Here is a 72,089-nt window from a genome sequence, read left to right on the forward strand (position 1 = left end):
CGTGTTCCTGGTAATCTCCTGAGTCCTCTGGAAGTCTCGCCTTGCCCGATTCATCGCCGTAGCCTAGCCGCATCATCCATCCCGTAACTGCCGCCGCCGCACCTCACCGTCGAGTGAACTCCGGCGACCCAAAGACAGAGGCGCCACCACCAAACTGACCACCACATCACCCTGAGTCTATCCCGCTTAGCCTTCTGCCCGCGCAAGCCCGCAAACGTCGGCGATTGCCGGAATCCTGCCGACCATCGTGAGACCTTGGCATGCTCTCGATTTGGACTTGGTCCACGCTGACGTGGCCACCACCGTGGCCAATGGCCCACCAGTCATTAGCTACGGGTATAATCTGTCTGGGTGTGTTTAGTCAATTCATTTCAAATTTAAATTCCAGAAAATGCTTGCAACTTCGAAATAATTCAGAAAATTCATTATAAAACAGAAAAATATAATTAAGATATCAAAATTCTTAGAAAATTAATCTCTATCCCATAAAAATATAATATGGAATTTTTATTATTAATAAAAATTCAATTATTTAATACTTATGAATTAAGCCTTTTCTTTTAATTCTAAATTCAATTAAAATTCAATAATTAGGAAACTTTCCAAATTAAATAAAAAACCAGTAACATAAATAAAGAAAACACTAAAACTAATTTTCTTTATTTATTGTTTGTTAAATCATTATTTAAACCCTGATTAATAATTACCCTAATTCTTAATTATTTAAAAATGATAAATGCCAAATTCAATATTATTTTTATTTAGAAGTTATTAATAACTTCAAATTCAAAATGAAGTTATTAATTATAGAACCATAGGGTAATTAGTAAACCCTAGTCCCATTATAAACCAAGTGATAACATCATAATTTAATGTGGAACCCTAAAACCCTAATTCAATTATGCACCAAACCCTAGCTCCATTAATCAATTGGAACCTTAATTTGTTTCTCACCTAACCCTAGGTTAGAACATGGGATCATGTTACTCAATTATCATAGAGCCATGACTAGCAACTAAAGACATATCTATGTCCACATAAAATATAGAACCCTATCAATAGCAATTTAGCATTCCATGTATGCATTCCATTAAACCAAGTTGATCAAATAGGACCAACCCTAGTTCCTATCTTCGGAGACACCAAACTTAGTTACTCATATTTAATTAGCATCACACCATTGTGATGAACTCCAATAGCATCCATGCCCAATATTTATCAATACATGATCATAGTCCACTAAACCCTACAAGTACTTCATAATTATAAACCATCCTATTCAGGAGCCAATGATTCTTTACTTAGTGGATCCAATAACAAACCCTAGTCAACCCCAACTCTAATTGAGATACTTCTTATTACTTAAGAAGTATGTTCTTCAAAAGTTATTCTTTCGAAGAAAATAAAGAATAGCCATCAACCCTGCTTATAAGGACCTATAAACCCTAGCTAGCTATCACCAGCAAGGTGTACCAACCATGATAGCAACCATGAATAATTAATTGCTTAAGTTGCTTATGCTTAAGTAAAACCAATCAAGCCTAGTTACTGATGAATCCAACTATGTTGTGATCCATCTTATACTTACTTCAGAACTAGTTGAAACCATGGTAAACCATAGAACTCCACAACTTTAATTATCATACTTGTTCTTTATCAAATAACATGTTCTTCAAAAGTTATTCTTTTGAAGTATATGATAATTAATCATTAACCATGCCATATAGTGCTAAAACCAACCACTATTCAATACATGTTAGGATTATACCAAATGTTATTGTTATGTGCTATTAGTGTTATTATTATGATATATTGAAACACCTGTTTATGATACCAAGTAATCACACCTGAATAAGAATCTTGTTTGTGAATCACTCTAAAAGTACAACACACCCTGAGCCAATTATTACAACTCACTGATCCTAAATCATCGGGGTTAGGTCACGCTTAGAGCGATTGCATCTCATACTTATGCATTATTGCATCCTTGCCAATCTTTTAAACATCGTCCTTACCGAACGATGATGCTATTTCAGAATTTGGAGTTATTGCGTACCGAAGACCTTGTCCGCATAATCTTGCGAGTCAAGAAAGGCAAGTTCATCACTTGCTCATGTCATTTGAGTATCTTTATCAAATTACTTGCAAAGTACTATGATTATCACTATTGCATAAAAACCAAAACCACTATTTTCATAACTATGAATATGACTATGTGGTGGGCAATGGAACCATGGATTGTGTTGATATGGTGGAGGTTCCATTGCAAGGGTTTATATCCATCTAGGATTAAACAACAAATGTCGTCTAGTGATTCTTGTGCCGTAATACCCGTGTTAACCATAAGATCCGGAGTGGGACGGAGTAGTCAAAAGTGTTTCCACCTCTCGTACATCAACGGATGCGCTCTACCGTAGACACTTGTATCAGTCGGGGGCGAGCGGTTGGGTGGGGAAGCCTTAAGTCCCCACGGCATAGTCCGTAGACACTTGTCGCCCGAAGAACAAGCGGTTGGTCGGGGAAGCCTTAAGTCCTTACGGTATTGCGGTCTATGATGGGTTGCAGCTACCGGCGAAGGAGTTTGGTTAACGAGTCCCAAACTGTTGTCGTGGTCGGGGTCCACCCGTGAGTGGGAATAATGGGACCGGCGAGGACCCAGGGTCGGGGTTTGCAACAAAGAGTGGGTGTGCGAGGTAGCGGAGGAACATGATTGGCTAGACCTTATACCGGGCCCCACACCATAGGAAGTGTGGACAAGCCTGTAGCTTGGTTGGCACCAAGGTTAAGATCTCTTATGGGTAAAGCAACACACCTCTGCAGAGTGTAATGAATCGTGACCTGTCACTCCTACGTTCCGGGATTTGGAACTGCGAACGCTGCCGGAAAGGAGCTCCATGAAGTTCTAGTAAACCGGTGAAGCCTGACGGACATAGTTCTTCTAAATAAAAGCAACCTTTTGAAGAAATGGTTATGAAAATTTGCATTGGTATTAGACTTTCTGGTCTAATGTTGTAGCTATTGCATTAAACACCTCTTTCCTATAATGAACTTGTTGAGTACGCTCGTACTCATCCCACTCTTAAATCCCCTGCTTAGATATGTAGGCATCAAGAGAGGATCTACAGTGCAACTCGAAGGCCGAGGAGTCAACAACTACCTCAAAAGACAAGGCCCTGTCAGAGGAGTCAGATACCACATCCAACAAGGAGAAAACCTAGTATAGCCATAGAAGGGAACTAGCTTCCTAAACCTAGCTCCTATTTAGCTAGAATCTATTCATAGCCTCTATAGCTAGTTAAATACCCTACAAGTAGAGTTCGTGATAAGACTAGACTACGAGTCGTTCTTCTGGAGTTATTTGCAGTTTTACCTCATTGTAAAGTAGGAGGCTGTGCTGATCTTATGTAACAGAGTCAATGTTGTAATTCTATAGACATGCCTTGGACCCGCATATGTTTCTTTTGTACCACTCTGAGCGATATAATACTAGTGGAACGGTGTTTCATTGGTGTTATATCAGACTTGCATACTACACCATGCAGTGGTATGCCGGGTCACCACACATAAGGACCTACAATAAACATGGTATGTAAGAGAAGAAGTATGTTGGTAAGCAAGCACATGCATTAATTGTAAATGCCCAACATCAATGTTTCTTTAGTTCTTCCATGTGCCTTTTAGCGAATATTTCAGTGAGAAGAACCTAAATTTTCTAGGGAAAATCTACCGAGAGGCGCCGCTTGGATGGCTGCCTCGTGCGGCGGATGCATCACGATTCGTGAAACAGAATCGAGCCCCCACAACCTCTCAGCCTTATCTCTTAGCCCCTCACGGTGTCTCCTGTCCACTAATTTTTCTCTCTCTCTCCGAAATCGCCATGGGAGCGCAGGGAGGAGACGCATCGCAGAGGGCTCCGTCAGGTCGCCGCCGGCAAGCGCGCGGAGGAGGCGCCTCGTGGTGAGGGCTCCGTTAGGCCACCGCCGGCAAGCGTTGGAGGAGGCGCCTCGTGAAGAGGCCTCCGCCGACGACGACGAGCGCGAGGAGGCCTCCGCCGCCGACGACGAGCACGAGGAGGAGCCACGAGCACGGAGCAAGGAGAGCTCCGCCAGGACACCGTCGACAGCCGGGAGAACCACGCCACCGCTGACGAGCGTGAGGAGGCAGAGGACCACGCAGCGGCAAGCAGGACACCGACGATGAGCACGCCGGCGAGTCCGCCGCAGAGTGCGCATCAAGGGAGACCGCGACGCCTAGCACAAAGCAGCGAGGCTTCCGTCGCCGCTGTGAGCGCAAGGAGGAGGCGCGACGAGCATGCAGTGGCAAGCAAGACACCGACGACGAGCACAGCGCGTCGAGGAAGTCGCGGATCGCACATCAAGGGAGGTCTCCGCGTGACGCGGGAGCACGCAGAGGAGGCTGCCGCCGCCGTCGAGCACATGGAGACATGCTCGCGATGAAGAGACATTCACCGTCTAGCACGGGGATGCAACCGACGAGCACGAGGAGGACACCGCCGGCAAGTGCTAGCAGGCCACCACCGATGGGCAGATGGAGCCGTCACAAGTCCGGCGACTAGTGCCACAGCTTGCCAGATTTTTTCCCTCTCCTACTACATCTTGGTCTGCTGATTTCTTTCGGTGAAGATTCTCGTGGTCTCTTTAGCACGTGAACTATTTCATCGCAATCTTCAATAAATGATCTGTGTAACTAGTCATTCGAACTTTGTAGCTACACTAGGAATTTGGAAGCTACGCACTTGAGATTTGGCAGCCATCAACATAATGCTTAGTACTCTGACTAGTTACTGACAGTTTGGCGAGTAGGTGTTAAAACTTGGCAGCCATCAACAAAGTACATGGCAGCTAGGCACTTGGAATTTGGCAATTAGAGTAGACGCTAGAATTTCATATGTTTAGTTTTTTTTGCTAAATAACCTGATAATTATTGCTATAATCCTGATAGTTAGTACTAAATAATCTGGTAACTGTAGAGAACTTCACATTTTTGTTTCTTAAAATGGTAGCTGCTCTCAAAATAATCTGGTCACTGTTGTCAAAATATAAACGGTATTTGTCTCAATTCAAAAGTCTGTATTTACGCAGAAAGTTATGTGAGAGCTAATCCTAAAATTTTAGGTTGATAGCAAAGATAATGCAAAAAAAGACACTGTAGTGCTAATATTAGGTTAGTTGTCAGCAAATTGCATGCACGATGCGTACATGGACACGGGACATGTGCTAGCTGACAAACTGCATGCAAACACATGCGCACTCGTTCAGAGCCAGCTGCCGCCGCACGGATCAGCAAATGTGCGGCGCCGCTGGGTAGCACGGTCCAATTTTCTATTAGCAAACACTCAAAGAAAAGGAAATGTTCTGCTAATGTGCCACCTCCTTCTCATGACACCGACATAAGTGGTGATCAACATAAACTAACTTTGCTACTTGTGGTCTAGTAACCGCCATTCTGTACCAACTGTTCATCCATTCCTACAAACAATATTTATGAATCAACCCACAGGTTTAAGCGCCGGGAGAAACCATTATGATTTTGCTGCTCTATTTTCGTGTATCACCTAATTCATCTGGCTGAATTGTTCAAAAAAAAAATCTGGCTGAATAATCATGCCTTCTCATACATGAAACCCAAAGGCATTAGACTGGGACATAGTAGTCAGCAGTACAATATATTGTTTGCTCACTTGACACTGATAGTGCCATTTGTAAGATCACCAAATGTTTATTTCTTTGAGAGACGACATGGCATTTTCGAACTTAGTCGAAGGAAGGATGGGTTACAGACATGTAAACAATGAATGGCCTCTTTTCAAGTGGTTTGTACTGGATATTAGATGGGTTGGGTTACGTTAGGAAATTTGGTCCATACGTTTTCTGACAGCACTGTCGACCATTTCTTCCCTTCTGAACCTTCTAAAGGTGAAAGCAACAAAAAGAAAAGAGGACAAAGCAGAGTGAGGCAAGCGACCCAGGTCGGCAGAGTACCCTCGGCCGCCGCGCCGGAGCGGAGGAGCGGAGCAGGAGGAGCCGTGGCTGTCGCGTGGGAGCAAAGGAGCGGAGCAGGAGGAGCCGTGGCCGGAGCGAAGGAGCGGAGCAGGAGAAAATCCTGAGCACGGAGGCTGCGAGGGGCCTGGCGCGGTCACCACTGGATCTATGGCGGGCGGTGCTTGGCGGAAGATGGCGGAGGAGAAAGAAGCAGAGAACACGGGGAGGATGGAGATCGGGAGTGCTCAGTTGGCGATCCAGCGCTAGCCATGGCGGGTGTCGCAGCGGGCATACCAACTCGCTCGCTGGCAAAAGGATGACCAAGCATGAAGCGTGGGAAAGGATGGCGGCGACTGGGCGTGGGCGGCGCTTCGGTGCTCTGCTCTTGCAACGATCTGTCAAAGTGGAGCTCCACTCAAGGAGTGGAATCGAATCGTGGGCCTGGTACGCTACTTCTTGCTAGAGTACTATATTTTCCCTAAGACCATATACTGTAAGCATTTTGGTGGTCCATTCCTCTCTTTAGGGGATATGAATTTTGGAAAGAAGAGAAGATATACTTCTTTTTTCTGTTCTGCTGGGGCTTTGATTTAGTTTCATATTCAGTTAGCTCCATTCGTTTAAGCACACCATTTAGTGATTGGTAGACCAATAACTAAACGAAATACCGGAGGTGAGAAAAGATATAACTATGGAGACTGTATATTCATACTAAGTAAATCAATAGAACCAAATATAGACAATTTGAAGAGGTTATTGTTCTGCCAAGGCTTTGGCAGAATATTGGAGACTGGAGGTAAGAAAAGATAGCATCACATGGAGCTGTAGATTAATGCTGAGTAAACCAATGGAACCAAAAGTAGGTAATTATAGAAATAGTCTTCCGCAATTAAGAACATAGATAACAGAAAATAAAACATTGGAAGTGCCACAAAGAACTACCGGCTGGCAGAAGCATAGCACTATCTACATCTGACTAAGCCTCTATCCATGACTGCATCAACTGCTGTAGCTAAGTTAAGCATCAAATACTTGCAGTTGACATCTATAGACAGGTTAATTCCTTGAGCAAAGTCTTGCTCCCGCGATGGAGCTCAAATAAGCAGCTCCTATTTTCTGCAAAACATTAAAAATCAAACATTGAGAATTTTTTAAAAATCACTTTAGAACATCTATGTAGGAAACACTACGTCTAGGATTGCATCAGTATGCACAAACACATTAAGCAATGGGCATTTACATTTTCCATCCGGAGAGATCTGGGTCGTGGGCACTTTGGAGAAAAAGAAAATATGCAGAACAGCTCAACATGTGGTTACAGACTCAAATCTAGATCCTTTTGTTTTTTTAATCCTTCTTATACATACTTGTAACTTAGTAACTTTATTAATTATTAATAAAACTGCAGAGGTAAACTCTCCCACTGTTTACCCTTAAAAAAGGGGGTGGAGGGAAGAGAATCAGAGATAACATTGCAGTATCAGCAATGCACTAACCGTGAATAACTATATATTCTCTGGTACTACAGACCTATGATCTGATTGCAATGTGAAGAAAACAAATCTATATGGTACATCAGCACTCAACAAATATGAGGTAATGCACTTCCAGTAGAAGAATGTGAGACTGCAAGCAGAACAAAAGCAATCGGCACACCAGAACGAATAATCCTCAAAGCACTAACTTATTTTTTATGAAGGTGTGCTAACACATTGTTACAGTTACATCAGAACTAAAATGTCTTCAACCTGAGCCTTCTTCTATGGCATACGCCTAGTCGCAACGATACTGAACTGATGATGAAAAGGTATCTATTATGGAAATTTTTTATTAGGCTTGTCCCGAGGGTAGCCTACCCCAACTTGGTTGGGAAAGAGACTTTGATGTTGTTTGATGTTGTTGCTTGCCCTGAGGGTAATCTGCAGGTAGGCTACAGAAATATCGAACTGGTGGTGGAACCTTCATGTATGGTACTATACCGAATTACAAAGGGAAAAATAAATCTACGTTGCTGCATTGATATATGACGACAGAGAATTATAATACCCCATTTCACATGCATTTTTTGCTCAAGGAAGACACCACTCTAAATACAGTTCATTCTGTAAGCTAGTAAAGTGGCAGCTATTGAGTTGTACATGACAACGACGACTAAGTAAGATCCATTTCAGTGTGTGTGCATGTTGTGTTACCCGTGCAACTTTTGTTGTCCTTGATCCAGAAGTAAGCCAACATACCCTGAGATAAAAACACTGCTATCAACAAAACTCGCTCACAGATAACTAGCTGTGAGAAAAATATTGGCAGCAGCATTCGAGATTGCAGGGCAGAGTAACAAATCTAAATCAGTCATGAGTATTAACCTTCTGTTGCGGTGAGAGTCAACAAAAAAATTTGCAAGCATTCTCTTGATATCCATAATGGGGTAGCCACCTCGGAGTACTCAACATCATGGAGCACCCAAAATTTGGCTTGTCTGTATTGTTGATGGCGATGAATGAACCTAGACACTAGCCTATACAGACCTGACCACCTGAGTGGAAGGAGCCTTTCCTACCTCTCCCTAGACCTGAAACCACCAAACATACTTCAAATTGGTTGAATATAAACACCCAATTTCTATACAGATTACAGAAAGCTCAAAAAAATTCAGCGGACCAACCTGTAACATAGCTCGGGATAGATCAAGTTTATAGCTCTGGATAGATCAAGTTCATTTGACAATGTTTCAAGGAAACATCATAATGTCCTCAGTGCTTCCCAGAACCAGGTGCTGAAGTACATTCTATCCATACAATATTTGAAAATAGTGTGTAAACTATCTTTTTGCCACCTCTACACTCAGCAGCACTTCATCCAAAACAATGTTGAAGTACTAAAATGCAACCATCGGGATTGCAGTCTGTTAACTGAAACATGAAAAGAAAAACAAATCAGGATAGATATAATCCAGAAATCAGGTGGACCTGTATTCCATGTTATCTTGTGGTGGCAGAACCAGTTGTCATTAATCCTTTACCAGATTGTTATCAGCTCTAATTTTCAGTAGCTTACAAAGATGGAGTAAACATTTTTTGATCTGTGCATACCTGAATGAGAATAAGGTTAAGTACTTATGGAAGTGTAGCATTATAATGGTGGAAGGAAGTCTGTCATGTGTGAAGTTCAATTACAACAAATGGAGATAATGAGGTAACAATATATTTGTTGGGGAAAGGAGGCTACATATTGGTTCCAACAATTCAAATGGTCTATAACAGAGGGCGAGTAAACAAATTGTTTAAATTTTTGAGGGATACCTCATGTCGACAACTATAAAATCCAACTTGTATAAGTGGTGGTATGTGGGTCCTTACAATTATTCTTTCCTGGCGATCTTGAATGTAGCAGGGCAATTGTGTTCCTGTGAATCTTGTTCTTTCCACTGCCCAAATAATTGTGGTCTGGAAATGACATGCTAGGTCGACAACACATTCCCATCTGAGATCATTAGTTAGGGTGGCACACTAAAAGTTCTCACATAAGCACTAAATCTAAGAAATGCCAATCATTGATGTGGTGATACTTTGTGAACACAAAATTCAGTTGTTGCAGCCTGTCATGACATGTGCAAATCGAAAATTTTAACTAACCTGAAGTTGCTATTTGATGATATTAGAGATCTGGAACCTCTTTAATGCACCTTGACTATTCCTTCCTGGTGATCTTAAATTAGTAGGGCAATTGTGTCACAAAAATGGATCAGCTTAGGCGAAGCAATGAATTGGTAAAAAATATCTATAATCAACATAAAACAGCCACAACTCGTTGAGAATTGTTGCATTGATGCAGGTCTAGCTGGAACATGGCGGATGGATGTAGAGGCGAGGAGCTAGAGGTTCCAGAGCAGGTTACCAGTGTCTCGGTGGTCGGCTGAGATTGACGTAGGGCCTGTTTGGTTCCTAGCCACACTTTGCCAAGCCAAAGTTTGGCAATTTGGCATGTGTTTGGTTCTTGCCACACTTTAGAGCTACCACACTTCACTAATCATATGGCCCACTTGTCATAGAGTGAATTTTTTGCCAACTTTTGCCACACTTTGTGGCTTCCAAAATCATAGCCACACTTTTGTGGCTGCCACACTTGCCAAAGTTAGGCTTGGCAAACTGTGGCTGGGAACCAAACAGACCCGTAGTGCCCGAACGCGCCGAGCATGTAGTACTTCAGGTGGGTGATGTGCCCACGCCTCATCTCCAAGGGCTAGTCAGTAGCAGCAGCAACCGGTACTGACTGGTGCTGTTTCTTAAAGCTCCAATCAATGGACAACAAATCTAACATATGGATCTGACAAATTTTTTTGCAGAATCGGAGAGGAGGATCGAGCCTTGGTGAGGGTACCTGGTATTATGGCCGTGTCTCTCATTTGCCGCTGCCAGATCTCCCTCGTATTCCACATCCACCTCATCAAAGCCATCGCAACGCAACTCTGCCGCTCAGCCGGTGGCATGGCCTCGGCGGCGCCGGCCACCGGCCACATAGGAGTCCAGCCCTGGGCCACCCCATGGCTACCAGCCACCGGTAAAATAGGAGCTCTTCCCAGGGACGTGCGACCCTGATGGATGCCTGAGCGCACGCAGCCAAAGAGGGAGAGAAGACCGCCGTTTCTTGGCGTAGTGGTGAGCGGCAGCCATGGAATTTTATTTGGCCGGAGCGGAGGGGGATTGGGTGGGGCGGAGGAGTCAATTCCTCTTTTTTGGAAGTCGCTGGAAACTCGGTGGTGGGACATCCTCACCGCTTTGACTGGAAACGGTGGCAACCGGAAAACGGGAGACTAAGGGAAGAATAGAAAAAAAAACGTCTGAAAGAGGCAAGGTAGCCGGATGGACCAGAGAAAACTATGGGATGCTGCCGGTAATCCAGGGATTTGCACACAAAAAAAAAGAGAATGAAACTAACTTTTCCTAGATCTGCAGGTACCGGTTCACCCATCTACAGGGGAAAAGACTAACGTGGTAAAATTTGATTGGAGAGGAATGGACCATGAATAGTACCCAAACTGATTATGTTAAAGCAAATGGGGTTAGCCTTTTCCTAGATCTGCAGGTACCGGTTCACCCATCTACAGGGGAAAAGACTAACGTGGTAAAATTTGATTGGAGAGGAATGGACCATGAATAGTACCCAAACTGATTATGTTAAAGCAAATGGGGTTAGCTTTTATATAGTGTATAATGTATAATAAAGTGTACTGCACCTACACAACTGGAGTGGCTAAAAACAGAGCAAACAACCCAGATCAACATCGGGCAAACAAAACAGATCAACAGAGCAGTATGGATTTAGAAGTCGTTACAGAGAGGATTGCAAATGAATGGGCAACATTTCAAAGAGATCCATACAGAGAGCAGACAACATGCACTAGCTATAAAGCGTTCACAGACTTCAAATTTCAATTAGCCTTCAAAAACATTAGCCCAACCAGGCAGCATATGTAAGATAAATAAGCAAAAAGATAGTTGGTCCAGTGTTCTACTACCATATCCAACAGATAGCTAAGCAAAAGGCAACCATGTAAAGCCGTTTTATATTATGGAACGGAGGGAGTAAGAACATAAAAGGGACATCATTTGATTATCAAGAGCTTCTAGTTACCTCATTATTTGAGGTAATTGGAGAAGACAGCTGCATGTAGAGGCACGTTAGAAAAACTGTTTCTGCAAGCTTCCACGTCATTTTCATTGACATATCGAGTACATGACTGCAACTTTTGGCCATTCTTCGTGTCAACCATGATCATCCACGCCGTGCCATCAAATTCCTTCTCCTTAACAGGCAGTAGAGGAAATCCGGGTCATCCACGCTGATGATTGGGAACTCTGGGAGAAGGGGAGTTATACGAAGATTCTTGTATTTAGGTTGCTTCCAAAGAGAAGCGAGTTTGATCACACGATGGTTCTCCCAGTTGAAGTCAGCATTCAGAGTCCAAACGGTGATTTCCGAATCAGATTGGGCTCCCTAGTAGGAGTCATAATGAACATCATGCAATTCATCGTCCATGGAAACTGCCTCATGCCAGTCATTGTCGATGTGGACGAAGTACATCCTGCCTTGGCTGATGGACACACTTCGGAATCTGTCAGGGTAGCACTTTGAGATCCGTACCTTAACAGAGTACTTCTTTTCTCCAAGGAAAACAGAACGACCCGTCCTCTCCCTCGCGTCGCCCCTCCAGGCGACCGGGGGGGAAACCCTAATCCCGCCGCCGCCGCCTCCCCCCTCCCTCTCCCCTCCCCTCGTCGCCCCCGGAGGCGGCCGCCGGCAAGGCCGCGCGACGCCGGTGATGGGGGTGGCGGGGATCTCTCCTCCGGCCCCCGTGTGCTCTGCCGTAGGGAGGACGACGGCCGCGCGGGGGTGGCCTCCGCCGGCCGGGCGAGGTCGGCCCGACTCCCCCCGTCCCCCTCTCCGGCGTGGCCTCGCCGGCGCTGGGAAGTGGTGGCCGGGGGCTTGGTGCCCTCCGTCGACCGGGCTGGGGCCAGGACTCCAGGGCGGCGGCCTTGGACACAGGGTGGGGCACCGCCGGCCTGGCGGCGGGCGGCGGGTGCCGATGCTGCGGTCGGCTCTCTTCGGCTGCGCGGGCGGTGAAGGGGGCGGCGGGTGTGGGCATGGTGTGGAGGTCGCCCCGATGGGCCTCTGTGACCAGATCTGATGACGGAGGCTCCTCCTCTCAGCGGTGCTCGTCGCACCTCCCTGGCCCCGGACTCCCTCCGGTGGCTGCGGGGTGTGGTTGGATGTGGGCTCTAGACCGGGGGAAACCCTTGGCCGACGGTGGCGGCCGCGACGTCGACGACGCTGATGGCGCCGTTCTCCTTCCTGAAGGCGACATCGAGGTGATATCCCCTCCCTCCCCGCCATATCTATCTCGGGTGAAAACCCAAAGCTTTGGTTTGGACGGTGGCGGCGCCCGGGTGGCGCCGTTCCCTCGTTGGAGGCGCCGTTTTGAGATAGTGGGTTTGGGTGGATGAGCTCGGCGGAGGTTGGTATGCATCGTCTTCGCTTACTCCTGGCAGCTTGGTCCGGTTTGGTGGTTTGTGCTGCGGGTGGCTGTGATGTTCGTGGGTGGCGGCGCGGCGAGGCGAGGCGAGTGCTCGGAGTCTTTCTCCATGGCGGTAACTTCCATTGTCCATGCGTGCTCAGGGAGAGCGATCTACCTCCGACAGGTACGGTGCCCTCCGATCCGGGGCAAGAAAGCAGGGAGCTTTCTTTGGAGGTGGAAACGGATGGTGCCCGGGCTTTGCTTGGCCTCCGGAGGTTGACGATGGTGCGAGTCCCTCTATGGCGGCCTTCTTCACCGGCTTCGACGCCTCTCTAGTTGGATCACAAGACTGGACAATGGTCTCGGAGCTCAAGCTGTGTTTCACTCTTTTTTCTTGTTTTGCTTGTAGTTTTCGGTTCCTGTTAGCTGGTTTTCAGCATCTTGTATCATCTTGCCGGCAACGGCCTTATTAATTTAAGGCAGGGCTACGGCCTAATGTTTAAAAAAAAGGCGCAAAGTGGAGCATCGGAGATCTTCGGTTGGAGAAATCGCATAGCAGGACGCCGCTGAAGTAGTCAACCCAGCAAAGGAAGCGGCCGTCAAAGGGGAACACATTGTCAGTTGACCAGAAGATGGAGAACTTCTCCTCAGGATGCCTATAAAGCGTGGTCATCCACCAAGAACTTTCTCGTATCGGCCAAGCCACGGGCACTCCTAGTGTACACAGGGAGCCGCAGCAACGATGGGGCAGGACCGGCCTCGTAGACGAACAGATCTGCGGGGACTCTGTAGTAGTTAGGCTCGCTAGGGATGGCGATGCGGAGGAGGACGAGGTTGTTGTCGGCTGCCAGGACGGAGGGATATGCGAGCGGGAACACCGACTTCCAGTGGAGATCGAGGTAAGAGATTTTTGGAGGATCCGCGAGGTTGAAGGAGAAATACCCTGAGTGGCCGCTAGTAGTGTGGACTTCAACGGCGGTGCTCTTGTTCTTTAGAGCCTCAAGAGCAGCGGCATCCTCGTCGTGGCAGATCGTGCGGCCGTGGCGATCCAGCATAACCCAATCAGGGAAGACGACAGTTCCCTTCGGCTCTGACGCCCTGGTGCAAGAGCGGATGTAGGCCATGGCGCTATTCGTCTTCTCAATGGGGAATCGGGGAAGGGATCGGCCAGCAAAAAAAAAGCCGCCGCCGCCGCCCTAACCCTAGTATCGATAGTTTTGTGTGTGTGTGTGTGTGTGTGTGTGTGTGTGTGTGTGTGTGTGTGTGTGTGTGTGTGTGTGTGTGTGTGTGGAGGGGGTCACCGCCTCACCGGTTGACATAGGCATACCCAATGGGCCTGCCGAATATGGTACCCGGGGTTTACTGAAGGCCCATCACCCGAAGAATAAGAAGATTCGGAAGTCCAAGATACTATTAAGGAAAGCTAGAGTTGTAATAGGAGTTATCGTTTTTAATCTTGCGGGATGGGTTGGAAACCCTCCCGAACTCTGTAAACTTGTGTATTACGAATCCCTCGGCTCCGCCTCCTATATAAGGGGGAGTCGAGGGACAAAGAGAGGATCGAATTTACTGTAAACACAACCCTAGTTTTATATTCGTCGAGTACTTTTCGGCTGAAACCTTCGAGATCTACTTGCCCTCTACATCTAAATAAACCCTAGTCTACAATCCGTAGGCATTGACAAGTTAATCCCTTGTCAATTGGTGCCGTCTGTGGGATCTAGAGGCGACAAGGAGCTTATCTCGATGGCACGTTCAAGATCGTCGACTTCATCGGTAGCAAGCAACATCATGGACAGAGGTAAACAGATCGAAACTGGTCTCGTTGATTTTGTTCCTCACCCGCCCTCCCGTTTGGATGCATATGCGTATCTGGAGGAGCCCATGGAGATGACGTTTGGAAAGTTCCACTTCCGCGTCGAGAAAGAGGGAACGTATCGTCTCGAAATTCCGATTTCGTCGGGATTGTCGGCGGTCGATTCCGATTTTTCGAACTCAACATCGTCAATCGAGTCAGGCGAAGAAGAGACTTCATCGCCACGCTTCATCAGCACCGAGGCAAGCGAAAAGCTCGCCAAGATCTTCGCCGACATGTCCTTCGAGTCATCCACGGACTCCTATATAAGCGATGACTCGAGCAGCGTCGACGACTTCGATTTCATCGACAAATCCACTACAGTGGGCAAGGTCTTCGCCAATCTTTATGATGGTGTCACCAAACATAGCACAGATCTGAATACAAAGTACCATCAGATTTATGCCATCGGAGAGCCAAGTCGCGATCAAGAGGAAACATCTGAGGCTTTTGACGATCTGGGAAATCCATACGTCGATCCCTCTAATCTACGACAAGGTCTAGGCAGTAAATACGTCGGACCTGAGCCTCGCGATAGAGTTCAACTCCCGCAGGCAGCATGGGATAGAGCCGCAAGAGCTATGGATGGCTCAGAACCAATGGCTACAACAGCCACGCCAGCAGAGTTGCAAGCATAATGGCCGTTTGAAAAAAAGTCGGTGTCCATCCGAAGAAGGTCATCAACTATTTCCTCAGCTACTGGGGTGATCCGCGCATGGATTTTATCAACACCTCTCCGCCGTTGCCTCAGCTTTGTATGAACAGTCTCTACCACCTTTGTCATATCAAGTTTCGGGTGATAGATCTGAAGCATAATGAGGGTCACCTTGGCACCAGCTATCAGTTGAGCTCTTACAAAGCCATGGATTTTCTGCACATCCTTAAATTTCTCCATCAGTTCGAGGAGAGATTTTGGCTGAACATTCCGAGGAAACACAGCATTGAAAATCTTGGATAGAGTGCTGGAACAAAACTCAAGAAATCCTCGAACTTGGCTCGAGCTATCTTGGAATCTTACAATCTGTCGGGTACGTTCAGGCGTAGCCCAGAAGAGGACACCATGATCAAGACCCAAGTTAACAAGAAAGTTTGATTTTTTATCCACTCTTTGATCCTCGGCCTCAGCATCTAAAAAGGGACCTGCTTGGTAACAATACATCAGTTAAAGGTAGAACACAGGCAAAGTAGAAAAAGGGAGAGAAGGATTCAGTCCAAGAAATATACCCGCCATTTCTGAGCTTGCCTCAATCATTAATTCAAGCAGGGAGTTTTCTCGAGAAGCAGCTTTCGCGGCTTCATCTAAGGCGGTTTCCTTAGCAGCTATGGCATCTCGAGCCCGTTGAAGTGCCACTTTTTCTCTCTCGGATGATTTTCGAGATTGCTCCATTATCATAAGGGATTGTTTCTTTAGAGACTGGAGCTGTTGGCGAAGTTCTTCTAGGTCTTCTGTCGAATGTTTATTCGACGAGTCTTCAAATTGCTCGACAGCCACAAGTTTCTTTAAACAGGACGCAGGAAAAGGTTCGGAAGGAGGGGTCGTAGTATAGTTGTCAGAAATCAACTGAAAAATAAAGATTCTCGACATCAATCATCAAGCAAAGATAGATTTCCATTCATTCTTCAAATATATACATAGCCATTACAAATCTAGAAAGGCAACATCGCCAAAAGAGAGTTAAAAACTAGAAGCAAAGGTAAGATGGTCTACTTGACCTCCGGCTTCGACGAGCTAGGCGCAGGCGTTGGATTATATCCAAGATAGACAAGGATCTTCTTCGAGTTAGGCTTGGCAGCCTTAATCAGCGCCTGCCACTTCTTCGTCTCCATCTCCTCGGTGTCGCCGACTTTTGCCCAGTCGACGTCTTGTTGGCTGTCAGCAACCAAGGCAATTGTACCCTCAACTCCTACTTTTAACCCCTCTTGGCGAAGTTGGAGTCCAAGGTCATCTCGAGAACTGAAGCACTTGGCGAGAGCGACAAAAGTTGTGGGCACTTCTTTCTTCTTGAAAAAATATGGAAAAAGCCGCGACAGCCCAACCTTCGCTTCAGTAAGGCCATCGCGGGCCTCATCACAATGAATTTCAAGAAGAGAGAAGGCATCAAGGAGTTGATCACCTTCGGCACCCTCTAACTCATACTCTTGACCGGTTCTTCCTGAGCAAAAGTGAAAACAAAAGTTGGCCAAATGAAAAAGGGAAAAAACACGACACAAGGAAACAGCAAGGATCTGAATACTTACTAACAAAACGTCGACATTGCGACTCTAGGCGAGTAAGGATCTCCTGCTCACGCGCAGATTGTTGAGTTATGTTTTCACTCAGAGAAGTTTCTGCGTCATGAAGTCCTTTTCGGAGTTCTCCGACAGTGGCGGCATCCTCCTTGGCCTTCTTGGCATCTTCTTCAGCTTTCTCGCGAGCCTTTTCGCTTTGCTCTAACCTAGTAGCAAGAGCGTCAGCACGCTTGTTGGCCTCCGCAAGATCTCCTGGAAAAATGAACGACAATCAGACATTATGACAAGAAATAATGGTACACATGCCACAGAGGAGGAAAATAAAAGTAATACCTTCCAGCTTTTTGGTATGGTCACGGTACCCGATGAATTGAGTACCGAGACGAATAAATTCCTTCATCAAAGGCTGAAGAGGCAACCAAGGGAGAACAGGAGTCAATATAATCAGAATAAATTTGACAACACCTAGCAAAAAAATAAAGAGGAGACGGAAGCATTAAAAGGCTTGGAACTTACATCACTGAATGAAGGTGTCGACGAACTACCAGGGAATTGGATAACTTCCTTGGATGGCTCGACCCTAGCTCTTTTTGGAGAAGAAGCTCGGGGGCTTTCAACTGGTGGTGGCTGCTCGACATTTTGTTGAGGAGGCGAAGTTTCGTCCCCATCGGGTCGAGATTCAGAAACAACTAAAGTACGGGACGTGCTCGTTCGAGCAGTCGCATCAATAGGTGTATCTTCATCTTCCTCGCCACTACAAAAATAAAGCGCCAAGATAAGAAACATAGGAAAGCATTATCAAAAAATAAACAAGTTCAAGTGCATAAATACTTACGAGCTGATAAGAGCAGCCTCGTAAGGATCAAAGGTTCTCTTTCCAGCATCAAGTGCAGGCCCTTTGCCATGAGCAGCACCGGCTTCGGAGGTGCCGGAATCAACAACGTTCTCCCTTTTTCTCTTATTCTTCGGGGAAGCAGCTGGGAGAGAAGAGCGTGTCGATTCGGTGGCTTCAGTTTCAATCTCCTTTTCAGAGGATGCCGCAGATTTTCGAGAACCTGCGACATCACTCTCAAGGCGAGAAGTACCTTGGTTGTCGTCGGTGACAACGGCCCGTTCTTCGACATCTCCACCTTCAGGAAGGGGAGGAAGAGGTGATGAAGTGTCGTGGTTCAAAAACTAGCAGTACCAAAGAGGAAAAAAGAAGGAGTCTGCAATTAAACATATGACAAAGATATATCACCTGAGGAAGTGCGTTGGTAGCGCTGAAGGGCGTCACACGGCAAGTCGAAGGAACGGTGTCTTTCTTGTTCAATGACGAGATTTTTCGGACAAGTTTCTCTAAGTCCTTGACTGATAAATCTGTCGACAAGCGGTCTGTATCTTCGGCGCCAGCATACATCCAAAGGGGATTTCTTCGGGCTTGCAGAGGCTACACCCTGATCCTAAGGAAGTATGCCGTGATTTGGACACCCGATAATTCTTGACCTCGGGTGTTCTGGAGTTGATGGATGCGTGTCATCAAGGCCTCCGTCGCCGTTCTTTCTTCGTCGGTAACCTCTGCATCCCAGGAAGGACGGCGACAAATTTTCTCGGTACCATCAAAGGGAGGAATGTTATCTTCGACAGAGCCATGATTCTCCTCATGAATGTACAACCACTTTTTGCGCCACCCTTGTATTGATTCTGGGAACTTGACATCAAAGTACTCAACGTCGGGGCGGATGCAGATAACAACGCCACCAATGTTATAAGAAACATTGGCAGAGCCATTGCGGCGACAGAAGAAAATGCGTTTCCAAAGAGTCCAGTTAGGCTGGACTCCCAGGAAAGCCTCGCAAAGTGTGACAAAGATGGAGATATGGAGGATGGAATTGGGAGTAAGGTGGTGAAGTTGCAGTCCATACATGAAAAGCAACCCCCGTAAGAAATTGTGGATGGGGGCAGAGAGACCGCGGATGAGATGATCGACAAAACTAACCCGGTACTCCATTGGAGGGGTTGGATAACTTTCCTCACTAGGGAAGCGAAGTGCGTCCTGCTTCTTGCTAATCCCCAGTTTCTTCAGCAGGTTGATGTCTTGTGAGGAGATTTTGGATCTCTCCCACTCTGTGTTCGCCAGATCTTCAGTCGCCATCTTCGATTCAGGCGTGCTGTGCCTAGTGAGTTTGCGCGGAGGCATCAACAATGGCGTTGGAGTAAGGTGCGAGTATAGTTGAGCTCAAGAGCTTTGCGGCGCAAAGGAGGATTGTGACAGAGGAGAACAGAGGTGCGGCGCGAGCGAAAGGACTAGAGGAGGAAGACGACACCCTTATATAGAGGTGCGATGAACCATCACGCCGTTGGATTGATAAATTATGCCGCAGATGGTGTACACGTGGACAAGGGGAAAACGGTAATTTCATATAGACGAGAAAGTGCAGCAACTACAGTACGTGCACCAGGAAAAGCGGAGGACATGTGTCCCCCACTTGCGCGACGTGTCAAAATGGTGCGAACTTTTGGCCCACAAGCAAGAGAGAGAGAAAGGCTCTCGTGATTTCCCGATATATTGATCGTGGCTATCGTAAGCAATGATGTCACCTTGACAAGGGAAATTTTCGACAGCAAAAGATTATTGATTATTTCGAGTGCTTTTGATCAAGTACAAGTTTTTGCCCAAATGCTCGGGGGCTACTCTGGAAAAATGAAAAATTCGAGAAAGACAAAATAGAAATGGTGTGAGCCTATGATCAAATACAAATATTTGCTCATAGCCTCGGGGGCTACTCCCATCGGGAGCGCTGTTCGCGCACCCGAGAGATTTGGAAGTTTCGGGAGAGAAAAAATATAGCGACATAAGGCGTGGAGCCTACACCCAAGCACAAGTCCTTGGCTGTAGCCTCGGGGGCTACTCCCATCGGGAACGCTGTTCGCGTGCCCGATGAAATTATAAAAAAAAGAAGAGAGGAAGAAGAACAAGAGAGTATATTTCGAGTTATAAAATAACTCTGCATATACACCCATCGGGAGAGCAATATAAGTCATCCGTTGACTCAATAAAATGTGCCATTCCAACAGCCGAATAAAGCACTCGACAATATATTCTCAGAACGCCAAAGTTGCGAATAATTTCTGAATGCCGCAAAACTTTGCGAAGGTAAGACCCCAGATCCATTCTGAGTGGCGTGGCGCCGTCTCTGACGTCGGTTTGATACTTTTATCCGTATCAACAGATACGAAGAAAAATCCTAACGGACGCGTTAGGTACCCGATAAATATAACTGGGACTCGACAGAATGGTAAGACCTTAAGCGGCACTCGTCGAAGTTTACACCAGTATCCCGAGGTCATGTCCGGGGACGTGATCTTGAAGTAGGTTTTTGCGGATTGCCACTAGAGCGAGTTAACTAGTACCCGATCCGTCGGATGAACTAGCCCCAATTACCATTATCCCTCGTACAATATAGAAATTCATATGAAGAAATACAGAGAAGTTTAAAGTTGTCGAGTAAATATAAAGGTGGAGATTTTCCCCGACTACGCAATTCAAGCAAAATCTCGGGGCTACCGACATAGGCATACCCAATGGGCCTGCCGAATATGGTACCCGGGGTTTCATCGAAGGCCCATCACCCGAAGAATAAGAAGATTCGGAAGTCCAAGATACTATTAAGGAAAGCTAGAGTTGTAATAGGAGTTATCGTTTGTAATCTTGCGGGATGGGTTGGAAACCCTCCCGAACTCTGTAAACTTGTGTATTACGAATCCCTCGGCTCCGCCTCCTATATAAGGGGGAGTCGAGGGACAAAGAGAGGATCGAATTTACTGTAAATACAACCCTAGTTTTATATTCGTCGAGTACTTTTCGGCTAAAACCTTCGAGATCTACTTGCCCTCTACATCTAACTAAACCCTAGTCTACAATCCGTAGGCATTGACAAGTTAATCCCTTGTCACCGGTTCAGAACTCACAAATTTTTTTTTGACAATCAATATCACTATATTCATATTCATAACAATAAATAGTAGTACACGGTAGATGATAGAGATACACGGGCTGTCTTCAACGATTACAAAATAAAATCTTAAATATATACTAGCAAATCTTTGAGGTATTCAAACTATTTCTTCTTCTAAACACAATCTTGTACTTTCCTGAAGGCAACCAATCATAGACTTGTAAATACCAACGAAGGTTCTCTCATAATTTTAATTTTAGCCGGAATGTCAAGGCTGCGTCCACGCGCGCAACCATTCAAGTAGTCAATCAACATCGGCAAAAGTATCAATACGAGTATGTTAGGAAATAACAACCGATCAGCCTTGTCGACGTCGTTGGAGAGCCGAGAGTACGAATCCCCATTGTCGAGGACGTAACAACCGGGACAAAAACTACTAAGAACTATGAAATTAATATACAAGGCTAGACCATTTTCCACCGCTCAATGTGCATGGCAACGGCGGCCCATATATATAGAGCCCAGGTACTTGAACTTGAGCATCCTGCCGCCAAGGTGAGCTCCTATACACCGACCGGGTCAGTGCAGATGGAGTTGTAAGGGTACATTGCCCCTATGTGTGGTTTTGGTAATTAATGACAACCCCTATGGACTAATGTTTTCATTGAGTTTATATGAAGGAATATTCCATAGGTACTTCTTGTATTCCATGTGTTGGATTCAAGTATGGATGCCATGAAGATAAAGATACACCTTGTGTATTGGCATCAAGATCATCGATTTGAAGACATATATGTGATATGATCAAGAAGAAGAAATGAAGATGGAGTTCTTATGTGGAACTCAATATTAGCCATGCTCTATCTTATGAGAATATGAGAAGGTACAAGGTTGAGTTGGGCAAGTTCAAGATAAGCATCTTGAGTGGATCACATGCTTGAAGCTTGTCATCCATTTGGTGATAATGGACATGTGAAGATGTGCATCAATGGAGCTTTCCCATCATAGTGTATGGGGGAGCATTTGTGAGTATTCACGAAGCAACATTGATCAAGTGTGGCATTCCGGCTTGAGTGAAGCTTGAAGAGTTATCATCAAGATCAAGCGGGATGCGCAAGGCAAAGGTATGGCCTTGCTAGGTTTTCCTTTTACCGGTCTCAAGGTGGATGTTGGGAGACCGGATTATAGGATAGATAGCCGCACTATTAAGAGGGGCTTTCGGTTGAGTAACTTGATCACATCGTCTTAGGGAGCTCAATCCTTTGCATACTTTGCATATCTTTATTGCTTCTTGGTGTTTCTCTATGTGAGGTTCTTGAGCTTGTTGCTAGCTTTACAACAAGCCCAAGTTCATCGAAAGCGGAATCCGCATGCATCTTCTATTGCGTTTTCGAGTTTGGACGTCTTCACCGTTTCTAGACGGTGGGAGACTCCCTCTCTAAAATCATATAAAATATTCTGTGAGGAGTCTCCATATTTCCAACAAAATTGGTTTCATGCGAATCGGAGTTCGGGAGCATTAGTTATTAAAGAAAAAGGAAAGAGGTGAAAAGAATAAAAAGAAAAAGAGAAAAAGGGGAGAGGCCAGCCGGCCGACCGGCCCAGCCACCGGCCCACCCGGGTCCGGCGCTGGTGCCATCCGGGCTGCCTCCAGTGGCCTCTGGCCCATGACTGGCCGCTGGCCCGGTCCACGACCGGCCCGCCCGGCGTCCCCCCCCCGGCCCGACAGGATCCTCCCCTGCCCCGCGCGCTTACGCGCCGCCCACGTGCGGTGGGCGCAGCCGACTCGCCCCGCCTGGGCCAGACTCCTCCGCTCGGCCCATGCGCCCCGCCCGGCTGGCAGGCCGGCCCGACCGGACTGGCCACCGGCCTCCTCAGCGCCATTTCCGGTCGACCGGCTGGGGCGATTTTTTAGCCCGATTTTCTTGCCTTTTTCTCTGTCTTTTCCCCCAACGGGTATATTTGCTCCTTAGCTATAAATAGCCCTTTCTTCCACCTTGAGCAAGTTAGTTCTTCCCCTTCTTCACCTCCATTGTTGCTATTTGAAGAACTTGCTTCCCCCCTTGATTCCTCCCATGATTCTTGCTCATTCTTGAGGATTTGAGAGAGGAGATCTAGATCTACAATCCCCACCAATCAATTTCTCCTCTAAGTGAGGGGAACCCTTTGGGTCTAGATCTTGGAGTCTTTTGTTGACTTTCCCCATTGTTCTTCCTCTCCAATCTCATCTTAGCATTTGTTGCTTGGGTGGGATTTGAGAGTGAAGGACTTGAACACCTCTAGTGTTTTTGCTTTGCATCATTGCATAGTGTTGAGCTCTCCACCACGATTAGTTCGAGTGAGAGACCGTGAGCTTGTTACTCTTGGAGGGAGACCTCCTAGTTGGCTTGGCGGTTGGTGCTCGGGTGATCTCTTCAAGAAGATTGTGAAGAGGCCCGGGATTCTCCTTCGTGGAGCTTGTGAAGTGGTTGTGGAGCTTGCCATCTCCGGAGCGGAGGAAAAACTAACCATAAGGAAAGGGCCATTATCCTTCGTGGGTGTGGTTCGGAGAATAGGGTGAGCCTTCGTGGCGCGGGGAATCCTTCGTGGGACCTCCACTGCTCCAAACGTGATGTACCTTCTTGCAAAGGAAGGGAACACGGGAATACATCCTCGTCTCCGCGTGCCTCGGTTATTTCTATACCCGAGCTCTCTTTCCTTGTGATAGCCATCGTGCTTGAAGTACATATATCTTGCTATCACTTGTGCTACATATATCTTGTGCCTATCTTGCTTAGCTCTAGTTGCCATTGTTACACTTAGTTGGGCTTAGCATATTTAGGGTTTGTGCTTGTAAAGTAAACATTAGTTTAATTCCGCATTCTTACAAGACAAATCCGCAAGAGTTTGTAATTGCCTTTCAGGAGTGTTGCACCCCCCCCCCCCCCCGACGTGGCGGCTGTATAGTGGGCCTCGGCCCATCAGGTAAGCTAGTTTTTTTTACTTATTTTGTTTTATCTTCTTTTCTATTTATATATTTTCGTTTTTTGTCTCCAAAAAATAGTTTCTAAAAGTTGAAATATTTTAAGCCAATTTTTAAAAATCTGGAAGTTTAAATTTTTTTTACTTCTAATTTTTATCAAAAAAAATTGAACATTTTTTTAGATTGAACATTTTTCAAAATTTCGATTTTTTTCCAAAATTTGAACATTTTTTAAAATTAACATATTTTCAACTTGATCATTTTCCGAATATGAACGTTTTTTTAGTACGGACAATTTTTAACTTTGAACAATTTTCAAATTTGAATGATTTCCGAATTTGAACTATTTTCAAATTTGAACTTTTTCGATTTTGTACAAAAAGAAAATAAAAATAAACAAAAAAAAGGCAAAAAAAAAGAAAATGGGCCAAGCTCAATGCGCGATCAGGGTGCGGTGCTGGTACGCACCGACCTGATCGATGTATAGGATTGGTCGCCGCCGAGTGTCACTCCGGAGTCCGGACCTCCTACCCATGACGCTTGGGCTGAGCCCATTTACTGTTTCGTCATCTGTCCAGGTTTCGCTGAAGGAATTCACCGGTTGGGCTTGAACTTTATCAGGCCCATTAATGTTTCTACATTTTTTTGTCTGGGTCTCGTGTTCTTTCAATTTTCAGGTCTTTTAACATTGTTACGGTTGCTCGTACCAGATGAGGCACCCATCACGTCCTAAACAAGTGAAAAACTCTGCTACCTAGTCGGTCTTTTTTTAAACGCAGTACAGATCTACACACTCACACATATGCACATGCACTCATTCATATGAATGCACGCACACCCTATCTCTATAAGCATCTTCAAAAGACTAAGCCAAAAAAAATTAATCCGACGGATCTTAAGATTGACAAAGTCACCAGGCTATCAATGGTAATGTCACCTCCTACTAAAGAATATTCCACCTTTTTATGAGTTACCAAAGTGTTAAACTAGAAGTTTGAACTCTGGTGTATTGTGGGTGTCAGTGCACTCCTATCCACCAAACTAAGGGTTGGTTAGTCCTAGTAGCTAGAACATATGCACAGGTCCACCTCTAGATGGGTGGAGTATATCTATACACGTCTAGCATAAGTACATGTATTTATACACATTACGAATACAAGAAAAGAACAAAATTTGCACAAAGTGGAATAAAATTTAAGTGTCACACTAAAAGAATCTTACTACTTTCTCTTGCCCCCAAAAGATTCTTAACTTTATCTAAATTTAGATGCACTTGATAAATTGAAATTTATACAAATATGAGAAAACTTTTATGGGACAAAGGGAATAATAAGAAACAAATTTTTAGACCAAGTATGGAACAAAAAAAATTACAGTACAATAAAAACCATGGATGGAACAAAATTGAAGACCATACATGGAACATACTTTAGAGTTTGAGGAACAAACCTCGTCGGAACACATCTGTATACCAAACCAAACGGAACACGATCATGACTGTAATTGAGATACGAATTTAAGCGTAAGAGGAAACCGAAATCACATTTACAAGGAACAATTTTTTTAGATCGGGAAACCTATTTATAATGGCGAGAAACATGTCGGCGACGTCCTCATCGATGGCGGCGTGGAGATGGTTGAGGATGGTGTAGTCGTCGGCCAGCCAGGGACCGTCCGTCGATGTTGTTGCGGTGGTGCCATCGATGTGGCCGATGAGGCCAGCCCGGCCGAGGGAGGCGCGAACGTAGATCACCCACTCTGTGTAGTTTCCCGCGTCGAAGGAGAGGAGGGCAGGGGTGGTGGTGCGGAGCGCGCTAGCCGGGAGCATGGTGGAGGTGGCGGCGTTGGCGGTGGCGGAGACGAGAGCGTCGAAGGTGGGGCTCATGGTGGAGGTGAGCGAAAGCGAGATTGGATCGTGGCTGGCAGCTAGGTTTAATTGACGGCGATAAGGTTTAGTAGACGATAGCTAGGGTTTAGTCTGATACCATGCAGAACTGTAGCTAGGGTTTGGGGAAGCTTCTCACACGCAATACGTGGGGGTTCCGGTGTTATATATATATAAGCGCCAAGACCAAAAGTCATAGTACAATACATGAAGGGGTACAATAGATATATACACCTAATGCATACGATGGGAGAACCGTGTGACAACTATGGACAATAACCGGCTCTAAGTGTCGGTTCGGTACTAGTGGCTTCTCGGCATTGTGACACCCTCCATGGCGCTAGAGACACTCCTAGGTCGCTCCACTTTGTTGCCATGACGGTGGTGTTCAAGTTTATTTTTTCTCTTGTGTGTTCCTTGTTCTCATCTTCAACATCTATAAACTTAATTTATGTAAGGTTGCACCTTGACGGTGAGGCCTTTCGAGAGCGAACCCCATCCCGATTTTCACCTTGAAGTGATGGAAACTTCAGCCCGTACAACCTCCGAAGACTACCAAAATTCGCCGGAGTCGAGCTCAAATTTGCCGGAATTTGGAGTGGGCGACCTGCGGGGGCGGGGGGCGGAGCGTCTGCTGGGCGTGGGCGGCCGTGGGGCGTGGCCTAGCTGGAGGAAGAAGAAAGCAAAAAAAATAAAGACTGTGAGAGAATATAAAGGAATATGCTCTTTTGGCGTTTCTTTTTGCGGTGTCTGGACTGCGAGTCTTTTTTAGCCTTCAAAACACGTTTGAGGTGCAATCCATCAACGGTTTTGGGGTTTAGGGTTTGGGGATTTGCTAGAGATGCTCTTAGTCGATATTCCAACTAGCAAAAAAGCATAACTAGCAAGCATATGCTTCAAGGTACATAGTATATTAATACTCCTATATTACAACTGAACTCACGTAAATTCGACATAGTACAAGTACAATGTTTGTTTGTGAGGAACACGTGCTACACGAATTTAAATAGTGGGATAGTTAAACTGCATACATATAGCTCGCAACTCAATTTCAAAAGGAAAGGAAAATGCAGATGTAAAGTGGCAGGGAAAGACTTCCAGTTCCATCGGCATCATCATTTCGAGCCCGCACGTCCTGAAATAGTATTCGATCCTCACTCACCGAGGGCAAAGGCAGCGGCATCAAAGGTCTCGGACAAGCCTGCAGCGCCGGTCTTGAAGGTGACCTTCCCGGGAGACTCCTTCTCAACGTACACCTCCACCACGCTGAGCCACAGGAACAGCTCCTTGGTCTTGACGCCGACGATCTTCTTCAGCTTCCCCGGGTCGACAAAGGCCGTCACCTCGCCGGCGTAGGACACGGTCTGCTTGACCTTCTTGAAGGTGTGCTCCTTCTTCTTCTTCTGCACGAGCCAAATGAAGCCGGCATCGCGGTTGTACCCGAACTCCTCGAGGTCATCCAGGGGCAGCAGGCCCGTGGGGAGGCCCAGCTCCTCCAGCACCTCCACCGACTTCTTCTTGCAGATTTTGTCGTCCCCCTTCACGATCTCTGCACCGGCACGGTGGCTCTCCACAGCTTGGGACGCCATCAGGTAGAGTCGCCTAGGCAGGATTGGTCTCCCACGAAATGGTGTTGACTGTTGAGGGAGCTTAAAAAACAACTGAAGAGCTAAGCTGATATTGTTGTGATGGGGTGTGATATGCAGAGGGCTTCTTTTGTAGCTGAAGATTATGCAAAGCTTCGATCACCGATCGCTGTAACGTTGCCAACCTTTAGGAGATAGAGAGTCCACATATGTGGACTTATTTTTGGAGCTCATCAGTATAGGTTCCTGAAAGAACAGAAACATGACCAAGTCAACATAAGCACACCTGCTTGAAAGTCTCTAGAGTCTGCGTTGCATTGCACACAGTTCGTCAGCCGCACGACATGACCATTTCAACTTTCAAGAGAGATAGCCAGTCAGCCGGCCAATCAGTGCAGGTCTGATCTACCAACGCACGCGATTAACTTCAGAAGTTAACGAACGGACAGGATTATTACCGAGCTGCAGAAGGTAATGGGGCCGCATTAATTGGGCAGCATCATGGTTTGACAGAACTGACGAAATGACACCGCCGTCCTGTTTCCCCCTCTGGCTAGCCGGCTCTCCAGTCTCCACCTCACACCGGCCGGAGACGAGATGAAGGACTCACAAATTTGGAGCACTCCTAAGTGCTAATTCAGGTCTTAAATTCGTTGAAAATCACCAAATTTCTGTGATATGTTTTTGCTATGTAACCCACATATGGGATGGTAGACAAAGAAAAAAAAGGGTCTGTGAGCATCTGTCTAGCAGAAATGTCGGGTTTAGGTCTTAATCGAGCAAGTACTCCAGTTACTTACCCGCAAAAAAAGTACTCCAGTTACTGTCGGTGTAGCATATGCCACAGTTTAAGATTTCTGGCAAATGGGATCGAAAACTATAACTTACACTATATAAATGGTGGAACCAAAATTAATACCAAATGGGGATGTAGCTCAGATGGTAGAGCGCTCGCTTAGCATGCGAGAGGTACGGGGATCGATACCCCGCATCTCCACTATGTTATTATCTTTTTCTTTGGCTTTCTGTTTTCCTTTTTTTTAATCATTTGTTGTAATACGCGGCAACAAAAGGAAATGAAAAAGAAGCTCAGATTCGCACTGCTCAATCCTGATTAAACAGGAGAACGCACCGGACCCTACCGGCGCTGGCAGCTGTCCTCACCGCTTCATGCTAGACTTTCCAAAGATTGCTATATAAAGCGGTTAGAGTCTTCCTAGTTGGGCGATGTGGTACTAAAATTGCTGGTACTTGTAATTGGACAGGTTGACTGCTAAAAAAGCATGGGCTGGCCCTCTGATCAATAGGCCGGGAAGTGGACGATACGGCCTGTTGCTACTTCGCGAGCCTAAAATTTAATTGTTTTCTTTCGCTAAAAGAACAATCAATAGTCTACTGAATCGAAACAAAATGTTCCTGTACCGTCAAAGACTAGTTGTTTCCTTGTCACAGTCAGTGTCATGCTGCACAGCGCATCTACAAGGGATAGAAACTGGTGGTGGATATTTTGTATTATCCGACTTTTGTACTGGAGAGATTGAAAATAAAAGTGGTGTGGTAATATCTGAATTTGGATGTTCGTGAAAATAGATATGGTAAATATCCGTATTTGTTTTACAAAAACAAATATAAATATGGCATTGAATTTAAATTAAATGTGGATATATTTGTATCCGAATAAAATTATGTTAGCCAATTTCAAATTTGACCCCAATATGGCAATTACCTAATCTAGAGAAACTAATAAATCGTTCAAATGTTCTTTTATGTGATTGAACTTGAAACAACTATACGTTATATCAGTATATTTATCCCTCTAGCATTCTTTAGTAGTTGGCACATTATAAGACATGAGCCATTCCGTTTGATGAGAAAACATTCAATTCATATTCATATTCGAGTAACATCCGCTTTGAAATTATATTCGGCAACATCTTTATTTATTTTAAAAATATGGAAACGGATATGAGAATGGCACTATCTGATTTGTTTCCACCCCAATCTACAATCCAATTTCTATAGGCCAACTATACTCGACAATAAAACAACTCATATAGATCTATTAAATGAACTCGACACATGGTTACCAAAAACACATACTAGCAACCTTAATATGTTTTTATTCTGGGTTTGTGACTTCAACAAGATATTGTTTCTCTTTCCATTATTTTCTCATTCTTTTATGCGGTAACAAAAGAAAGAAAAAAAGCTCAGATCGCACCAGCTTATCCTAGATATACAGGAAAATACACCGGACCCAACCGGCTCTGGCATCTGTCCTCATCGCTTCGTGGTAGTGCGGCCAAAGGTTGCTATATAAAGCGGTTGTAGTCTTCTCAGTTCGGCAGTATGATACTAAAAATATCTTTTTGTGTAGGTCACATTTTGACATTTTTGTGGATGAAATTTCACAGATGCACAAGATACAATACAATGTATGTCTAGATTTTTAGTTTGTATTTTTTGAAAACTTAAAAGTGTGCCAACAAAAAATAGGGTGCGGGCGCAACTAGTTGCGGAATATCCACTCTCAGTACTGGTGCGTTCCCACACAAGCTGACAGCGACTCATCTGCATGGGCTGGTGCTCTGATCAAATGGGCCGGGAAATGCACGATGCGGCCTCCTGCTACTTGGCTACTTCTGGCGGCTAATGGAGTTGTCCTCTTTGCCCTCTTTTTTTTTTAATTGTCCTCTTTTGCTAAAAGAAAATTAATCATTTATATAAGTTCGGTCAAAATTCAACATCATTTCGGTTTGAAAAAGTTTATACAGAAGAATATTAACATCTACAATGCAAAATCAACATCAGTAGATTCACCATGGAGTATATTTTCTTAGTGTGTCCATTCAATATTGTAGATGTAGATATGTTTTCATAAACATTTGGTTAAGGTTACTAGAACTTGAATTCTAATTAAGTTTATACGACTTATATTTTAGTACGGGTGGGAGTAAACAAAATGTTTCTATACCATCAAAGACCAATTATTTTCTTGTGAAAGTATCAAGCTGCTGAGGGTATCTAAAATCCGCCTTTCGGTTTCTCTAGGCCAACTATGCTTTAGCACTCACATTTTTCTTAAAGGATGTTGAAATCTCTTTCTTTCATCAAAATGCATACAAGCTTTTCAACAATAAGATAACTGACATATATTACCTCTATTTCAAAATGAAAGACGTATTGGTAGGCTACTTTAGCATACGAAAACACGTTACATTTGGATCGGAGGTACTATCTTTTAAATGAACTCATTATAGAGAAATTAGTTGAACTCTTGATATTGTTGTTTTGTTCTCAACATCCGATTCTTCACAAAAAAGACAATTGTATTCGCTCAACAACTTGACATCAACAACTATCATCCATGAATGAAACAAAGGTCTAGCTACTGTCAAGTGGATGTGGCTATACAATGATCACTGGCGGCGAACCCCACATATTTCTAAGTGAATATTTACCGCGTGTGACAAATATTCATGATTCATTTTGATATGATGCCATAGTTCAGTGTCCACTACCTTCTTAGAGGAAAGGTAGGCTTTCAACATGATTTTTGTGCAGAGTATTTTGACAACTGGCATTATAACGTTTTTCAAACTTGATAGGCAGAAAAAGGCATTAAGATTTTCTTAGCTAGGTAATCTCTATATTCCATTTCCATTTACTCAATGTCTTCTAGATTTCTATAAAAGTTTTGATATAGCACCTGATTTTTTCAAAATAAGGCAACACCATATGTGTTCTTGTGCAGCGTATGTGCCTTTTACAATCGAGTAAAATAAGAGCATAAAATACTTGAGCTTTGATCGTCGCAAAAGAGCTCTCACGTTTTTATTTGTGTTTCCACTAACTTTCCTTGTCCCTAAAGGTCTCTTTGGCATTGGAAGGCCATGATGAACCATGGACCGCCATTGAAATTCAACTTTAGTTTCTACCATGATGGATTTTGTGTTCTCAGCAACAATGTCTCGACGGTGAAGACTAATTAGTACGGCATGAGAGTTTCACCACTCTAGTCTCTTCCTGGTACGACTAGGGTGGGCCTACCTCATGTCTAGTGTATTTAGTGTAATACCTTTATTTTGCCAAAAACCATAACAACACATAGTATGTACTATGTATATGCAGAAAAATATATAAAATAACACGAAAAAGCATTTAATTCAAGTGTTCCACCCAAAATAAGGACTAGCATGTTCTCTCTCCCTACTCTGAGTGCCCATTTATCCATCAGCCTAGTATCTCCAAAAATGACATATCCTAGCCAAAAATAAAGATTTAAGATGTCAAAAATATTAGCGTAATCCTTTTGAATACCTATTCAAACTTGGGCCCACCGCTGGGTATGACCATCACGACCTCTATCATGTGTTGTTTTGGTATCGTGGATCCACGACTCTCGATCATGGTTCCAAATGTGGTATGGTTTGGTGTTCTCGATAGTACGACATCAAAGCAATGGTTCGCCTGCTTGGCTTGCAAGTGTTGTACCCCAATCACACCTCGTTCAAGGATATTATGGTCTCACCTATTGCAGTGTGCGCCTTATGCAGTTATTACATGTGAGAAATTCCAGTTTGTAGAAGTTAGGTGTTCTATACCTTTTCCACCCGAGGTATGATGTAATCTCGAGATTTAAAAGGACCAACGCGAGATGAAGACTTCGAAACATATTGATGTAACTTTTTGTTTAATCATTGATTTTCGTTCTTTTTTGTGTTAATTGTATCATCTGATCCTTACTTAATTGATGAAGTGAAATTGTTTTCGTGGAATTCCGTAAAAAATATTACTCCCTTCATTCACTAACGTAAAAAGATTTCGATTTCTTTTCATAAATGCACATATTTAGATATGTTTTAGTGTGTAAACTCACTCATTTTGATATGTAACTTTTTTTAGATAAAATGCAATCATTTCCCGACTTTAAATTAATAAAACCGTAGAGATCAAAATTACAACCCACACACATGTTGCGACATACATCTTAGCCAAGTTAAGATAACAACTATCAAGCTAGAAAGCAACTGGGGTCGACGTCGCCAAGACACGCCGATAAGTAAGAGACTAGACACAAATCGGCGCTAGGTCTTCAGGTTCTTGGCTTCATGGACACGTTCAACTTTTTTAGCTCGTGTTCCATCCAACCACGTCCCTCGACTTGATACATCAAAGCTGTAAGAAAATGACATGTAACTTCAATTTAACATATATATTCCCTTCGTCCATAAAATCGTATCGAAGATTTGTCAAAAATTAGATGTATCTGTACATTAAAGAGTGTCTAGATACATTTAAATTTTAATAAACTAACATCAATTTTTATAGATAGGGGTAGTATAAAAGTCTTATGGTGGGTGAAGAGAGGAGGTAGGATGAAACATCGCCGAGCGAGTGTTCGTGCTCACGTCTCAACGCGGCGCGTTGGAGCCACCACGACCTGGGCCACGTGGAACGGCCTGCGATGTGCCACCGCCGGCACCAAAGCGGAAGCTGTCAATTGATCCGTCTACGCGTCCGAACGTGTGCCACTCCTCTTCGCGGCCAAGTGGGCAGCTCAGTCGTCCACCACAAAAAATTCCACGGCGCAAATATCTCCCCACCGTGCTGCTAGTATTTTCCTTGAGAACACAACAGCAGCTTCGCGTGCTCGTCTCTGATCTCTCGCAGGTTGACCTTTGCTATGATATAATTGCCCGATTGGAGGTTGTTGTAGTTTCCTCGTCGCTCTGCTCGATTGGTTTGCTTGCTTGAGCTCAGCACGGGACCCTCGCCCATGGCAGCGCCGTCGTGGTCATCTTGCTGCGCCTCTACCTCCACTCGTCCTCTGCTTAGTCATACTGCGGGCAGCAAGAGCAGGAAGCTATGGTGGACAAGCGGTGGTGGTAGGGGCGGTAGCGGAGGGAAGACACAGCAGCTGTCCATCTGCGCGGTGGCGGCACCGGCGGCCGTGGACTACGCGGACACCGGCGCCGACGACGTGCCCTCGCTTAAATTCAAGCTGCTGGTGAGTGGTCCATAAGCATTCAGTCCCTGTCTCCCTTGCCAGACATTTCTTGGCCGCTATAGTTTGATGGATTCTTGATTTCTTGGCCTGATTTTGTGGATGCAGATCGCGGTGTCCGGGCTCAACCGGGGCCTTGTAGCTAGCCAGGAGGACCTGGAGCGAGCGGATGCGGCGGCGAGACAGCTCGAGGCGGCCGCACCGGCTCCCGTGGACCTTGCCAAGGACCTCGACAAGCTGCAGGGGCGGTGGAGGCTGGTCTACAGCAGCGCCTTTTCGTCGCGGACCCTCGGTGGCAGCCGCCCTGGCCCGCCCACCGGCCGTCTCCTCCCAATCACCCTCGGACAGGTCAGTACTCGGGAGTCGGGAGCAATCTTGAACTGAACCGAAAACTGTTTCAAAATTGTGACACTGAATTCCATCCCAATTGCGTTTTGCGCGTCCCAGGTGTTCCAGAGGATCGACGTGGTCAGCGAGGACTTCGATAACATTGTGGAGCTCGAGCTCGGCGCGCCATGGCCGCTGCCGCCGGTCGAGGCCACGGCCACCCTGGCGCACAAGTTTGAGATCACCGGTGAGCCACCATGCCTGCTAAGCTCTTCGACTCTGCCAGCGCACTTCTTTGCTTGACAGATGCTGGATGTCTGAATTCTTCTGATGCCTGCATTGCCACTGCCAGGAACCGCGAGCATTAAGATCAACTTCGACAAGACGACGGTGAAGACGAAAGGGAACCTGGCCCAGTTGCCTCTGCTGGAGGTGCCCCGCCTCCCGGACAACCTCAGGCCGCCGACGTCCAACACCGGGAGCGGCGAGTTCGAAGTGACCTACCTCGACGACGACACCCGCGTCACCCGGGGGGACAGGGGGGAGCTCAGGGTGTTCGTCATCTCATAAGACGATCTGCTGTTGAAATCTCTCCTCGATCTCCCTGCTCCGACTTATTTTTTCGCCCCTAACTTGATACAACTATCTTGTAGCATTCTCTGCCAAGAGTTCTGGTATTGCTAAAAGTTTGCAAATGTTTCCATGTTACTCAAAATTCTGTGTTATTTATTATTGGGTTCGGCAAAAAAATACGATCTTCTGTTGGAATTGTTCATGTGAAAAAAGTGCGTCCCCTATGGTCTCCCACGAAAGCATTGCCTTAGCATACCATGGAAATAATTAAGAACAAAACATAACAACAAAAATAGGGGCATTCCGAGAATCGAACTCGGGACCTCTCGCACCCAAAGCGAGAATCATACCACTAGACCAAATGCCCTGTGTGTTAAATATGTGCTTAGAGGTAAATTACATTAATCTTTTCTTCGGGCTCACAAAACCCAAGAGGTTCTTAATACTCAAAATACAATCAAAATATGAATTCTATGTAAAATATATGCCTTTAAATTAATTTATGTTCAATTGTATATGTTTGTTATGGCAGGTGACTCACAAATCGAAAGGCTAAAAACAGAAAATATTATATTCATAAGCTGGAAGAAAGAGATACTCCCTCCGTTCCTGTATATAAGGGCAATAATAGTAATCGAGAAAAACTGATTAGAATTCTAATTTGTATGATATTCCTCATTAATAAAAATGCAGTCAACCAATCATAGAGAAAAAACCTCCACGTGTAGCATGTTTAATTAGTTGGAACACAACAGCATTTCAACATAAATAATCGCAATATTTATTCGTTAGATTTGTTCTCTTGGTACCTTAATTATGAGTTTGTGGTCTTGTATACAAAAAACAGAGAAAGTAGTGTTGAGTCTCGGGCAACTTTCTGTAATCTCCTCTGGTGGACCTTTCAAATCCTTAGAAAACTCATAAGGAACAATTGAATCTCTCACAGGTAGGCACATATTGGCTTCATAATTTTAGGGTCCTCACTCAAACACAAAAGGCACATTTAAGATATTTAATTTTATTTATAACATCTATTTGTCAGTTAGACAAAGCAGATTATGCTGAACACTAGAAAGGCAAGAGCATATAATACCGAACAACCCTCAGCTCAAAATCTTAAACTATAAAAAAAGGGGCAAATGAACTAAAAAAACACCTTGCTACCTCAACAATTGAACACCAGCTATACATCTTCCACGAGTTCTAGATTTCCTTATTTCATTTTGAGTGTTACAACTCTTACATCCTCTCACACGGTACTAGGCCCGACACTATTTTGTTTAAAGTAATTGATAAATTCAAATGAATAATCAGTACTTTGATTGACACTATTCATCTTCATCAGACTTCAGCCCAAGAAATTCCTTAACTCGAAGGAACATTTAGCCAACCATGGAAAAGTGTGTGTTCCACAAACCTAAGTATATTCATCCTCCTTTTCCCATCGATTTCGACCTTGTAGAGCCGTAGTTCAGTCATGTTCAACTCCACCAAAGTGTCGAAAAAATCGGGATCGTCTGTCTCCCCATATGTGGGCATGTCAAGACAATGATTTAATCTCCACTCCTGCGAGAGGTTTTTTCCTCACGGGTACATGTTTAAGACAGACGATCCTTTTGCAGTACTCCTTTTTTTTGTTGACATCTTTCCCAAAATGTTGGTTAAAAGAACTGATAGTGGTCTAATTAGAGGGCGTTGCCCAAAACTTATCCCTGGGGTGTGGTTAGTCTGCATGAGAGTGGATCAATTAATTTGAAATGGATTCTGACTTGTTTTGAACGGATTTTGGTATGAAAATTAACTATCACAAAAGTGATTTAATGTATATTAATATGGAACGGGAGGAATGTCTCCCTTTCCTTGAAATTTTCAAGTGTGTTGATGTCTCTTTACGAGTGAAATACTTAGGCTTACCTTCGCATTTTAATAAGTTAAGGAGAGAGGATCTACAACCTTTAGTCGATAGCCTTTGAAGTAGAATGACATGATGGAGAGGAAAACTTCCATCTACACAAGCTAAGATGATTCTTATTCAGAACATGTCTTGCTAGTATTCTCATTTATATTCTTTCCTTTTTCAAATATCCTAAGTGGCCTTTGACAATATGGGGGTGGGTGGGGGGTGGGGGGGGGGGTTCCTAATCTCCAAGATTTGAATGTTTGTTTGATAGGTTCATGGACTATTAAATATGCATCCAAGGAGAAGGTACTTTGCGGAAAAGATAGTTACATGCTAAGTACAATACGAACATCCTTAACATTTTGTATTGCCAAGGCATGCATCCATCCATTTATAAGTGGAAAGTGGAGAATGGTAGGTCTATTAGATTTTAGAAGGACATATGGTTTGGGAATACCCCTAGCCACCCTGGCCAACCAATATTGGGAAATTTACTTTGTTGTAAACCGACAAACTAAGACTATAGCTGATCTATGGGATGGAACACAACTTAGGTGCACCTTCAGGAGAACCTCTTTATTAGTCCTATGATTGAATAGTGGTTGGAAATCTTAAAAATTGCTAATAACATTAGTTTAACTGAGCTAGAGGATCAACTAATTTGGAGGTAAATCCAATGGCGTTTACTCTTCCAAATAATTGCTGAATTTTCACCTCAAGATAGATCAGGCTCGGTAATTCTTGAATTGATATTAAGAAGACCAGAGCAAGCCATGGAGAACCTACCCCACATTGGCATACGTGATATGGTGGCAGTCACATGTTGGTATCTTTGGTGGATTAGAAGGATACGCATACATGAGGAGGTTGTACCGACGGTGATAAATTGTGCTACCTCAATAACTAGCCTAACAGCAAACTTTATAAAATCTTGTTCTAATGTTGTCGGTTTAGCAGAAGCAAAGTGGTGGCGACCACTATCAAGCCTGTCAAGTTAAATGTGGATGCGGCTTTCCACGAGGAGATATGAGCAGGGGCTATGACAGCAGTAATTCAAGATACGAAAGATATGTTTGTGGATGGATCATACTCTTACCTAGAGCATGTTGGGTCAGCGGCGATGGAGGAAGCGATGGTCTAGAACTGGTTTTGCATCTCGGATGCAATGCGGCGCAAGCTGAATCAGATGCGGTCAAAGTTATCAATGCATGCAGCAGTGAAGATATGTGGTGGATTTCAGCTGCAGTTATTTATGTGGAGTGCCTGATTTGATGGATCATGGATGTAATAGGAAAAGTCACTTTTATTCATTGTTCTAGAAAAACTAATAAAGTTCCTCATAATATTGCTTGGTTTTGTTTTGATTTAAGAACCTCATGCGATGATCCCCTAGCTGAATCTTAAGCAGTCTTACAGATGATGTAATAATAATTGTTTAAGATCAATAAAGTAGCGGTGGTGGGTTTTTTTTTCAAAAAAAAAAAAACAGTATGCCCTCAAATTAGCAAAAGGATGTGCAGATTCTATGATTTACCATTCGGAACTTTCTGCAAAAGCGATAGGTCAATTCGTACTAGAGAACATTGTGTGCACCTTGCTGCCTGAAATCTTGGCATCGTGCAAACAAAAAAGAAAAGCTTGGCATCGTGGCTCGTGGGTAAACAACGCAACTCGATCGACAAGACGACAAATGTTGGTAACGCGGTAGAATAGAGCACACGTATTTATACATCATCATCACGTTACAAAGGGGGTGGAGGAGATGACAAGGACAAAAAAGACGGGCGCGCGCACCAGGCGGCCGACGCCGTCGAGAGGCCGGCCTGTCTGCGCGGCCGGCCGGACCGCGCGCAATGCATACGCCGTGTCAGGGTAGGGGCCGCAGCTCCTGCTCCGGCCGCTTGGGGCTGCCGTGGTGGTGCAGCGGGTCCGGCCCGGCCGGCACCGACCTCAGCTCCTCCTTCCCAGCAGCCGGCGGTGCGCGCGGCCACCGCGACGAGCCGTCGTTGCCGTCGCCCTCCACGACCCGCTGCTGCTGCTGCTGCTCCTTGGACTAGCAGTAGCACCACCAGCACAATGTTGATCAGCACTCGACGAACGAACGTAAGAGACAAGAACATGTAAATAGAATGCGGAGTTCAGAGCCACCATTACCTCCGATCCTACACGAAGAAACCCCGCGGCAGCCGGCCTCTCATGACCACCCAAACGACCAATCAACCCTGAAACAAGAACACCACAAAAACTTGAGATCATTCACAGGAATATACATAGGTCGATCGTAGATCAATCCATATGGAAAAGGACGGAGAAGGAAGATATAGTGCAGAGACAAAAGGAAGAACAGATTAAGACTCCGAGAGTACATTCTGGCTCTAGGACGCACGTACGTACCACTACCAACAACTCGTGCCTGCGCTGGAGGAGGGTCGAGGAGGAGAGCCGCGCAGGAGCATGCAGCCGCCAAGCACACCAAGAACCGGACCGTGGCCATGGCTGTCGAAGCTACCTACTCAGGAACCGCGGTGTAAGAACCACAGGACAATCTCAAGAGACCTTCAGTCTGTGAGCCAAACTCCACTTGCCCATGCCCCTGGGAGATCCAGGGACTTCTTATAGAAAGAAGGAGCTTGCAGGATACTAGGAGAAACGGGGTTCGATTCTGGTCAGAGAGGGAACGGGGCAGTAGTAAATTCTTGTGCAGCTGAATACAGTTAAGGCTTGACAAGATGGCTGCCATCCTGTCCGAGAACTTCTCTGGGAAAAGGGAGCTAGCTTAGCTTATCCTAGCAAAAGATTGTGTGGGAGAACTGGAGATCCGGAGGATCCAAGTACAGTGGAGAGCTGTACGTGCTACGCTAGGTTCTCCTGACGTGTGACGCTCGGGTGTCATGTATAGGTCACTACCAATGGGTGCAACGCAACTGATGTTGTGCCAGCGTCGATCCCTGTGCCAACAGAGAGAAAGAAAGAAAGAGGAGGAACAGCGTAATCTTTCGTTCTACTCTATCCTCTGGCCCTCTTGGCATTGGGACTCTGGGTTTGCATCTCTGCTCGTTACTAATGAGACGGGACGGCGTCGCAGCGAGGACCTGGTTGGTTTGACGGCAGTAACGGTCAGACTTTTGTACTACTGTACCGGAGTAGTATATCGATTTTTGCCGGAAAGTGGTCGTGGCTCCTCTCTGGTGGACTGAAGCCAATCACCACGTTCACAAAGACTTGGCAGGCCTTTTGTTGCCTGACCAAGATTTCGACATAGGTTTTTGTTACAACCTTAGTTTGACGAGCAAATTATACGGTACCAAAAGAGTTCTTTGGTGAGAACCAAATCTGTGGTTAAATGGTTAGAAAATCAACTGATACGGTACATTTTTTTTGTGGGAGGCAACTTTTTCATCAACAACGAGGTGCCCGTGTTGACTTATTCAATCTCAAGACCCGTGCAATTTTCGTTTCCGTTTGGCTCTGATGAGCAGAAGTCTATGGCTGAGGAAGAACATCCCTACAGTTGTTTCTCTCCTTGTGGCAATCGCTATCAGTCGCCGCAGCCTGTTGTGTCGGCTACCTCTGAGAGGGAAGGAATAGATGGGATCTTGGCTCCGATGCCGGAGATCATGTCTGATCTTGGTTTGAGAAGAGCGGTGTTGTCAATGTTGCGGTCTCTCTCTCTCTCGCTTGAGTCCAGCAAGCCTGTGGTTCCTATTAGTGATGGGGTTCCTAAGTTAGGATTGATGGCAAAAGTGCCCGGAGCTATCGTCGCTAGAGAGGTTTTCGATTTTTTCGTCACCTTGAATGATGCCTACCCTAGATCAACTGTTGATTGATAGGACCTCGGTGTTATGGAATGTCTTTGTCGGTGCTACGCGGTATTGGAGTGCGTGTGTGCAGTGTTCGTTCGTGTCGGCTAGTGTGGGTGCGACCATGTTGTTCGTGTCTCTGCTAGGCTTGGCTATGGGTGTGTGGGTGTGTTGTTTGTGTGGGTTTGATCATGTTATTGCAGGTTTTCACACGGTTTTATTCTAAAAACTGTGCACTCTCTTCTTAATTAATGGATGAGACAAAGATTTTTCCTCCATTTCAAAAAAAAAAATCTCAAGATCATGTCGAATAATGTTTACTGAACTTAATCTCTCGGAGGTGCTTATAGATGCAGGACGTATGTGCGTACATTCATAGAGGTGAGTACATATACGCATTTATGAGCGTCCACGTCCATGTCTTTGTTAAAAAAGAGTTCTTGGGAATATACAAGTCAGATATGGTCGCAACCCTTAGTAGATTCTCAGAGAACGTGACATCAAGAGGACGAAATAGATTACTCAGGAGCGGGTGAAGCTCGGTGATCACATGGGTACGTGAGCACGCGCTTCCTACCCGACACGTGTCTAACGCCGCTTGTTCTGCCGTTAGCGTGCGAATTGAGGATCGCGATTCGGCTTCTCCTGGGTCGGGCATCATCCGGCATCGCCTTGACTGGCGACATCAAACTCGCGCGGCGCCGCGTTGAGACCACGAATGTCCCCGACGCCGCGTCCGCTGTGCAGATGGAGAGCGCACGTGGCAATATACTGCTCCAGGAAGAACACGGACCCGCCATGAGTCCCCGCCACAAACAGCTCCGGGAAGAATTCGTTCGCGTCGAAGCCCCACAACACCTCTTCGTGGATGAAGGAAAGTGCCCAATCAGAGGCCAAATCGGGAGCGGGAGGAGGCCAAATCGGAGTCGACTGGAGCGGCTACCTAATTTCCGCCGCCGCCGTTCCTGATTCCCACGAATCGCCTGCGAGCGCTTGCCGCCGAGCCGGCCGCACCGGTCCATGCCCCTGCGAGCCGCCGCACCCTCCCCTGGTTCCCTCCGCCCCGGCCTCCTTGCTCGCCCAAGAGGACGATGGTGATTTGAGCCGCCATGGCCGCCCACCGGTCCCCCGTTGACTCGATTTGAGCCCACCAAGGCGAGGAGAAGTAGGGGAGGCTAGGGCCGGCGAGGTAGGGGAGGCCGGGGCTAAGGATCAGTGCATGTTGTGGAGGAGGGGAGGGTGCCCCAGAGGCGCAGGTGGCGGGGGAGCCCCGGCGTCGATGCGGCGCGCCGCCTCGAGGAGCTCGTCCGTCGCGGCCGCGGCGGTGGCCGGCAGGCGCTGCAGGAGCGCCTCCCGGAGAGGCGCAGGTGGTGAGGGGAGTCCCCGGTGACGTGGGCATTACCCTTCGGGTAACCAATGTTGCCCTATCCGGTATTCCCTAGTTGGAGGCCCATGAAGACACTCGACGGCAAGATGGGCCACTAGGGCGGTGCAACGGAAGATTCCTTGAAGTACAAGATGCGGAAGGAGCCGAACAAGGAAAGTCTAGAGATAGATCTACTGTAAACCTAGTCGTACCCGATTAAGCCTCTTGAGACCTGGCCTCCTATATAAAGGCCAGGAGAGGGGCTGTCGAGGGGGACAATCAATCTTAGCGATCTTCGCCAGCAGAAGCTTAAAGCTAGGTCACCTTAGCGCTTAGCCAACTCGACGAGATCTCAGCCGAACTATTCGGCACCCCATTGTAACCCATTATCATCATAATCAAGGACAGGCAGGCAGCACGTAAGGGTTTTACCTCATCGAGGGCCCCGAACCTGGGTAAATCGCTCTCCCCGCTTGTCTGTGAACCGATGTCTCATGTCAGCTTGTAGGATTCCATCAACCCTAAGCCCCTATCGGAGGGCATTGCCGAGGAGCACCCTCGACAATTGGCGCCGTCTGTGGGAACCCTGTCGGCACAAGATCGGTCATCGGCAGATCCAATCATGACACCGGCGACTTCACCGGCAACTTCACCAGCAACTTCATCGACACCGTCATCGCTGATAACCCACAAGTATAGGGGATCGCAGCAGTCTTCGCGGGTAGTAAAACCAAATTTATTGATTCGACATAAGGGGAGACAAAGAATACTTGAAAGCCTTAACAGCGGAGTTGTCAATTCAGCTGCACCTGGAAACAGACTTGCTCGCAAGAGTTTATCGATAGTAACGAGTTTTATAGCGGTAGCGGTAGTGAAATAACGACGCGGATCGAGTAACGAGAGACGGCGGTAGTGATTATAGTAAACGAGCAGGATTAAAATACGTAGGCACGGGGACGGATAACGGGCGTTGCATGGATGAGAGAAACTCATGTAACAATCAAGCGAGGGCATTTGCGAGATAATAATAAAACGGTGTCCAAGTACAAAGCAATCAATAGGCATGTGTTCCAATTATAGTCGTAAGTGCTCGCAATGAGAAACTTGCACAACATCTTTTGTCCTACCAGCCGGTGGCAGCCGGGCCTCAAGGGAATCTACTGGATATTAAGGTACTCCTTTTAATAGAGTACCGGAGCAAAGCATTAACACTCCGTGAACACATGTGATCCTGTTGCGGTCAGAAACCCACCGGCGGGCAGCGACGGGCAACACCGTAGAGCCGGGAATCTCCCAGGACTGCGGCTGGCCCTGGTCCCTCCGAGCGACGGCCCGCAAAGCCTTACGCACACACGTCCGATGCTGATGCAAGGGCGTGCCACACGAGCTATACCTGGTCGGGGAAGGTGTTGGATGATGCCTCGCTTATTTTCTGCATGGCATACACGTAAACGTTAAATACGAGCCTCGATCGGCTCTCGGGTTGTCTGTGAATCGGCTCAAAGAGCCGATCCACCCATGATACGTACGAGGTGTACGATCAGATGGTGGTCCTGCTTGATCAAGATAAAGCTAAAGCGACCTACTACGATTTGGGGTTTTCACCGCATAATCGGAACATCCTACTCGTGATTAGGCCTCGCGCCCGCATACGGTGATCGTAAGCCGATCCTAGACAGAGCCTAAAAACCAACACGAGGTTGATCCCCAGAACATCCTGTCTAGGGCTAGCAAACTACACCCTACGCGCCGCTGGATCCTCCAACCCTTTGTAAGGCCTAACCATGCAGATATTAAACTAATCCTTGAAGAACAAGGAGCAATCATAACGGATCGGATCTACTAAACAATGATCAAGCGGGGTGCCGCCCTTACACCCGTGATAGGTGTAAGGGCGGCTAGATGCCTAAGGGTTGCACGACGATAGTATATGATACAAAGAACAATGCTAACCCTAAAACATCTACGATAACTACGTTGCTCGCCATCAAAAAGGCTTCAGTACGAGCAACGCATGAACGACGAATAAACGTGTGCTGCATAGATCGCAAGATGCGATCTAGGCAGCATGGTGCTTACCCGGAAGAAACCCTCGAGACGGGGAGTTGGCGATGCGCCGAGATTGGTTTGTGGTGAACGTGATTGTTGTTTATTTCATAAACCCTAGATACATATTTATAGTCCGGGGGACTTTCTAATTCAGGCGTGCACCAAACCGTGCACGGGTTAAACTCTAACTTCTAAACGACACGTATCCTAATATGTTACAGATACACGGGCAAACTAGCCCAAACTTGGTACACAAGGCCGATTCATGTATTTCTTCTATGTATATTCTTCAAGCCCATCTCCAATCGCGGCCCACCTCTGATCCGGTCAAATTCTGGTGATAACACATGCCCCCCTGGTTTTGGAAATGACATTTCCAAAATCATTAAGCTTTTCCTTCGTCGGGTCATGTCGTGGCAGAGCAGAAACAGCCGCAGAATCCTTCATCATGATGCCTTGCCTCCTCCACTTCTCCGCGTGGCCTGACAATTTATTTTTTTTCTTCTGTTGGGCACCACTTCCTCGGAAACTGCTGTGGCATTGAACCTCCACTGTATCCATTATTTAACCGTGTCGAGCAGTTCGCCCTTTCACCCTCCTTCTTCGTACTAGCCATCGGCAAAAAAAAACCCTTCCTCCGTAGCCATGTCTTCTTCCTCCTCCTCCTCCTCAAACCTCTCCGATGTATCATCTCCCTTCCGTGAGCCGACGCCAGAGTGGGGCTCGTTGGCGGCGCACGACATCCTCGCCCCAACAACGTGGGACAAGGAGGAGCACGATTCCTCCATCTGGTCCGAGGATGACAAATCCTTGACCGACGGAGAGGACGACCTTCGATTCCTCGTCGACGGGGATGAGGAGGCGGAGAGCGAGGACGACCGCTTCTCCTGGGACGACTACACCTCCTCCGAGGAAGAGGTGGAGGATGACGACGACGACTCACTCGAAGGTTACCCACCGGCGAAGCGCCTCCGCGCCTGGTGGGACGACGACAGCGATGACGACGATGAGGAAGACGAGGCTCCCGTAGAAGGCTACGGGAGCAGCGATGAGGAGCCTACCAGCAGCTGCGCCGGTGGTAGCGTCGACGGCGACGAGGGTAGTAACGGCCCTTAGATTAGGGACTAGTAGTAGTAGTAGTCGGCTTTTGTTCTTTCTTCCCCGAGCAATCGGCTCTTTCTTTGTAAGGAATCCCACCATTAATGAAGAGAATATTCCCCAATTAGTCTTACTTTCTTGCCAACTTTGCCGATTGTCGAAAATGAAGTCGCTGAACAAAGAGCCGATGACAGGGCATCGGCTTGCACTATAAACGCGATTCGAGGCCAAGCCGTTGCCTATCCACACGGTCCAACAGGTCTAGTTTCCGTCCAAACCATCTCAAACGCGCAGATTGGACTCCTCAACAAACCACTAGGATGACTTATCCCAAATATTATGATTGAGCTTGCTCTTCTAGAGTCGATGACAATGCATCGGCTTTTATTATTCTGAAGTCGATGCCCGTGCATCGGCTGTACGCATACTGTTGTCTCCACATGCTTGTATACTGAAGTCGATGTCTGTACATCGGCTGTGATTTGATTTTGATTTCTTTTTTTTTTACTGGCCGATTTAAAATCGGCCTCCACATCTCACTGCCCATCCTCCCACATGCTTGGGAAATACTTCTTGAGATGTTGGCCATTGACGGCCACTGGGAACTTCACACCATCCAACTGTTCAAGCATGTAGGCATTGCCCTTCAGAACCTGGATGACTTTGTAAGGACCGTGCCAATTAGGAGACCATTTGCCGTATGCTTTATCCCTGGTTCCTAGTGGCAACACGGCTTCCCATACTAGATCACCAACTTGAAACTCCTTTGGTCTTACCTTTTTATTGTATGCCCGAGCTACCCTGGCTTTGTTTTCTTTAATCTTCTCTAACGACCAAAGTCTAAGTTCCGTTGCATCCTCAATAGTGTCACTCGTCAGGGTTGCATATTCCTCAGGTGTCAGGTCATTCTGAAACGTGACACGTCTCGATCCAGCCGTAATTTCCCAAGGTAATACGGCCTCCTGCCCATAGACAAGCTGGTATGGGGAAGTCTTTATAGCTCCATGGCATGACATGCGATAGGCCCACAAAGCCTCTGATAGCGTCTCATGCCACACCCTGGGGTTCTCCTCGATCTTCCTCTTAATCAGCTTGATCAGGCTTTGATTGGATGCTTCGGCTTGCCCGTTGGCTTAAGCGTAGTATGGAGATGATCGGATTAGCTTAATCCCCATGTCATCGCAGAACTTTCTGAATTCTTTAGAGACAAAAACCGAACCTCCATCGGTCGTGATGGTCTGGGGAATCCCGAACCTATGAATGACATGTTCTTTGACAAATTGGATAACATCTTCCGATTTTACTTTCTTCATGGGTACGGCCTCCACCCATTTGGTGAAATAATCTGTAATGGCCAGAATCCACTCGTGGTTTTTGCTTGACGGAGGATGTATCTTGCCGATCATATCCATGCCCCAACCTCGAAATGGCCAAGGTTTGATGATGGGGTTCATTGCTGATGCGGGTACCATACTGGATTTTCCCGAACATTTGACACGCTTGGCATCCCTTGTAGTAGTTGAAGCAGTCTTCCGAGCATGGTAGGCCAATAAAACCACTGATCGCCTAATTAACCACTTCATCTTATGGGCCGATTGGTGAGTTCCACGAGCGCCTTCATGCACCTCATGTAAGAGCCGATTCGACTCAGTTGGTCCCAGGCACTTAAGTAGCAACCCTTCCAACGTCCTGTAGAACATGTCATCTCCTATAAGGACATATTTCATAGCCTTGTATCTTATCCTTTTGGGTGCCCCCCGAGCCGAATCCTTCAAATAATTGAAGATATCGGTTCTCCAATCATCCTGTTCCAGGAACTGCACCTGAACTTCTGACCCGTCGGGTATGTCCTTGTACCCTGACGCCATCTGTGCGAGATCATTGGACCTTGGGACCCAATTGAAATTGATGTACCGAAAATGTGTCATCAGCTCACGACACTCCACCCAATATGGAAAAAGTGATTCACTCTCGCACTTGTATTCGTCCGTGAGTTGAGAGATCACCAACTTCGAGTCTCCAAAAAGCTCCACTGCCTCTGCCCCGGCTTCCAAAAGCAACTCCATCCCCTTGCGCACTGCCTCATACTCAGCAACATTGTTGGTGCAAGGGGCAGATAGCCTGATGGCGAAAGAATATGTTGCCCCCCGAGGCGACACGAGCAGAATGCCGATGCCACAACCATCGTCACAAGCCGATCCATCAAAGAACATAGCCCACGCACGTACAGATAGTGCTGCTATATTAGTGTTAATCCGCTCAGCTATAAGATCGGCCAACGCTTGTCCCTTGACTGATTTCGCAGGCTGATACCGAAGGTCGAACTCCGTCAGCGCGAACATCCACTTACCAAGCCGGCCTTTCAAAACGGGGGCCGACAGCATGTGCTTGACAACGTCCGACTTGCGGATGACGATGATCTCTGCCGTCAAAAGGATGTGATGGAGCTTGGTGCGAGGTGAAGAACGAGGCAAAGGCAAAGCTTCTCGACCTCGGGATACCTTGTCTCCGCGTCCAACATCCTTCTGCCGAGGTAGAAGACGACCTTCTCAACACCCTCATAAAGTTGCACCACCACCGAAGCGATGGACGTGTCGGCCTGCGACAAGTAGATATAGAACGGCCTGTCTTGTTGGGGTGGGACTAGCACGAGCGGCGTTGTCGGATACCGCTTAATCTCGTCAAACGCCTCGCTGCCGTTCGCCCCCGGTGAAACTCGTCATCAGATTTAATCTTCACCGAGCGCCATGAACGGCTCGATTCGTCCCGACAGGTTAGAGATGAATCGTCGGACGAAGTTGATTTTGCCGATAAGACGTTGGAGCTCTTTCTTCGTGGTGGGCGGCTGCATGGTACGCATCGCCTCCCGACTTTTCGAGCCGATCTCAATTCCCCGTTCGTGAACCGAAATCCTAGGAACCGACCGGCCGTCACACCAAAGGCACACTTCTTTGGATTCATTCTCGGTCCGAACTTCCGAGTTCGGTCTAGGATGCGTCGCAAATCATCCAAGTGTCCCTCCATGGAGACAGGACTTGACTACCACGTCATCGATGTAGATTTCCACCAACTTGCCGATCAGATCGTGAAATATATAATTCATGGCTCTTTGATACGTTGCACCAGCATTCTTCAACCCAAAGGTCATGACCACATATTCAAACAAGCCTACTGCCCCTGGCACTCTGAATGCGGTCTTGTGTATATCTTCTGGAGCCATGAAGATCTGGTTATAGCCTGCGTTGCCATCCATGAAGCTTAACACCTTATGGCCAGCAGCTGCATTGATCAATGTTTCTGCCACAGGCATCGGATACTCATCTTTTGGAGTGGCTCTGTTAAGATCTCGGAAATCGATGGCCACACGCCACCGGCCGTCTTTCTTTTCTACAGGAACGATCGCGGAGATCCATTCAGCATACTCGCATGGCCTGATGAACCCGGCGGCCAACATCTTCTCGATCTCTTTCTTGACCTCTTCCGGGATTTCGGCCTTCATCCGACGTGCTCGTTGTTGGAACGGCCGAAACCCTTTCTTAAGGGGAAGCTGATGTTCAATGATGCTCCTGTCCAACCCGGGCATCTCTGTGTAATCCCATGCAAAGCAATCCGGGTATTCTTTTAGCGAGCTATCATCGACCCCTAAGATGTGGATCTAACTTCTTGCTCGATAAAGGTTGGTCGCGGCTTATCCCCAGGACCGATGTCGACTTCCTCTAGTTCGTCAGCCGATGTAAACCCATATCCTAGCTTTCCGTCCCCTGTGAGGTCGACACCAAACACGGGGAGAGCGTGTGGTACGGGTAATGCGGGCCGAACGCTGGGATCGGCCTTCATCTTGATTGTAACCAGGATTTTTTGGAGGTGTCGGGGCCGATCGCGTGGAACAGCTTCTCCTTGTCTTCGCTGTGAGAGCAGCTGCCCTCGTCTCTGTCCTTACCAGGGTGGTGCCCGAGCCCTATCATGTTGATGTCGAACGAGAATCTTGGCTGGCACCCTCCAGGGTAAGTGCGCTCCACCATGTTAACGGCGGATGCCGGTGAAATCGGCACTTCTGGTGCTGCCAACGCGAACGGCAGCGGCGGACGGGACTGGAGTGGCATCTCTCCTTGGTAAGTCCCCAGAGCTGGTCCTGACGGAGAATACGATGGCTCATGATTTCTGGATCACGCGCGAGCGACACGCTCTAAAGTGTTCACCGGAGCTCTCGGAATGGCGGTGCGGCGAATGAGCCACCATGAAGTTGATCTCCTGACGCAGCGACACGGGTGCGTTCTTCCGACGGGGAGGACAGGTCCACTCCATCGAGCGCGCCTTCGAGTGAGAACCCTTTCCACCCGATGCCATGCGAGCGGGTTACGTGGAAAGAGCCGATGAGGTCGGCTTCGAGGACTGCTTTGATCTCGTCATGCTTCTTCTTGAGCTCCTCAGTCAGATCCTCGTACTTGACCGGAGTGCCTTCCGCCATCTCGGATGTAGATGGCGATGCGGTGGATGTCGAAGATTGTCCTACCGGGCGTGCCAGAATGTGTTGCGGTCAGAAACCCACCGGCGGGCAGCGACGGGCAACACAGTAGAGCCGGGAATCTCCCGGGACTGCGCGGCTGGCCTCGGTCCCTCCGAGCGACGGCCCGCAAAGCCTTCCGCACACACGTCCGATGCTGATGCAAGGGCGTGCCACCTGACCTATACCCGGTCGGGGAAGGTGTTGGATGATGCCTCGCTTATTTTCCTGCATGGCATACACGTAAACGTTAAATACGAGCCTCGATCGGCTCTCGGGTTGTCTCGTGAATCGGCTCAAAGAGCCGATCCACCCATGATACGTACGAGGTGTACGATCGGATGGTGGTCCTGCTTGATCAAGATAAAGCTAAAGCGACCTACTACGATTTGGGGTTTTCACCGCATAATCGGAACATCCTACTCGTGATTGGGCCTCGCGCCCGCATACGGTGATCGTAAGCCGATCCTAGAGAGAGCCTAAAAACCAACACGAGGTTGATCCCCGGAACATCTTGTCTAGGGCTAGCAAACTACACCCTACGCGCCGCTAGATCCTCCAACCCTTTGTAAGGCCTAACCATGCAGATATTAAACTAATCCTTGAAGAACAAGGAGCAATCATAACGGATCGGATCTACTAAACAATGATCAAGCGGGGTGCCGCCCTTACACCCGTGATAGGCGTAAGGGCGGCTAGATGCCTAAGGGTTGCACGACGATAGTATATGATACGAAGAACAATGCTAACCCTAAAACATCTACGATAACTACGTTGCTCGCCATCAAAAAGGCTTCAGTACGAGCAACGCATGAACGACGAATAAACGTGTGCTGCCTAGATCGCAAGATGCGATCTAGGTAGCATGGTGCTTACCCGGAAGAAACCCTCGAGACGGGGGAGTTGGCGATGGGCCGAGATTGGTTTGTGGTGAATGTGATTGTTGTTTATTTCATAAACCCTAGATACATATTTATAGTCCGGGGGACTTTCTAATTCAGGCGTGCACCAAACCGTGCACGGGTTAAACTCTAACTTCTAAACGACACGTATCCTACTATGTTACAGATACACGGGCAAACTAGCCCAAACTTGGTACACAAGGCCGATTCATGTATTTCTTCTATGTATATTCTTCAAGCCCATCTCCAATCGCGGCCCACCTCTGATCCGGTCAAATTCTGGTGATAACAGATCCTCACATCACTACCATCCCCTCCGGTTGTCCCGATTTCTTTCACTTCGGGGCCATTGGTTCCGGACAGCGACATGTGTATACAACTTGCAGGTAAGACCATAAACAATGAATATCATGATGAAATAATAAAATGTTCAGATCTGAGATCATGGCACTCGGGCCCTAGTGACAAGCATTAAGCATAACAAGTTGCAACAATATCATCAAAGTACCAATTACGGACACTAGGCACTATGCCCTAACAATCTTATACTATTACATGACCAATCTCATCCAATCCCTACCATCCCCTTCAGCCTACAGCGGGGGAATTACTCACACATGGATGGGGGAAACATGGCTGGTTGATGAAGAGGCGTCGGTGGTGATGGTGGCGATGATCTCCTCCAATTCTCCGTCCCGGCGGAGTGCCGAACGGAGACTCGGCTCCCGAGACGGAGTTTCGCGATGTGGCGGCGTTCTGGAGGGTTTCTGGCGACTTCGACTTCCTCCCGTGCGTTTTTAGGTCGAAGGCAATAAGTAGTCCGAAGGAGGGCGTCGGGGGCCGACCGAGGCCGCCACACACTAGGGCCGCGCGGGCCCCTCCTGGGCCGCGCCGGCCTAGTGTGTGGGGCCCTCGGGCCCCCACCTGGCTTGCCCTTCTGGCTCCGTAAGTATTCTGGGAAAATAGGACCTTCCGCATAAATTCCGAGGTTTTTCCTGAAAGTTGAATTTCTGCACAAAAACGAGACACCAGAACAAGTCTGCTGAAAACAGCGTTAGTCCGTGTTAGTTGCATCCAAAATACACAAATTAGAGGCAAAACAATAGCAAAAGTGTTCGGGAAAGTAGATACATTTTGGACGTATCAACTCCCCCCAAGCTTAGCTTATTGCTTGTCCTCAAGCAATTCAGTTAACAACTGAGCGATAAAAGAACTTTCACGAACACATTTGTTCATATGATGTAAATATTCTCATGCTATGGCTAACACTTAGGCAATTCATAATAAGATACATGCAAATAAGATCATCTAATAGCTATGTCAATCATGGAAAGGTACCAACAATTAATAATAAGCATCATGAATCATGTATATAAGCGGGATTGCAATGTTCATAAAAGAGTATGATAGAGTGGTATCTCGCTTGCCCATATTTGATCAGCAAAACATAAATGCTCGGGCACCTCCGAAGTTCATAGAAAGACTAGAAATAGTGATTGTCAAAGATAAAAGCATCAAAGTTATACCACAATCAATCATATTTTGAGACAAGCATATTACACTAAGAATGACAGTTGTGCTCTCAAGAAAGTGCTCAAAGAAAGGATGGAGACGCAACATAAAAGTAAAAGATTGACCCTTCGCAGAGGGAAGCAGGGATTAACATGCGCTAGAGCTTTTCATTTTTAAAACAGGAGTAAAATTGTTTTGAGAGGTGTTTGTTGTTGTCAACGAATGGTAGTGGGTACACCAACTACCTCGCCAACCGGACTTTCAAGAGCGGCTCCCATGAAGGACGTTATCTCTACCAGCAAGTAGACCATCCCTCTTCTCTTTTGTTTACACACGTATTTTAGTTTTATTATGAGTGACACTCCCCCCAACCTTTGCTTACACAAGCCATGGCTAACCGAATCCTCGGGTGCCTTCCATCAATCACATACCATGGAGGAGTATCTATTTGCAAAATTAAGTTGCTTACTGATGAATCAGAGCAAAACATGTGAAGAGAGTTATTAGTAAAGTTTGATTAATCGGGGCTGGGAACCCCATTGCAAACTCTTTTTGCAAAATTATTGGATAAGCGGATGTGCCACTAGTCCATATGAAATTCCGTCAAGAGTAAATGACAAGGTTGAAAGTTAAACACCACATACTTCCTCATGAGCTATGAAACATTAACACAAATTGAGAAACATTTTGAAGGTTTAAAGGTAGCGCATGAGAATTTACTTGGAATGATTTGAAATGCCATGCATAGGTATTTATGGTGGACACTCTGGAATAACTAGGTTTTCATGTATTTGGAAGCACGAGCAGCGTTCCCGCTCAGTACAAGTGAAGGCTAGCAATAGACTGGGAAGCGACAATCAAGAGAGCAGTAACTGTCATAATCATGCTTGTGACAAAATAAATTAACTGAGGCATAAAAGTGATACAAGAATTCTGAAGCAATGTAAATCATCGAGGCTTAATTGACTTTTGTTCAGTCATATGCATGCGTGAGCATGTGCCAAGTTTATTCAAACGAATTATTCAGAGGAGGATACCACAATATCATACCTATTTATGAATAAAACAATGCAAGCAAACATCCATGACATGCTACTCATATTAATAAATTGGAGCTAAACATGAGAGATCATGAACTACTAGACTTTCTTAAATGACATATACCTCACATGAACCAACTAAGCATGCTCATATGGATGAGTATATGTACAAAAATGAAAACAAAAAGTGTTCATACCAGCCTCTTGATACGTCTCCGACGTATCGATAATTTCTTATGTTCCATGCCACATTATTGATGATATCTACATGTTTTATACACATTATATGTCGTATTTATGCATTTTCCGGCACTAACCTATTAACGAGATGCCGAAGAGCCAGTTGTTGTTTTCTGCTGTTTTTGGTTTCAGAAATCCTAGTAAGGAAATATTCTCGGAATTGGACGAAATCAACGCCCAGGGTCCTATTTTGCCACGAAGCTTCCAGAAGACCGAGGGAGAGTCGAAGTGGGGCCACGAGGTGGCGACACACCAGGGCGGCGCGGCCCAAGCCCTGGCCGCGCCGGCCTGCTGTGTGGGCCCCTCGTGACGCCCCTTGACCTGCCCTTCCGCCTACTTAAAGCCTCCGTCGCGAAACCCCCAGTACCGAGAGCCACGATACGGAAAACCTTCCAGAGACGCCGCCGCCGCCAATCCCATCTCGGGGGATTCAGGAGATCGCCTCCGGCACCCTGCCGGAGAGCGGAATCATCTCCCGGAGGACTCTTCACCGCCATGGTCGCCTCCGGAGTGATGAGTGAGTAGTTCACCCCTGGATTATGGGTCCATAGCAGTAGCTAGATGGTCGTCTTCTCCTCATGTGCTTCATTGTTGGATCTTGTGAGCTGCCTAACATGATCAAGATCATCTATCTGTAATTCTATATGTTGTGTTTGTCGGGATCCGATGGATAGAGAATACTATGTTATGTTGATTGTCAATCTATTACCTATGTGTTGTTTATGATCTTGCATGCTCTCCGTTATTAGTAGAGGCTCTGGCCAAGTTTTTGCTCTTAACTCCAAGAGGGAGTATTTATGCTCGATAGTGGGTTCATGCCTCCATTAAATGCGGGACAGTGACAGAAAGTTCTAAGGTTGTGGATGTGCTGTTGCCACTAGGGATAAAACATTGATGCTATGTCCGAGGATGTAGTTATTGATTACATTACGCATCATACTTAATGCAATTGTCTGTTGTTTGCAACTTAATACTGGAAGGGGTTCGGATGATAACCTGAAGGTGGACTTTTTAGGCATAGATGCATGCTTGGATAGCGGTCTATGTACTTTGTCGTAATGCCCAATTAAATCTCACAATACTCATTATATCATGTATGTGCATGGTCATGCCCTCTCTATTTGTCAATTGCCCGACTGTAATTTGTTCACCCAACATGCTATTTATCCTATGGGAGAGACACCTCTAGTGAACTGTGGACCCCGGTCCATTCTTTTACATTGAATACAATCTACTGCAATGCTTGTTCTACTCTTTTCTGCAAACAATCATCATCCACACTATACATCTAATCCTCTGTTACAGCAAGCCGGTGAGATTGACAACCTCACTGTTTCGTTGGGGCAAAGTACTTTGGTTGTGTTGTGCAGGTTCCACGTTGGCGCCGGAATCCCTGGTGTTGCGCCGCACTACATCCCGCTGCCATCAACCTTCAACGTGCTTCTTGACTCCTCCTGGTTCAATAAACCTTGGTTTCTTTCTGAGGGAAAACTTGCTACTGTGCGCATCATACTTCCTCTTGGGGTTCCCAACGGACGTGTGATGTACACGCCATCAAGCATTTTTTCTGGCGCCGTTGCCGGGGAGATCAAGACACGCTGCAAGGGGAGTCTCCACAATACAATCTCTTTACTTTGTTTTTGTCTTGCTTTATTTTATTTACTACTTTGTTTGCTGCATTATATCAAAACACAAAAAAATTAGTTGCTAGCTTTACTTTATTTACTGTCTTGCACTCTATATCAAAAACACAAAAAAATTAGTTACTTGCATTTACTTTATCTAGTTTGCTTTATTTACTACTGCTAAAATGGCCACTGCTGAAAATACTAAGTTGTGTGACTTCACAACCACAAATAATAATTATTTCTTATGCACACCTATTGCTCCACCTGCTACTACAGCAGAATTCTTTGAAATTAAACCTGCTCTACTGAATCTTGTTATGCGAGAGCAATTTTCTGGTGTTAGTTCTGATGATGCTGCTGCCCATCTCAATAATTTTGTTGAATTGTGTGAAATGCAAAAAGTATAAAGATGTAGATGGTGACATTATAAAATTAAAATTGTTTCCTTTCTCATTAAGAGCAAGAGCTAAAGATTGGTTGCTATCTCTGCCTAAGAATAGTATTGATTCATGGACTAAATGCAAGGATGCTTTTATTGGTAGATATTATCCCCCCTGCTAAAATTATATCTTTGAGAAGTAGCATAATGAATTTTAAACAATTGGATAATGAGCATGTTGCACAAGCTTGGGAAAGAATGAAATCTTTGGTTAAAAATTGCCCAACCCATGGATTGACTACTTGGATGATCATCCAAACCTTTTATGCAGGACTGAACTTTTCTTCGCGGAACCTATTGGATTCAGCTGCTGGAGGTGCCTTTATGTCCATCACTCTTGGTGAAGCAACAAAGCTTCTTGATAATATGATGATTAATTACTCTGAATGGCACATGGAAAGAGCCCCACAAGGTAAGAAGGTAAATTCTGTCGAAGAAACCTCTTCCTTGAGTGATAAGATTGATGCTATTATGTCTATGCTTGTGAATGATAGGACTAATGTTGATCCTAATAATGTTCCTTTAGCTTCATTGGTTGCCCAAGAAGAACATGTTGATGTAAACTTCATTAAAAATAATAATTTCAACAACAATGCTTATCGGAACAATTCTACTAATAACTATAGGCCATATCCTTATAATAATGGTAACGGTTATGGTAATTCTTATGGGAATTCTTACAATAATAATTGGAATACACCCCCTGGACTTGAAGCTATTCTTAAAGAATTTATTAGTACACAAACTGCTTTTAACAAATCTGTTGAGGAAAAGCTCAATAAAATTGATATTCTCGCTTCTAAGGTTGATAGTCTTGCCTCTGATGTTGATCTTTTGAAATTGAAAGTTATGCCTAATAAGGATATTGAAAATAAAATTGTTACTACAGCAAATGCCATCCAAGTTAGAATTAATGAGAATATAAGATTGATGGCCGAATTGCATGCTAGATGGGAAAGAGAAGAAAATGAAAAACTAGCTAAAGAGAATAATGTAGCTAAAGTTTGGACTATTACCACCACTAGTAATGTTAATGATTCACATGTTGCTGCACCTCCTACTATCAATGGTAATAATTGGTGTTGGCAATGTTTCTACTCCTAGTGCAAAGCGTGCAAAATTGCCTGAAACTGCTAAAACTGCTGAAACTGCCTGTGATAAAACTGCTGAAATTTTTTCCAACATTGGGGATGATGATCCCATTGCTTTAGATTGTAATGGTTTGGATTTTGATGATTGCCATATCTCTGAAGTTATAAAGTTCTTACAAAAACTTGCTAAGAGTCCTAATGCTAGTGCTATAAACTTGGCTTTCACAAAACATATTACAAATGCTCTCATAAAAGCTAGAGAGGAGAAACTAAAACTTGAAACTTCTATTCCTAGAAAGCTAGAGGATGGTTGGGAGCCCATCATTAAGATGAAGGTCAATGACTTTGATTGTAATGCTTTATGTGATCTTGGTGCAAGTATTTCTGTTATGCCTAAGAAAATTTATGATATGCTTGACTTGCCACCATTGAAAAATTGTTATTTGGATGTTAATCTTGTTGATAATGCTACAAAGAAACCTTTGGGGAGAGTTGATAATGTTCGCATTACCGTTAACAATAACCTTGTCCCCGTTGATTTTGTTGTCTTGGATATTGAATGCAATGCATCTTGTCCCATTATATTGGGAAGACCTTTTCACGCGAACTTGTTGGAGCTATCATTGATATGAAGGAAGGTAATATTAAATATCAATTTCCTCTCAAGAAAGGTATGGAACACTTCCCTAGAAAGAGAATGAAGTTACCTTTTGATTCTATTATTAGAACAAATTATGATGTTGATACTTCGTCTCTTGATAACACTTGATACACACTTTACGCGCCTAGCTGAAAGGCGTTAAAGAAAAGCGCTTATGGGAGACAACCCATGTTTTTACTACAGTACTTTTATTTTATATTTGAGTCTTGGAATTTTTTACTACTGTAGCAACCTCTCCTTATCTTAGTTTTGTGCATTGTTGTGCCAAGTAAAGTCGTTGATAGTAAGGTTCATACTAGATTTGGATTACTGCGCAGAAACAGATTTCTTTGCTGTCACGAATTTCGACCTGCCTCCCTGTAGGTAGCTCAGAAAAATATGCCAATTTACGTGAGTGATCCTCAGATATGTACGCAACTTTCATTCAATTTGGGTATTTTCATTTGAGCAAGTCTGGTGCCTCAATAAAATACGTCTTTACGGACTGTTCTGTTTTGACAGATTCTGCCTTTTATTTCGCATTGCCTGTTTTGCTATGCTTGATGGATTTTTCTATTCCATTGACTTTCAGTAGCTTTGTGCAATGTCCAGAAGTGTTAATAATGATTATGTCACCTCTGAACATGTGAATTTTTATTGTGCACTAACCCTCTAATGAGTTGTTTCGAGTTTGGTGTGGAGGAAGTTTTCAAGGATCAAGAGAGGGAGATGATACAATATGATCAAGGAGAGTGAAAGCTCTAAGCTTGGGGATGCCCCGGTGGTTCACCCCTGCATATTTTAAGAAGACTCAAGCGTCTAAGCTTGGGGATGCCCAAGGCATCCCCTTCTTCATCGACAACATTATCAGGTTCCTCCCCTGAAACTATATTTTTATTCCATCACATCTTATGTGCTTTGCTTGGAGCATCGGTTTGTTTTTGTTTTTTTTGTTTTTTGTTTGAATAAAATGGATCCTAGAATTCATTGTGTGGGAGAGAGACACGCTCCGCTGTTGCATATGGACAAATATGTCCTTAGGCTTTACTCATAGTATTCATGGCGAAGGTTGAATCTTCTTCGTTAAATTGTTATATGGTTGGAATTGGGAAATGCTACATGTTGTAATTCTAAAATGTCTTGAATAATTTGATACTTGGCAATTGTTGTGCTCATGTTTAAGCTCTTGCATCATATACTTTGCACCTATTAATGAAGAAATACATAGAGCTTGCTAAAATTTGGTTTGCATATTTGGTCTCTCTAAAGTCTACATAATTTTTAGTATTGAGTTTGAACAACAAGGAAGACGGTGTAGAGTCTTATAATGTTTACAATATGTCTTTTATGTGAGTTTTGCTGCACCGGTTCATCCTTGTGTTTGTTTCAAATAACCTTGCTAGCCTAAGCCTTGTATCGAGAGGGAATACTTCTCATGCATCCAAAATCCTTGAGCCAACCACTATGCCATTTGTGTCCACCATACCTACCTACTACATGGTATTTCTCCGCCATTCCAAAGTAAATTGCTTGAGTGCTACCTTTAAAATTTCCATTCTTTACCTTTGCAATATATAGCTCATGGTACAAATAGCCTAAAAACTATTGTGGTATTGAATATGTACTTATGCACTTTATCTCTTATTAAGTTGCTTGTTGTGCGATAACCATGTTCCTGGGGACGCCATCAACTACTCTTTTGTTGAATATCATGTGAGTTGCTATGCATGTTCGTCTTGTCTGAAGTAAGGGCGGTTTTCACAATTCAAATGGTTTGAGTATGCATACTGTTAGAGAAGAACATTGGGCCGCTAACGAAAGCCATGATTCATGGTGGAAGTTTCAGTTTGGACAGCTAATCCTCAATCTCTTATGAGAATAATAACTGTTGTTAAATGCTTATGCATTAAAGAGGAGTCCATTATCTGTTGTCTATGTTGTCTCGGTATGGATGTCTAAGTTGAGAATAATCAAAAGCGAGAAATCCAAATGCGAGCTCTCTCCTTAGACCTTTGTACATGCGGCATAGAGGTACCCCTTTGTGACACTTGGTTAAAACATGTGTATTGCGATGATAATCCCGGTAATCCGAGCTAATTAGGACAAGGTGCGGGTACTATTAGTATACTATGCATGAGGCTTGCAACTTGTAAGATATAATTTACATGATACATATGCTTTATTACTACCGTTGACAAAACTGTTTTATGTTTTCAAAATAAAAGCTCTAGCACAAATATAGCAGTCGATGTTTTTCCTCTGCGAAGGACCATTCTTTTACTTTTATGTTGAGTCAGTTCACCTATTTCTCTCCACCTCAAGAAGCAAACACTTGTGTGAACTGTGCATTGATTCCTACATACTTGCATATTGCACTTGTTATATTACTTTACATTGTCAATATCCATGAGATATACATGTTATAAGTTGAAAGCAACCGCTGAAACTTCAATCTTCCTTTGTGTTGCTTCAATACCTTTACTTTGATTTATTGCTTTATGAGTTAACTCTTATGCAAGACTTATTGATGCTTGTCTTGAAGTACTATTCATGAAAAGTCTTTGCTTTATGATTCATCTGTTTACTCATCTCATTACCATTGTTTTGATCGCTGCATTCATTACATATGCTTACAATAGTATGATCAAGGTTATGATGGCATGTCACTCCAGAAATTATCTTTGTTATCGTTTACCTGCTCGGGACGAGCAGGAACTAAGCTTGGGGATGTTGATACGTCTCCGACGTATCGATAATTTCTTATGTTCCATGCCACATTATTGATGATATCTACATGTTTTATACACATTATATGTCGTATTTATGCATTTTCCGGCACTAACCTATTAACGAGATGCCGAAGAGCCGGTTGTTGTTTTCTCGCTGTTTTTGGTTTCAGAAATCCTAGTAAGGAAATATTCTCGGAATTGGACGAAATCAACGCCCAGGGTCCTATTTTGCCACGAAGCTTCCGAGAAGACCGAGGGAGAGTCGAAGTGGGGCCACGAGGTGGCGACACACCAGGGCGGCGCGGCCCAAGCCCTGGCCGCGCCGGCCTGCTGTGTGGGCCCCTCGTGACGCCCCTTGACCTGCCCTTCCGCCTACTTAAAGCCTCCGTCGCGAAACCCCCAGTACCGAGAGCCACGATACGGAAAACCTTCCGGAGACGCCGCCGCTGCCAATCCCATCTCGGGGGATTCAGGAGATCGCCTCCGGCACCCTGCCGGAGAGGGGAATCATCTCCCGGAGGACTCTTCACCGCCATGGTCGCCTCCGGAGTGATGAGTGAGTAGTTCACCCCTGGACTATGGGTCCATAGCAGTAGCTAGATGGTCTTCTTCTCCTCATGTGCTTCATTGTTGGATCTTGTGAGCTGCCTAACATGATCAAGATCATCTATCTGTAATTCTATATGTTGTATTTGTCGGGATCCGATGGATAGAGAATACCATGTTATGTTGATTATCAATCTATTACCTATGTGTTGTTTATGATCTTGCATGCTCTCCGTTATTAGTAGAGGCTCTGGCCAAGTTTTTGCTCTTAACTCCAAGAGGGAGTATTTATGCTCGATAGTGGGTTCATGCCTCCATTAAATGCAGGACGGTGACGGAAAGTTCTAAGGTTGTGGATGTGCTTGTTGCCACTAGGGATAAAACATTGATGCTATGTCCGAGGATGTAGTTATTGATTACATTACGCACCATACTTAATGCAATTGTCTGTTGTTTGCAACTTAATGCTGGAAGGGGTTCGGATGATAACTCTGAAGGTGGACTTTTTAGGCATAGATGCATGCTAGATAGCGGTCTATGTACTTTGTCGTAATGCCCAATTAAATCTCACAATACTCATTATATCATGTATGTGCATGGTCATGCCCTCTCTATTTGTCAATTGCCCGACTGTAATTTGTTCACCCAACATGCTATTTATCCTATGGGAGAGACACCTCTAGTGAACTGTGGACCCCGGTCCATTCTTTTACATTGAATACAATCTACTTGCAATACTTGTTCTACTGTTTTCTGCAAACAATCATCATCCACACTATACATCTAATCCTTTGTTACAGCAAGCCGGTGAGATTGACAACCTCATCTGTTTCGTTGGGGCAAAGTACTTTGGTTGTGTTGTGCGGGTTCCACGTTGGCGCCGGAATCCCTGGTGTTGCGCCGCACTACATCCCGCTGCCATCAACCTTCAACGTGCTTCTTGACTCCTCCTGGTTCGATAAACCTTGGTTTCTTTCTGAGGGAAAACTTTCTACTGTGCGCATCATGCCTTTCTCTTGGGGTTCCCAACGGACGTGTGCTGTACACGCCATCACCTCTCACCATAATCAGATCGTCGTATATCGTCATTATTGCTTTTTCACTTGTGTAGCTTGAATAATATGGAATGAAAACCACGCTCCAGCCACCGAAGACCATTGAACTCATAATGAACTTTACAAAACCAAAGAAGAACAGCAAATATTTTTGGCGTTCTCGAATTTGGAAACAAGAACAAAAGGAAACAAGCAAACAAAGCAAAATCTTTTTGGATTTTCTTATAGCAAACCAACGATAGCAAATAAAGCAAGATAAAATCAAGAAACTAAAGTAAACAAGTGGTGAAGAGAAACAACAGAAATATTTTTGGTCTTTTTGTGTTTTAGGAAAGAAACAAAGTAAGAATAAGAAAATGAAAACTAAAAGAAACACAGAAAAGCAAGATGGCAGAAATCTGCCAAAACTTGACAGCAGTACAGTAATCGATTTTAAAGAAATTCTTAAGCTGCTCAGCTCGAAAAGTGTTCAACTAATGAAAGTTAGATAACAACCTGGGGAACATGCACAAAAATTGGCAGCTCAAAATAACGTTCTGGCTGTGCGCATGATTTTTTTTAGTAACAGTCCAGAATCTGTTTTCAAGCAGCACTTCCCCCAATATCATCTTCCTCTCATTAGAAAACCACTCAAAGAAACTAAACAAGTATGTACAAGTATCCAGCAACCATAATATGCAAAGAATGAGTGATGCCGGTATACCTCCCCCCAAGCTTAGGCTTTTGGCCTAAGTGGAGATCAACCCCAACGAGGATCTGGGTTCCATGCCGGTGGATCGTACATGGCGTGGTCATAATAAGGTCCCGATGCAGAAGAAAAGCGTGGAGGATCCTCATGCCCAACTTGTTGATGCGAAGAACTTGCTGCATCTGATGACGAGTCGAGGTGTTCCTCGTCCTCCTCTGTGTTGTCTCTTGCACGATGGTCTCCTCCCTCTATGTATGCATTAAGTGCACTTTCCGTGACTGCCCAATCCTCCCTGGAATCAAGGTTAAACAGAGCAGGTGCAGGCAATCCTAGTAATTTTTCAGTTTTCTTAGTTAATCTCTAAGCTTTCTTGTAAAATGTTATTCTGTAAGACAGGTTGCTCAAATTAGACGAATCAGAAACAAATTCATGCTTAATCATGGAGACTATGTCAAGTTTCTCTATGGGGAGCTGAATATCAAGATGGTGAGGTTCTACACCATGCATAGCTAATAAGCGAGAGACGATGAGACCTCCACAAATTCCTCCCTTCTCACGGTTAGTAGCAAGTCTGTTGGCTATCAAAACACCCAAGTTATAAGTCCTATCACCTTGTAATGCAGCAGCTAGAAAGGCTAAATCCTGGATAGATAACTTCCTTCCATTCTTTCTAGCAAGAACGCACTTAGTGATGAAATAAGCAAAGTAACGAATAGCTGGGAGTTGAATGCTACTGATTTTACCACCATCCTCTGAGAAGCTTCTTCCATGACAAATCATCTTGAAGAGGTCCAAGAACTCTTGCGGCGATCCCCTTATCTTCTCGCATGATCCCCATTGCGGCACTCGATTGCTGCACAAAAATCATTGAATGGCAAGTTGACAGTTTTATTATAAATTTTGTACTCGAACCATGGGGTTAGATCGCGACCAATTAAATTTAAAATCCTGCACTACGGACATAGTCAGTTTTGCATATTGGCATGGTTCACCATCAACAAAATCATCCAACCCTGCACGAGAGATTAGTCTTTGAACATCTTGCAAAATCCCCGCACTTCTCATAAAATCCACGCACGGGTAGTAAGCGGGGTATACTCCTTCTTCGCGGTGAACTCTCATGACCTGTTGCACCTCCAATTCTTGTTGGTTGAGTTGGTGCCTACTCCCTTCCATTTTCTGAAATTTTTCAAAAAACAATATAAAATTTGATTTGGTGACATATAATTGAGGGAAACTACCATAGGAACTTGCTAGAGTACTAATCATGCATCAAAACTAGTTTCTACCACTTAGAACAAGCATGCAAGCTCACTAAACATGTTACCTACAGCAGCAAAATATTCAAGATGTACTCCACCAAACAAAATTCTACTTGGATAATCGGAGGAGTCACATACCGGAGAGCAAATGTGCCAAATTTCAGACAGAAATCTAGGCTGAGCAAAGAGATCGAGAAATCTGGAGCTCTTGAGCAAAAACGCGAGTGAGAGGAAGCTGGTGTCGATTTTTTCGGGAGAGAGAAGAGTGTGGGAGGAAGAGATGCTAAAGTGGGGCAAAGGGGGACCCACACACCAGGGTGGCGCGCCCCCCTTGCTGGCCGCGCCGGCCTGTGGGGTGCCACCCTGGGGTGCCCCACTGGTCATCCCCAGGTGCTCCCAGGTGCATTTTCGAAAAATATGACCAACGGTATAATTTTTGTGAATTTTTGAAAACTTTGAAAAATGCACATTTCTGGGTATTAAGTTTATTATTACTGCCAGGAAATTTTTTGAAATCTCTAATTAACTAAGGAACTTTACAAAACAAAAGTGCTACAGCAAGTAGAACAAGTGGAGGAAGAAAGAGATGTTGTTTACCTCCTCTATGCATATAAAAAGTATTTGTTAACAAGGTTGATCAAGTCTTGCCACCAAATAAATATTACATAGCATAAGAAGAAATAAACCTCAAATCAATCATGTTACCTTAAATTGTATTGATATGGATCCAATCATAAGATTTTGATATCCTTCTTTAGGCTCATATATAGGACAATCGATAGTTCCAACTTTGATAGTTCTCATATTAGAAATAGTATTAACTCCACATACTTTATCAATCCTCTTGGGGAAATAGACGGTGTGCTCCCTATCATCAACATTGAAAGTAACCTTTCCTTTATTGCAATCAATAACAGCCTCTGCGGTGTTAAGAAAAGGTCTCCCAAGAATAATAAACATATTATCATCTTCAAGCATTTCCAACACAACAAAATCAGTTAATATCAAGCAGTTATTAGTAACTTGAACAAGAACATCCTCACATATACCAACAGGAATAGCAGTAGACTTATCAGCCATTTGCAAAGATATATCAGTAGGTATCAACTTATCTAAGTAAAGTCTCTTATAAAGAGAAAAAGGCATAACACTAACACCGGCTCCCAACTCACATAGAGCAGTTTTAACATAATTATTCTTAATAGAACAAGGAATAGTAGGTATACCTGGGTCGCCCAACTTCTTTGGAACTTTGCCATTGAAAGAGTAATTAGCAAGCATAGTGGAAATTTCCTCATTGGGGATTTTCCTTTTGTTAGTAACAATATCTTTCATATACTTTGAATAAGGAGGCAATTTAATAGCATCAGTCAAAGGGATTTGCAAGAATAAAGGTTTCATCCAATCACAAAATTTATTATAGTGTTCTTCTTCCTTTGATTTTAGTTTCTTAGCAGGAAAAGGCATTTGCTTTTGCACCCAAGGTTCCCTTTCATTACCATGTTTCTTAGCAATAAAATCTTCTTTAGTATACTTTTTATTTTTATCTTGCTTTTCATGTTCATCTTCAACTTCTTCTTTATCAGAAACATCATTCTTATCATTACCATTATTATTATCATGTTCATTACCACTTTCAGTTTCAGCATCGGAAATAGAAATACTATTAGGATCATTAACAGGTTCAGAGGATTCTACAACATTTTTATATTTCTTCTTCTTTTTCTTAGAAGGAGCACTAGGTTCAATGCGTTGAGAATCTTGTTCAATTCTTTTGGGATGCCCTTTAGGATATAGAGGATCCTGGGTAGAGACACCACCTCTAGTTGTTACTTCATAAGCATGTTTCTCTTTAGAATTATTTTTTAATAAGCCATTTTGCACTTTAGTGAGTTGATCAATTTGAGTTTGAACCATTTGAAAATGTTTAACAAGCATCTTAACATCATTGGAGGTTCTCTCCACAATATCATGCAAATTGCTAATAGCTTGAGAATTTTCCATTAGATGATTCTCTACTCTCATATTAAAATTTTCTTGCTTAACAATATAATTATCAAACTCATCTAAGCATTGCGCAGGAGGTTTCGAATACGGAATATCTTCCCTAGTAAAGCGCTGAAGGGAGTTTACCTCAATCATGGATGAAGGGGGAATTATCTCACATATATCTTCTATGGGAGGTAGATTCTTCACATCTTCAGATTTAATACCTTTCTCCTTGAGAGACTTCTTGGCTTCCCTCATATCTTCATCATTCAATTTAATTAAACCCCTCTTCTTCAATATTGGCGTTGGAATTGGTTCGAGCGTAGTCCAATCATCATGATTCCGGCCTATTTTAGCCAATAATTCTTCAGCTTCATCTGGAGTTCTTTTCCTGAAAACACAACCAGCACAACTATCCAAATATTCCCTAGACTCAATGGTTAGTCCACTATAAAATATATCAAGTAGATCATTCTTTTCTAAATCATGTCCAGGTCGAGCTCTGATAAGAGAACAATACCTTTCCCAAGCCTCAGGCAATTTCTCTTCATCTCCCTGGTCAAATCTGTAAATTTTCTGTAAAGCAACATGTTGAGCACTAGCAGGAAAGTATTTTCGAAAGAAAACATCACGCAAATCAGTTGGACTTTTAATAGAACCAGGAGGCAAATTATTATACCAAGTTTTAGCATCATCCTTTAATGAGAAAGGAAAAAATTTAGCGACAAAATAAGTACGCATCTTGACATCATTAGAAAACAAGCTACTCATAGAAGAAAGTTCAATCATGTGTTCTACAGCACTTTCCTTTTCAGTACCACAAAAGGGTGCTTTCTCTACAATAGCTATATGAGATAGATCAAGAGAAAAATCATAATCTTTATCCTTAATGCATATAGGAGATGTGGCAAATTTAGGATCAGGAGATAACTTATGTCTAACAGTATATTGTGTGAGAAACTTTTTAATTTGGTTTGCATCAGCAGTAGCATTGCATCTAGTAATAAAATCATCATTAAGCTCCACATAATATTCATCAGGATCATCACTAGAATAATCAAGTTCATGTGAATTAACAGGTGTAGTAGCATTAGGAGTTTCAGTATTTTCAATTTGTCTAGACCTAGCAATTGTAGCATCTAGAAAGGATCCCAACGAACCACTATCATCAAGCACAGCAGAAGCATCATCAATATTATAAGAATTTTCAGATCTAGCAGAAGTACCAGCAAGTGAAGCATGTGGTGGTGAAACAATTTTATCAATCACAGATGGTGAATCAAGAGCAGCAGAGGTACTCAAAGTTGTACCTTTTCTTGTAGTGAATGGTAATATGGCGACTTTAGGATCGCGAGTTTTACCCATGATGGAGAATTTGCAGCGAACAATATCAATCCAAGTGAACTTCCAAATAAAGCTATGCTCCCCGGCAACGGCGCCATAAAACAGTCTTGATAACCCACAAGTATAGGGGATCGCAGCAGTCTTCGCGGGTAGTAAAACCCAATTTATTGATTCGACACAAGGGGAGACAAAGAATACTTGAAAGCCTTAACAGAGGAGTTGTCAATTCAGCTGCACCTGGAAACAGACTTGCTCGCAAGAGTTTATCGATAGTAACAGCTTTATAGCGATAGCAGTAGTGAAATAACAACAGAGAGTAACAGAGACAGCAGTAGTGATTATAGTAAACAGCAGGATTAAAATACTGTAGGCACGGGGACGGATAACGGGCGTTGCATGGATGAGAGAAACTCATGTAACAATCAAGCGGGGCATTTGCGAGATAATAATAAAACGGTGTCCAAGTACAAAGCAATCAATAGGCATGTGTTCCAATTATAGTCGTACGTGCTCGCAATGAGAAACTTGCACAACATCTTTTGTCCTACCAGCCGGTGGCAGCCGGGCCTCAAGGGAATCTAATGGATATTAAGGTACTCCTTTTAATAGAGTACCGGAGCAAAGCATTAACACTCCGTGAACACATGTGATCCTCACATCACTACCATCCCCTCCGGTTGTCCCGATTTCGTCACTTCGGGGCCATTGGTTCCGGACAGACGACATGTGTATACAACTTGCGGGTAAGACCATAAACAATGAATATCATGATGAAATAATAACATGTTCAGATCTGAGATCATGGCACTCGGGCCCTAGTGACAAGCATTAAGCATAACAAGTTGGAACAATATCATCAAAGTACCAATTACGGACACTAGGCACTATGCCCTAACAATCTTATACTATTACATGACCAATATCATCCAATCCCTACCATCCCCTTCAGCCTACAGCGGGGGAATTACTCACACATGGATGGGGGAAACATGGCTGGTTGATGAAGAGGCGTCGGTGGTGATGGTGGCGATGATCTCCTCCAATTCCCCGTCCCGGCGGAGTGCCAGAACGGAGACTTCTGGCTCCCGAGACGGAGCTTCGCGATGTGGCGGCGTTCTGGAGGGTTTCTGGCGACTTCGACTTCCTCCCGTGGGTTTTTAGGTCGAAGGCAATAAGTAGTCCGAAGGAGGGCGTCGGGTGCCGACCGAGGCCACCACACACTAGGGCCGCGCGGGCCCCTCCTGGGCCGCGCCGGCCTAGTGTGTGGGGCCCTCGGGCCCCCACCTGGCTTGCCCTTCTGGCTCCGTAAGTATTCTGGGAAAATAGGACATTCCGCATAAATTCCGAGGTTAGTTCGTGTTAGTTGCATCCAAAATACACAAATTAGAGGCAAAACAATAGCAAAAGTGTTCGGGAAAGTAGATACGTTTTGGACGTATCAATCGCCGAACCTCCGAAGCCCGATTCGGTTCGGCTCCTACGAGTTCACCCCGCACAGGATTCCTCCCGCTCGAACTTCTCAGATTTGCAAGGAAACATGGAGATGACCTTCGGCAGCGTCCACTACAATGTCAACGCGGAGGGAATCCTTCGACTGCTGGAATCGCCCACTTCCAGATCGACGAGTCCAAGCGCGTCATCATCACTCGACCTTTCGGCTGGTCTGACAGGCTCGACAAGTTCGCCCGCGCCCTCGACTCCTTGTTCCGTGTCTTCCATGTCGGTAGGATCCGAGGATCCCACATCTTCGGAGTTAACCTCGTACTACTGCTTGAACTGCGACACCAGGCACGGGCTGGGATCGAGCGACACGCCGTTCATCTGCAATGCCCAATATTCATCGGGAGAGGACAGTATCGACAACATCATCCAAGGAACCACCCGAAGAACGGCACACCATCAGGTCTGTGTCGCCAATAACACAGGAAACACAAGGCACAGAGGAAACGGAGACCATACTCCTCGTTCCAGTAGACGGGCGAGTTTCGAAAACAGCGCCAGCAACCACGACAGCGACTACACCGTCGCAGACGAGGAGTGGGCAGTCGCCAGGGCAGCAGTACTCAACAACACACCGCTCCCTGCAGGAACCTCGGTTGGAACCCTCAATGCTTATCGCTCTATACTAGAGAAAAACCGGGAGCACCTGTCGAAGGAACAAGCCACCCTCGACAGACGCCTATCTGCGGCAGATCGATCCAGTGAACGGCGAAGAGGCTCGCAGGCAAGCGCCTCTCGAAATACTCAAGGGGCAGGCAAGCACCGGTCGAGGCTATCCAGGCTTTCGGAAGATGACGCCAGAGAAATCACGTCGAACCTAACCAAGTCCTTTATGACTACGGACACCGCAGGCATGCCACGGCCAAAAACCGTTGCAAGAGCAACTGCCAACCTTGCTGCATACCTCATCAACCAGCGCCCTGAAGGATCCATGGCTCAAGCTCATCGAGGCGCCCTGGAAAGTCTCGCGATACTGGGAAATAATCTAGTTCCACAAAAGGAAAAGACCACGCTGCAGGGTGGTGGCTCAAAGTATCATGCGAGAGACGCTCGGGATGAAATCACCCAGAGCAGGATCGACAAAGCAAGGCGACGACGCGCCGCTTGGAACGAGGATGACAGTGATTCTTCGGACGAGGATCAGGAGCCGAGGGGGAGAACACCAGAGAGAAAAGAGCTCTCCGGCAGGCTGAGATCTGCCGGGGAAATTCCCTCCCGGAGGGGGAAATCGACGCCATCGTCACCGCCATCGAGCTGGACATCATCTCCATCACCATCACCATCATCTTCATCATCATCACCACCGTCTCCACCGCTACACCTCATCACCGCTGTAGCAATTTGGGTTTGATCTTGATTGTTTGATAGGGGAAACTCTCCCGGTGTTGATTTCTACTTGTTATTGATGCTATTGAGTGAAACCGTTGAACCAAGGTTTATGTTCAGATTGTTATTCATTATCATATCACCTATGATCATGTTCCATATGATGTCTCGTGAGTAGTTCGTTTAGTTCTTGAGGACATGGGTGAAGTCTAAATGTTAGTAGTGAAGTATGGTTGAGTAATATTCAATGTTATGATATTTAAGTTGTGGTGTTATTCTTCTAGTGGTGTCGTGTGAACGTCGACTACACGACACTTCACCTTTATGGGCCTAGGGGAATGCATCTTGTACTCGTTTGCCAATTGCGGGGTTGCCGGAGTGACGAAACCCGAGCCCCCGTTGGTATATCGATGCGGGAGGGATCGCAGGATCTCGCAGTTTAAAGCTGTGGTTAGATTTATCTTAATTACTTTCTTGTAGTTGCGGATGCTTGCAAGGGGTATAATCACAAGTATGTATTAGTCCTAGGAAGGGCGGTACATTAGCATAGGTTCACCCACACAACACTTATCAAAACAATGAAGATTAATTAGCCGTATGTAGCGAAAGCACTAGACTAAAATCCCGTGTGTCCTCGAGAACGTTTGGTCATTATAAGTAAACAAACCGGCTTGTCCTTTGTGCTAAAAATGATTGGGCCACTCGCTGCAATTGTTACTCTCGCACTTTACTTACTCGTATTTTATTCATCTGTTATATCAAAACCCCATGAATACTTGTCTGTGAGCATTTACAGTGAATCCTTCATCGAAACTGCTTGTCAACACCTTCTGCTCCTCGTTGGGATCGACATTCTTACTTATCGAAGATACTGCGATAAACCCCCTATACTTGTGGGTCATCAGTTACCTGCACTCGTATGTCGACTCCAAGGACGGAAAAACGAAGTCAAGTCACCTGCTCAGGGACTGTCGGCAGTTCATTGACATGCACAAACTCATCCAGCAGGCAGGCCAGCAACCGCTACCACCACCACCTCCACCTCCACCGCAGCATCAAGTCCAGCAAGCTCAACCTCATCAACCCAACGAGGCGTTTCCACCACCACGGGGGCAGATGAGCATGATCCATAGGACAAGTGTCTCAAGAAGAGAGATGAAAAAGCTCACCCGAGAGATTAACCTGGCAGAAAGCATCATGGCGAACATCCCCGAGTATGTCGAGTGGTCCTCTCAGAACATTACGTTCAGTCGAGCAGATCACCCGATGACCATACCAAAACCGGGACACGCTGCCTTAGTAGTCGAAGCACAAATCGGGGGGTTCAGGATGAGCAAAGTTTTCATGGATGGTGGAAGCGGATTAAACCTAATATTCGTCGACACAATCAAAAGTATGGGGATAAGATGCTGGAAGAAACAGACACCTGCTTTCATGGGATTCTTCCAACTGCACCGGGCTACTCTCTTGGCAAAGTTTACCTGAACGTCATCTTTGGCAAAACCGACAATTTCAGGAAGGAGAAGATCGACTTTGAAGTAGTGAACTGGGAGTCACAGTATCACGCCATACTCGGGAGACCAGCTTATGCCAAGTTCATGGCTGTGCCGCACTATGCATACCTCAAGCTGAAAATGCCTGGGAACAACGGGACAAACATCACAGTCTATGGAAGTTTTTCGCGCTCGGACAATTGTGATCACGACTTTCAAAGGATTGCTGCGAAGTTTGGGTCACAACGAGAAATTGTCGACCCTCTGCCCAAGCTGTCGATACGAGAAATCAAGGAGGAAAAACATGTCAGGGAAACCAAGAAGAAGCCAGCCGACCTTGCTCTTGAAGCTTCGGCAGCGGAAGCTTCGGCAGCAAAAGCTTCGGCAGCTGACGGCATAGAAGGCACAGGAGACAGCAAGATGCTGGCAACCACTGCCCAGACCCCTGGTGAAGTCAACAACGCCGCAGCAACCACTAACGTGGTGAAAAAGCCAGAAGATGAGAAGAACCCCTTCCTTGCTTAAAGCAATTTATTAGCGTTAATTTTTCCTTTATATAAACAGGGCCTTCCTTTTTCGCCCTCTAGTCTCGTGCTTACCTTATTAATGAGAACCTAAGTTTCGATCCTTTGTTAAGCATTGCAGTACTTCAAAACGTCTAAGCCACATCACCAATACGCGGCAGAAGAACGTGCTTCAAAAGAAAAGCCTCTACGAGTGCTAAAAGATACAAAGCAAACAAGGATGTTAATCCTTCCCTCAGCTATAGATGCCTCTACGAGTGCCGTAAATAGAAAGAGTTTGGAAATACATATAAACACAACCCACGTTCGATATTTTACTTATGGAAATATCAATGAACAACGGGATCATCGGCAGAACCACTACACCAGAAATATTTGGGAGTGACTGTCGCAACATAGATCGGTTGAAAGCAAAGTTGCACATACAACGGGTTTAGCAAGACCTGCAACACGAGCTGATCACTCAAACGTTTGCTGACCAACGAATACGAAAAATTCTTAAGCGGACAATTAAGATTTGCTCCCTCAAAAATTGCCAACAGCACCAATACGGTAAAAGTACATATACATGTATGTACCGAATAAAAAAAAATTCTTGGCTCAACAATCCTAACACTTGGATAAAGTAGTCAAAATAACCTATTTACAAAAACAACCTTAATCCACGAAATCACCCTTGTGGAGCTTCTCTTTCCTCGTGTACCTTCGAATGCTCTTCAAGCTTGTCGACAATTATATTGGCAGGAAGCAATACCTTCGGATACAAAGTATCGAAGTCACCAACAGCGTTGGCGATAGCAAGCAGATCCGCTGAGGGGTAACGTGCAAGCACAAGGGCAAGCGTCAACCTGGCCCCTGCGAAAACCTGGCCTGAGCTCGTACCAAGTCTTGAATCTTCTTGGCATTCCCAAACTCAGACATCAAAGTCAGCAGCGTAGGGGGAACTGCGTTTAAAGGGAACATCGTCTTCCAAACCACCCTCATAGCTTTGTAGCACTTGTCGAAGAAGTGGTGGACTTGTCGAACCCGATCCTCGAAATTTTGCGAC

At 45.2% G+C, this 72,089-nt stretch overlaps 2 protein-coding genes and 2 non-coding genes across 4 annotated transcripts; 2 read left to right on the top strand and 2 right to left on the bottom strand.

Annotated features, from left to right (window-relative positions):
* Nucleotides 1-26,775: 26,775 nt before the first annotated feature.
* On the bottom strand, nucleotides 26,776-27,554 carry LOC124698905. Its single transcript, XM_047231299.1, has one exon. The coding sequence runs from the start codon at nucleotides 27,470-27,472 to the stop codon at nucleotides 27,038-27,040; it is 435 nt and encodes a 144-aa protein (XP_047087255.1). The 5' UTR covers nucleotides 27,473-27,554; the 3' UTR covers nucleotides 26,776-27,037.
* Nucleotides 27,555-28,393: 839 nt separating this feature from the next.
* On the top strand, nucleotides 28,394-28,466 carry TRNAA-AGC. The gene has a single exon. It is a non-coding gene; the product is annotated as a tRNA-Ala (tRNA).
* Nucleotides 28,467-33,020: 4,554 nt separating this feature from the next.
* On the top strand, nucleotides 33,021-34,511 carry LOC124702950 (plastid-lipid-associated protein 6, chloroplastic). The gene is made up of 4 exons (XM_047235131.1): nucleotides 33,021-33,479; nucleotides 33,585-33,824; nucleotides 33,924-34,050; nucleotides 34,156-34,511. The coding sequence occupies exons 1-4, from the start codon at nucleotides 33,249-33,251 to the stop codon at nucleotides 34,371-34,373; spliced, it is 816 nt and encodes a 271-aa protein (XP_047091087.1). The 5' UTR covers nucleotides 33,021-33,248; the 3' UTR covers nucleotides 34,374-34,511.
* Nucleotides 34,512-34,671: 160 nt separating this feature from the next.
* On the bottom strand, nucleotides 34,672-34,743 carry TRNAP-UGG. The gene has a single exon. It is a non-coding gene; the product is annotated as a tRNA-Pro (tRNA).
* Between the last annotated feature and the right edge of the window lie 37,346 nt (nucleotides 34,744-72,089).

Source organism: Lolium rigidum, chromosome 3, assembly GCF_022539505.1.
Source record: "Lolium rigidum isolate FL_2022 chromosome 3, APGP_CSIRO_Lrig_0.1, whole genome shotgun sequence".
Taxonomy (NCBI): domain Eukaryota; kingdom Viridiplantae; phylum Streptophyta; class Magnoliopsida; order Poales; family Poaceae; genus Lolium; species Lolium rigidum.

Coding starts and splice junctions, on each gene's coding strand:
- LOC124698905 (XM_047231299.1), bottom strand. CDS start 27,472: ATGGCGTCCCAAGCTGTGGAGAGCCACCGTGCCGGTGCAGAGATCGTG.
- LOC124702950 (XM_047235131.1), top strand. CDS start 33,249: ATGGCAGCGCCGTCGTGGTCATCTTGCTGCGCCTCTACCTCCACTCGT. Junction 33,480..33,584: donor CGCTTAAATTCAAGCTGCTG/GTGAGTGGTCCA, acceptor TTGTGGATGCAG/ATCGCGGTGTCCGGGCTCAA. Junction 34,051..34,155: donor GCACAAGTTTGAGATCACCG/GTGAGCCACCAT, acceptor TGCCACTGCCAG/GAACCGCGAGCATTAAGATC.